Here is a 70,545-nt window from a genome sequence, read left to right on the forward strand (position 1 = left end):
CAACTGATGAGAGGGAGGAGGGATTGTACAAGCAAGGTGGGGTCTAGATCATGATGGGAAAACACACAGACAGCTGACCTGAGCTAATGGGAGCTGGGGGACTCTGGACCTAAAGCTAGGGAGCCTACATGGGACTGAACTAGGCCCTCTGCATGTAGATGACAGTTGTGTAGGTTGGTTTGTTTGTGGGGCCCCTATCGGTGGGATCAGGACCTGTCCTTGGCACCTGAGCTGGCTTTTTGGAACCTATTCCCCATGTAAGCAGGGATGCCTCGCCCAGCCTTGACACCAAGGGTTAGAGCTTGGTCCTACCTCAACATGATAAGTACCATGCTTTGTTGACTCCCATGGGAGGCCTGCCCCTTTCTGAAAGGAGGAGGAGTGGATGGGGGAGGGAACGGGAAGAAAGGAGGGAGGGGAAACTGTGGTTGGTATGTAAAATAAATGAAAAAAGTTAATTAAAAGAAAGTGCTCAGTGCATGTTGACTAAGTGAACACTGGTGATCCCCTTCAGTCCTTATGGCAGGCGTATTTATATGCATGTAGTGTGTAGGGTCTTGCTATGTAGCCTAGGCTAGCTTAGAAATGAGTCCCTCCTGAGGGCTGAGATCAGCGGTGTTCGCCAAGAAGACCAGTTATTCTTGAGATAAGGAAGCTGAGGCTTAGAGAGACAGAGTTTGTCTTTCAAGGCCATACAATTAGCATGTGAAAAAGCTGGGGTTTAAATCCAGAGCCCACACTGGTAACTAAACTGTGAAACTCTGAAAAAAAAAAAAAAAATCTGAAACAGCAAGAATTCCCTGTAAAACTGAATTGTCGTTTGCTATTTTTTAAACATTGTTTCAAATACCTCAAGGATGCTCTGGGCCTTTTTCAGAGCAGAGGGAAGGACAGCTCATCTGTCAAGGCCTGCAGAGATTCCCAGGCTGACGTGTTCAGGCAGGAAAACCCAGAGGCAGAAGCTGATAAGTGTAATTACACAGTAGGCAGAAGCTCTTGGTGTGTAATATTTAGCTTCAGCAGTCAACTTGATACAAACTTAGGAAAAAAAGGCACCTCAACTGAAGAACTGGCCAGATCAGAGGGACCTGTGACCATATCTGTGGGGGAGCATGCTATTGATCACTAATTGATTGCTAATTGATGTAGGAGGGTCCAGCCCATGGTGGGTGATGCCACCCTGAGGCAGGTGGACCCAGGTTGTGGCTGAATGTGCACCTTAGAGCAAGCAGTCAGCTGCCATGGTTTCTGTGCCAAGCTCCTGCCTTGATTGAGATCTGGCTTTGGTTTCCCTCAAAGAGGGAATGATGTAAAGTGTCAGGTGAAATAAATCCTTTCCTCTCCATGTTGCTCTGGTCATGGTATTTCTCAAAGCAACAGGAAAGTAAACTCCACACCCTGCACGTCTGATGAACTGAGTCAGATTCCTGCATCCTGCCACTGAAGGAGAAAGCGTGGTTCCTCAAAGTTGTTCTCTGGCCTCTGCTCTAGGCACATTTACTACTACTACTACTAACTACTACTACTACTACTACTACTACTACTACTACTACTACTACTACTAACTACTACTACTACTACTACTACTACTACTACTACTACTACTACTACTACTACCCACCACCACCACCACCACCACCACCACCACCACCACCACTACTACATAAAATAAGTATTTAAGAAAAGAGTGGTTCTGAGCAGTGGAATTACTGGTGATTCTGGCTTCCTCCTTTAGCATTTTCTGGGTTTTGAAGTCTTGAGTCTTAAGGTCTGTGAGAGTAAGACATTTTCTGGCCTGCCACCTGCTGGTGAACAGCAACAGGCCAGGGTAAATTAAGCGCAGCATCTGCTCCCTTCCTTCTGCTCTGGCCTTTCTCTCTGCAAGTTTCTCTCATTTCTTCAGTCAGAGTTCTATACCTTTCCCATCTCAAAGTCCATTCTCATTTTGTTTTGTAACATTTGTCTCATAGAATTCCTTTTGTACATGATCATATATTAGATCACACATTAGATCTAGCTGTTTTCAAGTGACTGCAGTTTTTTATCCATTTCTCTCCCTGATAACTGTCCTGGTAGAGCTTAATTAAGATTTGCCTAACATGAAGAGAGTTTGCTCTCCGGACCAACAGATGGACCTTGTGGAAGCAGGTCTTATGGGAAGGGTCAGAAGCCCTAGTCAGAGGCAAAGTGGCTCTGACCTGTAATCCCCACACTCAAGAGGGTGAAGCAGGAGGATCACAAATTTGAGGCCAGCCTGGGCTACACAGCATAGCCTCAGCTCTGTAATAAAACCTTGTGTCATCGGTGTATTAGTTACTTTTCCTGTTGTTGCAACACAGTGCCTGGTGAAATCGACTTAAGGAGGGACAGGTTATGTAGGTTTTCAGTCCGAGGGCATGGACCACGGCAGGAGAAGCGCGGCAGTAGGAACTGAAGGCAATTAGTCACACTTGATCCTCCATCAGGAAGCAGAGAGATGGATGCTGCTGCTCAGTCCATTTCTCCCTTTGTCCTTTTCATTCAGTCCAGGACTTCCACCTAAGGAATGATGCCGCCCACAGTTACTGTGGGTCTCCTACCTCAATGAACTGAATCTAGACATTCCCTCACAGACATGCCCAGAGCTATGTCTCAGGTGATTCTAGATCCTTGCAAGGTGATAATCAATAGTGACAAGGGACCTCTTCATAGTGTCTAGTGTATTCTCTGGGAGGACAAGCAGTCAACTCCCATTGGCAATCAATGTCCTTATCCGAATTAGTGAGAGCTCTCTGGCAGCTACATGACAGGCAGATGGGAGAACACAGGTAGAGGCTGGAGTAGCAGTTACAAGGCTATTGTAATGGTGGCCTGAGATCAGAGTATGTATGAAAGCCTGGGAGAAGACAGAATTATCCAACACACAGGGCTTCCTGAGAGGAAGGGCACTAGTTACAGGTGACCCCAGGTTTCCAACTTGATTGGCCTGGTGTACCGAGGAGCTCTCGACTAGTACAAGTAAGTACAAGATGGAGGTGAAGTAATTATAGAATAGATTGGTTTTTTGTTTGTTTTATTTTTTTATTAAGAATTTTTAAAATTTTATTTTATTTGCATTGGTGTGAGGGTGTCAGATCCCTCGGAACTGGAATTACAGACAGTTGTGAGCTGCCATGTGGGTGCTGGGAATTGAACCTGGGTCCTCTGGAAGAGCAGCCAGTGCTCTTAACCGCTGGGACCTCTGGAAAAGCAGCCACTGCTCTTAACCTTTGAGCCATCTCTCTAGTCCCGTGTGTAAGATTGTAAGACAGCCTTAATAAAGTTATGCAAAGTATGTTCAGCAGTTTGAAAATAAGGTTGGAGAGAGTTGGGTGTCTATCATTGTAGGTAAAACCAGAAAACCAAATGAGATTACTTCAGTAGCAAGTGCAAAATAAAGAGGAGTGAGCGAGCTGGACATGAGACTGAGTATTCAAGGGACAGACCCTAAAAGAGCAGTGCACAAGCCGGGCGGTGGTGGCACACGCCTTTAATCCCAGCGCTCAGGAGGCAGAGCCAGGCAGATCCCTGTGAGTTCGAGGCCAGCCTGGGCTACAGAGTGAGTTCCAGGGCAGGCACAAAGCTACACAGAGAAACTCTGTCTCAAAAAAGGTGCATAAAGGAGACAAGAGAACAGTACCAAAAGGAAAAGCTCAGAATCAAGGCATGGTAGCACGTGCCTTCAATCAGTAAGCTAAGGCAGGAGAACCACAAATTCAAGGCCGGCTCAGGATATACACTGAGACCCTATCTTTGAAGAAAGAAAAAAGGAATGAAGGAAGAAAGAAAGAAAAGGGGGGTGGAGGAAGAGAAGAAAAAGAACCAACTTGAGTGAGTTATCACAGGTACAAAAGTCCAGAAAACATAAGAGAACACATTACTTAGCCAGGTGGTGGTGGCGGTGGCGGAGAGGGAACGGGGGCGGTCTACATAGTGAGTTCCAGGACAGTGAGGGATACATAGTGAGCCCCGTCTTTAACAAAAAAAAGAATTACTTAACCTGGCAATCCCTGATAACTTCAGAGTAGTCTGCACAGAGGAGCAGCAAGAAAGCTGGAGTTTGGGGCAGCAAGATGGTGCCCGTGACTTGAGGCTCCAAATGTCAACTCTTCAAGGGAATGTGAGAAAGGCTGCTTGAGACAGAGTAATAGCTATCTTTAAGTATGAAAGCCAGAGAACAAAATGAGCCTACAGAGGCGAGGTGCTTAGCACAGCAGGGAGCATACATTAGGCACCCAATAAGCACAAATTACTACTGTCATGTATTCACTAACGCACTATAGTAAACTTACTCTGCACCAGGACTGAGACAATGAAAAAAGTTACTCAACAACAACAAAAAAGTTACTCAAATTATATGATGTATTTGCTAGCAGTAAATACTAAGAAGAAACCACAAGGCAGGGTGTTCTTTCTAGTTCTATTTTGTTGCTATGATTAAATACACTGACAAAAACCAACTCTGAGGAGAAAGATTTATTTCAGCTTACAAATTTCAGGTTATAGTCAGTTCATAACTACACAGTAGTCAAGGTAGGAACTTCAAACAGCTATCCCCTCACATCCAGAATTAAAAGGAGAGAGATGTGAAGACATCGTGCCCACTTGCCTGCTTGTTTATGCTCACTGTCCCCACCCCAAGGGAATGGTGCTGCCCACAGTGGGCTGAGTCTTCCCAAATCAATTAATTTTAAGACAATCCCTCATAGACATACCTACTGCCAACCCAATGAAAACCGTCAGTCATTAAGACTTCCTTTAAAGGTGACTCTAGGTTGTGTTAACACCTAAGTTGACAATTAAAGCTAACCATCACAAAGAAGGAAGTATCAAATGCTAAAGAAAGAAATAAAACGTTAGGTAGGGAAGCTTGAGAAAGTAACTTTCAGAGAGAGACCCAAAGGAAATAAAGGAAGTAACTATAATTAGGAGGGAATAATTATTATCATTTGCATTGCTATTAGCCATTTCTAATATAGTATTATAGTGAAAGTGTATTGTTGTCAGATATTATTACTACTTTCTTTGCTACAATTAATGTTGTGATAATCACTGTCATCTCTGGCTCTTGAGTAATTTTAGCAGTGGCCTATAGTAGTCAAGGTTTATGGAATTAGGAAGGGCAGAAGCAGTGTGACACACGGGAATTAATTATGTGTTCAGAGTAGCAAACAAGAAAGAGATACCAGGCATTACAGCTCATATTCCAATCTCAGCACTCAGAGCTTAAAAACATTACAGATCTGAGGAGGCTAGCTTCAGGTACAGAGAGGCTTTTGTTGGGGAGGAAGGAGCGGGGAGAGGGGAGAGAGCAAATGAATGAGAATGAACAGAATGCTTTGTGGGTGTGCTAAGGTTGACCTTTTGGCCCCAATATACATACAAACATAGAATATTACACACCAGGATCACCTTCAGACCCAAAATTTATTGAAACAAAGAGATCTTTGACACAAGAGAGCATGGTAATCCCACCTCAGATAAGCATAGGTGTACAGTGTATGATGGAGAGATTACAAGAGAAGATTGTGTTTCTACAGGAACATTTATTTGGTGGTTAGAAGAGGGATTTATGAACTTTGTAGGAGAATAATTAGGAGGAGCTAGAAGTCTTTGCTATTTGTCAAGGCAAGCACAATACTGGAGTGAGGTAGGTGTATAATAGTACCTGCTGGATTACACTAAACTAATGAGGATTAAATCTTGCTCATGACTGAACTTGTCTATTAAGACAAACAAAAACCCCCTGAAGTTTAAAATCTTATAGCTGGGGCTGGAGAGATGGCTCAGCTCAGTTGTTAAGAGTGTTTGAACGGGAGCTCCATCTCAGCCCCTGGCACCCTGGCATCCCTATGCCCAAAGAGTCTGGAATGTTCTGGTGGAAGATCCACCTCAACTCCCCTCCCCCATCTCTTTCCCCAAATCCGCCCCTTCAAAGCCCACCAAACACAGCTCCTCCCCCAGAGACGCTCAAGACCACTCCCACAGGGTAGATAAGCTGCATTCCAGAAAACAGACAAGTGGTTCTCTGGTCTTTCACCACAAGAAGGTTCCCTTCTCCTCTCTGGGGGGCTGGAGAATTTTACCCAGAACACTTTACCCATTAAACCAGAGCTTTTTCTAATTCAGTCTGATTTGGTTTGATTTGGATTGCTGTGTCGGTGGAGAGGCTTATTGGAGTGCAAAAACCTTATCAAAGAGTACTGGCTGTTCTTCCAGAGGACCTGAGGTTTGATTCCCAGCACCCACATGGAGGCTCACAACCATCTGTAACTCTAGCCCCAGAGATCTGACAGCCTCTTTCGGCCTCGGAAGGCATCCAGCATGCATGTGGCACAAAGACACACATGCAGGCAAAATATCCACAAGCATTAAAAACAAAACAAAAACCACCTTAGCTCAACTAGCAGTAATGAGAATACAAAATGTTGTCCATCAATTCCCTATAAATGCTGTTATAAGCGAGTAAAGCATGCATACCATCACAAATGGCCACACTATGAAACCAAATGGCCACATAAAGATAGGAAGAAGGGGCTGGAGAGATGGCTCAGAGGTTAAGAGCACTGGCTGTTCTTCCAGAGGTCCTGAGTTCAATTCCCAGCAACCACATGGTGGCTCACAACCATCTGTAATAAGATCTGGTGCCCTCTTCTATATACATAATAAATAAATAAATCTTTAAAAAAAAAAAAAAAGCTAGGAAGAAAAAAAATAAAATGGCCAATGTTTTACAGTTTGAGGAAACAGCAATTTACATTTCTAGTTTTATTACATTTTCATATATTTAAAGAAGGCTATATTACATTCATTCACATTACAATATTTCCCTAAGGATACCCAGGACACGATGTTTAATTTCACTCCACCTGAAGGGCAGAAGAAACAAAATATGGGGCTGGTGATGTAGCTCAGTGGCAGGGTACTTGCTTAGGATGTGCAAGGCTCTGATTTCAATCCCCAGTACAGTCTAAAAAGAAAAAGAAGAAAAGGCTGTTCAAGATCAACAACATGCCAGGACTCCAGAGTCCTGGTCATCTGGCAAGTCTTCCAGCAGAGGATCATGAAGAAAGGACAGCAGAAGGAGAGGGAAACACTGGCTGAGAAGTAACTCACTCATTTGTCAGTAACTGAAAAAGCAGAATGGAAATTATCATGGACTTTATTGCCTCTTTCTTCAAACATCCTTATGATTTCACAGTGTGGTCAAAGTCCTGAAGGATATCTATACTCTTTGTGAGTTGCTGGGCCAGGGTGCCTGTTAGGTCTTCAGAATCCTTCAGTCCTGACTGCAGGAGGAACTTGGTGCAAGCCACATGCTGACCTGCACAGGCCAGATGCAGGGCTAAAGGGAGATAAAAAAAATGGTCTATGCTGAGAACATGCACTGCATTCAGAAAAAAACAATGGATTATGCAGTTATGCAGAGCTTACGGTTATTTAGTTAGAGTGTGAATACGTTGTATATGTGCATTTGTCACGGTGCATGTGGAGAGGGAGGTCAGGAGACAATGTGCAGGAGTTGGCTCTCTTTCACTACATGGGCCCCGGGGGATAAATCACAGATTACCAGGTTTGGCTTCAAGTGCTCTCACCCACTGAACCACCTTGCCAGGTACCCACTTACACAGATTTTACACTTTCATAACCTACCCATGATGGCCTACATTGGATCACAATTTACACCTGACTGGGTTAAAAATAGTTCTAAAGAAAACAAACCTGCTAGGTATGGTGGCACACACCTTTAATCCTAGCAAATGGAAGGCAAAGGAAGGCAAATCTTTGTGAGTTCAAGGCTAACCTATTTATGTAGTGAGTTCCCAGATAATCACAGCTCATAGAGAGAGTCTGTCTCAAAAAAAAAAAAAGAATGTAAGAAACTTTTCTACTTAACAGGGAACAGGAGGAGACTGATTCTCCCCAAGATCACTCTCATGTGATATTTAAATAAGGTTTTAATGGCACGTAAAAATTCCTCAGTGTTTTTGCTAAATTACCATGAATTAGGATGTAGTGATAAAAATCTGTTGACCAATTTTTCTACTCAATGTGTAGAAATTAACACTAAAAGGTCAGGTGTGCTGTGAATCCAAGTGTGTCCTGCTGCCTGGTCTTGAGGACCAAGTTCAGAGCCCTGATTAGACTAGCAGCAGCTATCCCTTACAAGCTGCAAGTGACAATGGGTCATTTGTGAGTCTTTCAAGCCTGAAGATGCCACTGAACCCTATGAGATGACCTTTGGCTTCAAGAATACTAATTGGATGGTTTATTCTAAAGTCAAGTTTAAAGGATCAGCTCTAGACAGCACTGGGGATGCAGCTCAATGGTAGATCTACTGGGCCTTGGGCTTGGTCTCCAGTACACTCTGAGGCTATAGCTCTGGACCCTACATTTATATAATAGTCTATAATAGTCCTTATGGATAGATAGAAAATGCTTTTGCCTCACAGATATTGTTATAATAGGGGCTGGAGAGATGCCTCAGCAGTCAAGAACACTTGCTGTTCTTCCACAGGACCAGAGTTCAGTTCCTAGCATCTACATCAAACAACTTACAACCACCTGTAACTCCAGTTCTAGTAGATTGGATGCCTTCTTTTGGCCTCCAGGTACTTGCACATAAGTGGCACACATTCATAGAAATACACACACATACACATAAAAATAAATAAGTAAGCCAGGCGGTGGTGGCACACGCCTTTAATCCCAGCACTCGGGAGGCAGAACCAGGTGGATCTCTGTGAGTTCAAGGCCAGCCTGGGCTACCAAGTGAGTTCCAGGAAAGGTGCAAAGCTACACGGGGAAACCCTGTCTCACAAAACCTAAACAAACAAACAAACAAATAAATAAGTAAGTAAGTAAGTAAGTAAGTAAGTAAATCTGGGGGAAAACCCACACAAACCAACCAACCATAGTAACAGGGTGGTGGTTAGTATTCATCATCATAATCATGATGTCGACCTGTTGTGGTGGCACATACCTTTAATTCCAACATTCAGCAAGCAGAGACAAGTGGATCTCTGTGAGTTTGAGGCTAGCCAGGTCTACATATAAGGGGCTGAAGGGAGGGCTCAGCAGCTAAGAGCACTGGCTACTCTTCCAGAGGACCCAGGTCCAATTCCCAGCATCCACATCATGTCACACAACCTTCTGTAACTCCAGTTCAAGGGGATCCAACACCCTCTTCTGGCCTCCATAGGCACCAGGCAAAAACTATTTTAGGAAGAGACTGGTTGGTTGTCATGGCTAGGGACTGAATGTAGGACGTGTACATACACATTAGGTAAGAGCTCACCACTGAGGTGCTAAACCTACATCAATGCTTTCAAGTAAAAAATACCCAAGTCATTTGCATTCTGTACCTGAGCGATTTCTTTCATCTTTAGAGTTGAGGTCGGCACCCAGGGATAACAGAGTTTGAACTGTGCTCGTCTGTCCTTCCTGAGTGTTGAAATAGATGCATTACCGCTGTGATGAGAATAAAAGCAAACCTTTAAAAACCATCTCTAGTGCTCATCAGAAACTTTTCCTGAGGCAGCCAACTGCAAATACTGAATCTTCCTCTCTTAGGGAAGAGTTATATCATCCATGATTCTCACACGAATTGTTAAATATTTGTAACATTCAGTTATCAGGATGGATAATACGATTAGGTTTCCATCAAGGTCATCAGTACAAAGCCTTGTGGTTTATATAGAACTCACAATTCCAAAATTTCCCAAGCATGTGAACTCTGTTAAAATCTTTAAGGCAGAGGGAATTGAGGGTCTCAGAAGAGACCACTACTATAGCTGGCATCCTTCACACAGTAATCTATACACACGTGTCTAGCCAGTCAGCTCACTACAAACTAGTGAGGCTAAAAAAAAAAAAAGTCAAGATTTCAGATTCAGCCTTTCTATGGAGGAAATGTTCATGGACTGAGCCCTCAGTCCATTCATGTACCTATCCCTTGTATTCAGGGGAAATGCAGTGGGGATTTTTGGTCAGAAAACATGTACTCTTGCTTCTAGGAAACCAAATAAAGGTACTTGGTGTCTAAACAATGTATAATAAGCAAGGCTCCTAAAATAGCCTTTTCTTTAGTGAAATAATTTATGCACATCCTTAATGTTCTGTACATTGGAGAGACCAGTAGATGCAATTTCTTTGTGCTAGTTGAAGAGATTTTAAACTCTCAATTCAATACAAAAAAGAGCTACCAATTTCATAGAATTAATCTTTGCTCATTTGTTAATGTCTAACAAGTTATTTTATTTGTGGTGTGTGTGTGTGTGTGTGTGTGTGTGTGTGTGTGAACACACGTACGAAGGTGCCTCCTAAGGCCAGAAGAGGATGTCCGATCCCCTGGAGCTGGAGTTCCAGGCAGTTGTGAGCTGTCTGATGTAGGTGCTGGAACTCTGCAAGAGCAGCAAGCACACATAACACTGAGCTCTCTCTCCAACCCTGTTTATCCTGTTTATTTTTAGTAGAAAATATTTAACTTCACTATACTACAGTGGAGATCCACAGTTTGCTTTCAAATACTTGAGAGACAACTGAAAAGGCCTTCATTACCCTCCATTGTCATGGTGTTCAATAACGTTCCTGAAAATAAGAGTACAGAAGCCCAAGTAGCACATAGAATTAGGAGTTCTCCTCTCTCCATTTTGCCTAGACACCAAATGTCAAGTTTCTATTTAAAGAGACTGAAAGATTCAGAATCACAAACATCTCAGGAATAGAGGGTACAGAGGGAGCCAAAAATGCCATGACTACAGAGCTGTCCATCCCTGGAGCAGCAAGCCACAGGAAGAAATGCTGTCATGAGAGGCAACTGACCTTGGCTGCATAATGAAGTGCTGTTAGCTGGGTTGACTTTGCCCTCACATCTACATCAATGCCAAGACTGGACACCAGGAATCGAATGGCTTCATCCTGCCCAGTGACTGCTGCCCGGTGGAGAGCCTGGGCCCCCAGGCTATCTTCAGCTGAAGAGCAAGCCTAGTAGGCAGGAAAGAGGAGCAGCATAAAAAGCAGAGGAATCTGGTCCATAACCCTGCAGATGTTTTAGTGTAGCTTAACTGTCTGTGGTTCTTCCGGGCAGAGCACATGACTTCTTCCTGATGCTCAAAGCACTTGAACTAAAATGTGATCAAGTCAATGCCAGGCTATAGTGCCTTAGGCCTTGTCAGGACAATTTGTTACTACTACTATCAAAGTGACAATGTTTAGTGAATCCTTAATTTTCTAACTGCTCTATGTATGCTTGATCATTGGATCCTCCCTGGATCAAGTCTAAGGTTCTGAGCATGCTACACAAGCACTTTACTTTGAGCTCCAACCCTGGCATCATTAAATCCTTGTAAGGAACCTTCTGAAGAAATTACATTTTTTGCCACAATTTTAGAGATGGGAATGCTAATGCATGTATGTTTATAGAGGTCAAAGGTGGAGAAACTCAGGAGCCAGGATTTGAAACCAGCAAATGCATAATGATGTATCATTATCCCCAGATCTAAAATTTCTAAGGAAGAACCAAAGGAAAAAACAAAACCACTTTACTTATACCTTATGTTTTTCAAGGAGCAGCTTGGCTATGTTAACATGGCCACACTGAATTGCATCCATGAAGGGTGTGACGCCACAGTTATCTCTACAGTCTGGTTCATAGTGACACCTAGGGTCAAATCCAAAAATGGCAGAACTGTGAATACTCACCCTCTCAAACCCAAGACAGGTGACTCGAAGATCTGCAGGCGGGCTGTATGCCTTACAAATGACCTGTGACAGTCTGGAGCTGTCTTTCTTTTATCGCTTTAGCGTCTGAACCGAGTCCCACGTCTTCAGGACCTTCCTCTTTTAACTTTCATCACATCAGCTGGAGCTTCGTTTCTTCAGTTTCTCAGCTTGGAAGCTTTGTTGTCAGCCTTACTATCTTTTTCTTCTCCTTCCCAAACAATGCCCTAAATACAATTCTGCAGCCAGCCACTGAAAACATCTATATCCTCCTCTCCATCTCCACTTTCACCCCTATGCACATACAGGGTGACTGACAACAGCCTTCGAATGCTCTTCTTATCATGACCCTTGCCTCCCATGCCCCTGCCCCCATTCTCCAGAACAACTACAGTCATCTTGCTTCTCCTGCCTCAGTCTCTGGGGGGCTGGAATTACAGATGTGTGCCACAGCACGTAGCTTTTTAATTCAAGCGTTCCATGGAATTATTTATACACACTGTTTTCTTCATTACCCTATGAAGGCCACTAGCGAAGAGCTATGTTTATTTCATTACCCAGACCTAACACACAAAGGCTACTAAGTATTTTCTCAGTGAAGAGTATTTACAAATTTGCAGAATAGCAAATATGTCCCATATGTGGTTCTAAGTGCTTGGCAAATGCTTTTAGGATCCAGGGTTCAATGCTCTTTGCTTTGATCCATTATCTTTTCCACTTCTAACTTCTCATCACCATTCATATGCTGCAAAGCCTCACATTGGTTTCTGGTCCATCTTGTCTCTGCCTTCTTGAACTCTGCTGCTTTGATCTCTCACACACATACAACTACCTGACTTGTTCCCAGGTGAAATTCTTATGCCTCCCCTAACGCTGCTCCTCTTTCAGGGTTCAATGTCTCGGCAAGTGGCACAGGTACCGTACTGTGAAAGGCATCCTTGATGTTCCCTTGCTCCTCCTTTATTTTAAGGCCTTGAATATGCCAGGCAAGCATTCTACCACTGAGCTACATTTCCAGGCCCTCTCAGACCCTTTTCATCAAATTATGCGCCTATTCCTATTGATTCTACTTTTTTTTTTTTTTTTTTTTTCCGAGACAGGGTTTCCCTGTGTAGCTTTGCGCCTTTCCTGGAACTCACTTGGTAGCCCAGGCTGGCCTCGAACTCACAGAGATCCACCTGCCTCTGCCTCTCGAGTGCTGGGATTAAAGGTGTGCGCCAAGACCGCCCGGCTACTTTTTTTCTTGGAGTTGAGGATCGAACCCAGGGCCTAGCAAGTGCTGTACCACTGAGCTAACCCCCAACCGCTGACTCCACTTTTTAAAGATACCCTTCAGCCCATCTCTTCCTTCTTGCCTTGCTCAATGTTCTATTGCTGTAAAGACGACACTCTATGAAAGAGATCATTCAGTCGAGGGCCTGCTTACAGCTTCAGTACCATCATTTCTCTCCTGCTTCACTTCATCAACCTAAGGGACAATGTCACAGAAACCTCTTCCCATCCCAGGTTCATTTACATTTTGCAACTAGGTGGTGCTTGAAAACTGCTGATTTCTTAGGACCCCTGGCTTCAAACCCCTTCATCAAGGGGCCTGGAGAGAAAGTTCAGCAGTGATGAGTATTTGTTGCTCTTCCAGAGGACCTGGGTTTGATTCCCTCTGACAGGCTCTTCTGGCTGCCACAGGCACCAGGCATGCATATGGTGTACAGACATGCATGCAAGCAAAACATTCAGATACATAAAATGAACACAATGGTCCACAGCATTCATATTCTATACTGTTTAGACTTCAGCATATCCCAAACTACTTCCAGTCTCTCAAATGTGCTATCCTTTCTTATGGTGCAAAAAACCCTTGGCCCTCACGCACAGCTGTTATTTTCCCTTCAGGTGAACAGCTTTGACTGCGCTGGTGCTGAAACATTATTTATTTCTTCAGTCTTTACTAATTTACACTGGGTCTTCCTATCACACACTCCTATGGGGACCCTGAATTCCTTGCAATGCTCATTGGTACACGGCCCTGTTCTACCGTGGACTCTGAGCTCTCTACATACAAGGAAAACTAACTCCTTGTTATAACTAAGAAATATTTCCACCAATTTACCATGCTATTCTTACCTATCAAGAAGCTCTTGTACTGCTTCGAAACAGCCATGCATCGCTGTGGGGAAAAGAATGGAGACAATTAGAGCTTTTTTTTTTGTGGAGCTGAGGATCGAACCCAGGGCGTTGTGCTTGCTAGGCAAGCACTCTACCACTGAACTAAATCCCCAACCCAGAACTTTTTAGTGTATACTTGAAACTTTCTTGGCTGGTGTGGTGGTTTGAAAGAAAATGGCCCCCAAAGGGAGTGGCACTATTAGGAGGTGTGACCTTGTTGGAGAAAGTGCATCCCTGTGGGGGTGTGTTTTGAGTTCCTCTATGAGCAAATAATTCTCAGTGTCACAGACCATTTCCAGTTGCCTTCTGATCAAGATGTAGACAACACCATGTCTGCCTGCATACTGCCATGTCTTGCCATGATGATAATGAACTAAACCTCTGAAACTGTAAGCTGCCACCTCAATTAAATGTTTTTCCTTTGTAAGAATTGCCATGATCATGGTGTGTCTTCACAGCAATAGAAACCCTAATTCAGCTGGGGAGGTAACTCATTGGCCAAACCCTGGCCTAGAATGAGCAAAACCCTCAGTTTTATACCAGTACAATGAATAAATAATTAAAAAACAAGCCCGTCAGTGGTGGCGCATGCCTTTGATCCCAGCACTTGGGAGTCAGAGGCAGGCAGATCTCTGGGAGTTCGAGGCTAGCCTGGTCTACAGAATGAGTTCCAAGACAAGACAACAGAGCTGTTACACAGAGAAACCCTGTCTCAAAAACCAAACCAAATAAACAAACAAGCAAAATTCTTTGTCCTGGCTTTAAAAAAATTTTGCTATATATTTATTTATTCAATTTTCTGTGTATAACTATTTTGCTTGCATGTTTGTATGTGTACAGCATGTATGGATTATGCCCACAGATGTCAAAAGAGGGTGATGGACCCATTGAAAATTGTGATCTAGAGTTAGAGGTTGTTGTGAGCCACCATGTGGATGCTGGGAACTGAACCCAGGTCCTTTGTTGAACCATCTCTTCAGTCACATCTGCCCTGATCTTTTCACAGAAGGAAAACCTAAAATAGGTAATGTTACTGTCCTATCCAAAAAAAAAAAAAAAGAAAGAAAAATCCAACCAAATAAATGGTAAAGAATGTTTTGAGCACTTTCATGGGAAACTTCCAATTCTAAACTTATCTCCCCTCTTTAGTGGTGTAAGTTTCAAAGGCTGGTGTAGTCTCTTTCCAGAAAACAGCAAAAACATTTTGAAGGTAACCTATTTAATAGTAATCTATGAAAATTATCCAGAAATTTACTCCTTCTACTGAAGATACCTATTCTCAACAGAAAAGGTTCTGACTATCTGGCCTCCATTTATTTTGGGTGAGTGATAGATTAGTGACTGTTTCTCCAAGGGAATCTTTTGGGGAGTGTGTATGATGGGAGCTAGCCAAGCATTTTATGAACTAGGTGGACTTTTCCTACATACTCAAAACGTTTCAGAAAGGATCCCTTGGTCCATAAGTGCCGGCTGTGACTGGAGAACAAGCAGGTGCTTGCTCCCAGACAGTATGGACTGCATCATATCTCAGATATTGATCTTTAGAGATAGTACCAGCTCAGTATCCTAATTCAGTGAACTGCCTCTTAGACTAAGAATTATCTCCCAAATTTCTCTCTCTGGGAGGAAGGATATTGGGGGGATTTGAGACAGGGTCTCCCAACATTGCCCAGCTGGCCTTAAACTTGCATGGATCCTGTTGCCTCAACCTCCTGAGTACTCGAACTAGAGGCATGCACCACACTGCCTGGCTTATTTTCCAACTTTGTTTTAGACTTCTGAGCCCATTATCTACACATTCCACACTAATTTTGCTTTTTGCCCAGACTACAGCATGGTATCATCACCATCATGAACAGCTAAGAAGGACATTTGCTCAAACACAAACCGAGTTCTTTATCCAGGGTCATAGATTTGACAGGGACAGAGCTAGCTTACCATCTAACTGACTAGGAAAGGTAACTACGACAGATACACTCGAAAGGTGGATTAACAGTGACACAGAGCCGAGGGCTCCATCACTTTACAAAGTTATAGTCTGCCAAGTAATCCCAAGATGCTCTGATGCCTTGCCTTCTGTTTTCCCAAATCCTCAATTCCCCTGGTGGATGACTTGAACTATAAAGTGTAGGCAGCGCTGGGGTGAAGCCAATGGCAGACAGCAGTGACTGCAGGGTATACCTGCAGTATGTAAAGGAGTTCTTCTAATTTTGCTCTCTGTTTTCCAAGCATCTGGGCAGACAGTGAGCAAGTACCGGAGGATCACAGGGTCACCTTCTCGACTGGCAATGTGGAAACTGTTCCAGCCATCCTTGTTCTTCAGGAGCGGATTGGCTCCACCGTGTTCCACAAGGACCTGGATCACTTCAAGGTTCTTCCTTGTACAAGCCATCATCAGAGGAGTCCTAAGGTCAACCAGGATGGAAAGGAGTTGAGGCATTTGGAAGAATCCAGGCCTTCAGGGAATTGTATGTCTTTGGTTCAGACGGAAAACCTAGAGGAGTCTGGCAGGGAGTGGGGCGAGAAAACAGCTTAGACTGTCAGCCTCTGACTTCTCTGAGGTCTGTGGAGAAATAACAAGGAGACACTGATTCTGAATGCGCATCCACAGGAGTAGGTTATCTGAGAGGCAAAAACTGTTTATGAGCCAAGCAGAGGACTGATAAAAAGATAACCCTCAAGATATAGTGGAACTACTTTACAATAGCGAAGGAGATGTACTTTTAATTATATGGTGCTTTCCTGTCCTTGAGGAGCTGAGATCAAACTCAGGGGCTCATGCACGCTAGGAGGCTGCACCACCTCTGATGTATTTCCCAGCCCTTATGTTTTGACAGATTTGAAATAACTTGGAAGGCAAGAACTTCATTAAGTTAGGAGCCTAAAAAAGTTAACAGGCTCCCAGACATAGTACAAAAAAGATGCCAATCTAGCAGCAAATGAAACTAATTTGTGTGGTGTAAGAGTATCACCAACATTCTTGCCGGTGGCTGTGTAACACTCAATGTGACAAAACTGCACAGTGCTCAATATGCAATCCATGTGCCACCGAAATCTATCCAATGCAGCCTTGTCAATTAAAATAATGCAATCGTCAACAAGTAACTTAGCAAGATGTCTCCAGAACACATCCTGGGCACATGAGTAATACAATTCATCCGTTAACCACTTGATTACATTTCTATACTCTCTCAATGGGAAGTAATTGTCCTAACTAAAGAGCCAAACCTGGGAAGAAAGGAAGGTTGGGGTGAGAATTAGAAACCGCGGAAAGTTATACATCTAACGGACACAATGAAAAATACACGAAAATTTGCGATTCCTCGGAGATGGCGGTGTAGCTTTTCTGGACTCCGGGCACCTACCAGTCCGCCTTCTTTAACGAGTCCACGGCTGCACCTCGGTCCAAGAGGTAGCACACGCAGTCCCGGTGGCCCATAGAGGCAGCTTCGTGCAGAGGCCTCTTGTAGTCTCGGTTGGCAGCCTCGATGTCCATACTCCAAGCCTCCACTAGATAAGCTAGGATGTCCAGGCGCCCGTGGCGGGCCGCACAGTGGAGAAGGGTGTCCCCGGCTGGCCCCTGGCAACCTCCGGCCACTTCCAGCTCCTCTTTCAGAGCGTGCAGCCGGCCCTCCTGCACCAGCCTGCAAAGGCGCCGGGGATCCCCAGGCGGAGCCATCACCCGGGACCAGGCATGACAAAAGTAGGAGGAAGACAGAGCTCCAGTCCTCCTAAACGTAGACCAGTGCAAGGATAGGCTGGGCGAAGGTGATGTTAGGGCTTCCGCTTCCTCCACGTGACCGTTCTCCTGGACGCTCCGCCCCACAGCGGGATTCTGTCTGTTAGCGACTTTTTTTTTTTTTTTTTAATGCCTCCAGCCCTGGTTTGAAAGTTACAATTCCCAATGTGGAATGGTGTCTCCTCAGGCGACCGGACCGACAACAAAGCATGCTCTTAGGTCATTCTGGTAACCGCGCTCCAAACATGCGAAGTCGTCAGGGTGGGGCCTTGGGTTCCCGGAGCCCGTGCAGTTAAGGGTATGCACCTGACATCCTGGAGCTGTCCTCTGCACCCGAGTGATCTGCCGACGAAAGACCTAACAGAATGGATAGCGCCGCTGTACCGCGAAGCCCTGAAGTGGAATAGAGGGGTTTAGCAGCCTGACCTCCCACCGTACGGCTCTCCACCATACAGCCTACGGAGATGTCTGCCGGGCTCTTGGGCTGCTCCGGTGGTAGCTGCAAGAGGCAGCGAGGCCGGCTCTCCACAGCCGAGCGCACGCTGCCTACCACCCTGGAGCCTACCCGGCTCCCGTGTGCTGTGGGGATGTCTGCGGTTTCTGGAGCCTCTCGGAGGTGGGACAGTGTCCCCGTGCTCCGTCCGCTCCTCACCCAATCCGCAGCCGACCCCAGCCCCCTCCCTGCCCGCTGCTGCCGGCTCAGCCCCCACGGGAACCCAGAGAGCTCGAAGGAACTCTGGGAAAGTTTCCTTCGCCTCCCCCACGCCAGCGGAAGCACCGACGGGGCGTGGCCCAGTTCCTTGAGCCACGCCCTCTCCCGCCTCACGTACGGATTGGCTCTAGGAGCCGTCTGTCCGCGTGCCCCTCCAGTTCCGAGTTTCGACTGGTTCAGGGGTCCGTCCGTCGTCTCTGGCGGAGGGTGCATCTTGGCAGCGAAGGGGCGGAGCTCGCGGAGGAAGTCTGCAGTCGTCTCTGCTCGCTGTCTGGGCCGAAGGAGGGGCTTGCTGGTCGGGGAAAGGCTGGACGTCCAGGGGCACCGGCCGGATGGTGTCGGCGGCTGGGTCCTGGGCCGGGCCACCATAGTGCGTGAGACCGAGGACTTGGCGTGGGGTGCGAGCCGGACAAACTTCATCTTGTGGGGCCCAGCGCAGGGGTCTCGGCCTCGGGGGTGGGGCCCGAGCTGAGGGTGGATGGAGGAGCTGGCCGCGCCCGCAATGGTCAGGTGTGGGCCTGCTGCTGGAGGCCGGGGGCTCTCTGCAGACCGGTGCCCCTACGTCGCTCCCTGAGGCTCCAGAAGGGGCAGCACTCGAGAAGTAGTCTATGCTGCTGGCAAGCCTGACTTGTCTACACTGTAATGTTTTTGACCTTGGGCGAGTCATTGTATTCTGCTCCCGATGTTTGTGTTTGCCTTGTTAGCCTTCCAACCCCTCACCTGAACAGGCGATGATTCAGGGAACATAAAGCCTGGGGGCTTTTGGAGGGGCTCATTGAGATCTGAGCAAGCTTTGTTGGACTCTTTTCGAGGAACTGGACATTTAACCTAATGATGTTTTTGTTTGTTGGGGAGTAAAATGGAAGTCGCTACTGTCATGCTTAAAAACAATTTCTCTGCGTTTGGCACTGCACTCTGGTTTACAAAGTGCCTGCCATTGTTTATTCCATAAGTGGCCCATAAGCAGCATTCTGGTTTTAGAGGCGAGGACATTGAAGCCTAATGAAGTTAGTGATTTATACCACGTATTGGAAAGTTGAGGCATCTGGTCGTTTCAAACGTTTTGCCACTTTGCATGATACATGGTTTTAGTTCTTAACATTTGGGAGACTTAAGGAGGAGGACCTTGAGTTTGAGGCTAGTCTGGGCTACCTGCTTCTTCCTTACAAATGATGGGGTTTTGCCTTATTTCTCTGGTTTCCCAACCTTTAAACAAAACTAAGACCCGTGGTTCAAAAAAGGATGAAATATTTGAAATCCAGGATAATTGGCTAGTGTTCCAAATAAGATTCTGCCTCTCCTCTGCTTTATGAATTTACTTTGTTGTGTGTTTTCCTTTGGGGAACTAGTTATTGCTTTGTGAATCTGCCCCACCGCCCTTGAGATCTTCTGGAGAGGAGTGGGTATTTGTACTTTAAGTTTATGCTCTCTCAGTCTGGTCGAGCTGCCCATTTCTTTAGTTTGTGGCCTGCCCTTTTCTGTCTCAATTCCCATGTTGCTGTCATTGGAACTGGAATTTTCTACCTGACTTTTGCTGTATTTCATGGATCTGTAGCACTTGGGTGTCGTAATTGAAGAACCCATCCTTTAACATGTCTCCTGGCTTGTGAATACATAAAACTATTTGAATTCTAATTTCAAATGTGTTACTGTCTTTTTTCTTCTATTGTTCTATCCCTTCCAGGCTGACTTTAGTTTAAAGACAAGCGGAGATTCTGTCTTTGCTGTTCTGGCTGTGAAATAACTTCTGGAAATTTATCACCAAAGCCAACTCTTATATTGTCAATGGTCAGTCACATGCTTTTTGGAGACTGCTCTTAACATTTCATAGACCTTTTCTGGAGCTTAACTGGGTATTCCCCTTTAAAAACAAAATAATTGCTGGGCGGTGGTGGTGGTGGTGGTGGTGGTGGTGGTGGTGGCGGCGGCGCATGCCTTTAATCCCAGCACTTGGGAGGCAGAGACAGGCGGATCTCTGTGAGTTCAAGGCCAGCCTGGTCTACAGAATGAATTCTAGGACAGACTCCAGTGCTACACAAAGAAACCCTGTCTCTAAAAACAAAACAAAAACAAAATAATGTGGACATGGTGGCACACACTTGTCATCTGAGCACTTGGCTGGACTGTTCTAAGACTCTACCTTAGCAAAGTAGACCAAACCAACCAACAGCCAAAACAGAACACAAGAAGAAACCCTAACAAACTTATTTTTTATTTTTATTTATTATTTTTTGTTGTTTGAGACAGGGTTTCTCTGTGTAACAGCTCTGGCTGGCCTGGAACTTGCTCTGTAACAGATCAGGCTGGCCTCAAACCCACAGAGATCCTCCTGCCTCTGCCTCCGGAGTGCTGGGATTAAAGGCGTGCGCCACCATGCCTGGTGAAAAATTATTTTTAGAACTGAAACTTTAGGTCTTTCTCTCATTCTGGGAAAAATGATTACAACAGCTATTTCTCCTTTGCTTTTTAACAGCTGACAATGCCATTTCTCTAACCGTTCGTTCCACAAGAAACGTCAGTTATCTTTTGATTTATCTCTTAGTCTTAACATCATTGCTACTCAACTGGCCTCTCTACCCAGCTTCTGCTCTCAGGCCCTCTCCAGATCCTGCCTAGCTTGGTACCATGCCTCTCTGATGTGTTTTGCTGACAATCTCCATGTCTATCTAAACTTGATTGTGTAATGACCTTGCTTTTAAAAACTGCATGATACTCTGAATTGCCTATGCAAGAAAGGCCACTTTCTTTAGCAGTATATAAGAGGACTTTTGTAGCGTCTGCCTCCAAGTTCCTTTTCCAGCCTTATCTCTTGTTCCCTATCAGCAGCTGACTGTTCTGAAGAAATGAAACTTTTCTGTCACAATGTGCTTTGCTGTGCCTTTGTTTTTTGTTTTTCATCATAGTGTTTTCTTTTTCTTTCTTTCTTTCTTTCTTTCTTTTTTCTTTTTTTTCTTTTTTTTTTTTTGTGTGTGTGTTTTGAGACAGGGTTTCTCTGTGTAGCTTTGCATCTTTCCTGGAACTCGATTTGTAGACCAGGCTGGCCTCGAACTCGCAGAGATCCACCTGCCTCTGCCTCCTGAGTGCTGGGATTAAAGGCCACCACCACCACCCGGCTCATATTGTTTCCTTATGCCTGACTGAATCCCGTTCATCATTTATGACTGAACTCTTCATGACGCTTCTTCCAATGATCCTAATTCTATTTACTACCATAGGCCCTTATGCGTGTATTTATGTAGTACATGGATTGCTGTATGTTTAGCAATTTGTGTTTGTTTTGTTAGCTGCCTTATGGTCAGGCTTACTTATTTTTGTATGCTCTCCAATGTCTAAAATAGCATTAGCAACAAGGATACCATAAGGAACGCTCTCATGAAGTTCATAGTAAATCTGGGATGTGGTAGATATAGGAAGAGGTTGAGGAATGAATGAATAATAGAAAAAGGTTTTCAAATATGTCAAGATATATTGTGGACAGTAAAATAGTGATCTTTCTGTTTGCTTTCTGTCATTCCTTCTGAGAGACATAGAATGAACAGTCCAGCCCCTCCTTTCTTGCTGTAACAAATGGGTGCTATTCTTAAAGAAGCAGTAGCTACTTCAGGGTATGAGGTGACTGCAAAAGATTGAGGCTGCTGAGCGGGGAAGATGGCTCACTTGGTAAAGTGCTTGCCAGTCAAGTATGAGGACCTCTTTTGGATCTTTAGCACCACATAAAATGCTGTGTAGGACACTGCATGCCTTGTAATCTCAGCCCTGGGGAGACAAGACAGGTACCATGGGCTTGCTAGCCAGCCAGTCTAGCTGAATCAGGTGAGCTCTGGTTCCCAGTTAGAGACCTGTCTCTTTTTTGGTTGTTGTTGTTTTGTTTTTGTTTTTTGTTTTTTGTTTTTCGAGACAGGGTTTCTCTGTGTAGCTTTTTGCACCTTTCCTGGAACTCACTTGGTAGCCCAGGTTGGCCTTGAACTCACAGAGATCCGCCTGGCTCTGCCTCCCGAGTGCTGGGATTAAAGGCGTGCGCCACCAGGCTGACCTGTCTCTTAAAAACAGGACAGATTCTGAGGAATGACACCTGAGGTTGACTTGGCCTCCTGCTACATATCTACCAGCATCATTTCCCCTTACACTCCCCACAATAAAAGACTGGGCCAGCTGATGTGGACCTTTGGGTTTAGAGAAGCAGGATGTGGTGGCCAGTAGGCAGCCGGAACACTGAGTGCCGTTGAGGGAAATGAGAACTATCTCTTCCTGGGTTTGGTGGTTTGTTTTTGCTTCTGTTTTTTTTTTTTTTTTTTTTTCCTCTGCTTTGTTTTTGTTTGGTTGTTTTAGAGTTAAATGGGGACAAAATATTTGGGAGGTTTTTCATTTTGAGTCTGTACTATTGACTGTATAGTGACATTTCTCTTACAGTTAATGTTTTCAGAATATTTGTTATCAACTATCTTTGGTTGTGACATGTAACAGTGTTATTATTGTTTTTTAATGGTATAAGATTTTAACTTGAGGGTATTTGTTTTATTTTTAGTAAAGCCTTACTGCGTAATCCAGGCTGGCTTATAATTCGTGAGTGCTAGGATTAGTTATATATCTTTATGTTCCTCTAACTTGACATTTTTCCAACCTCCTATAAAGTTTTCTGGGCTTAGAAGGGGAGAATGTTAGAGTGGAGAACACACCAGATCAAGGAGTCAGAAAACTCAAGTTCTTGTGCTGGTGTTATTAGTTAAAAAAAAAAAAAATTGAAGTGTGTGTGTGTGTGTGTGTGTGTGTGTGTGTGTGTGTACATGTACACATCAGAATGTGCAGGTGCCTGCAGAGGCGAGAAGAGGGCATTGATCATCCTGCAGCTGGAGTTACAAGCCATTGTGAGCTGCCCAACATGGATGCTGGGAACTGAATTCTGGTCATCTCCAAGAGCAGCAAGGGCTCTTTACCACTGAGCCATCTCTGTAGCCCCTGGTGCCATTGCCCTGAAGCCGGTCTTTTTGAGCCCCAATTTAATTGAATAATCATGGGATTATTTTGCAGATGAAATGAGAACGTAGGGAGGGAATTGCAAATACCATAAAGCTTTAAAGAGCTGTAAGAATGTTGGAGCTACCACAGCTCCAACTGTAGAAGGCAGTCCCATAGCTGTGTAGTTTTTCGTTTAATTAATATTTATAAGCTTATATATGGAGGATGCTGGGTATAAATATATTCTTCATTCCCCCTTCCCATTAGATCTTATAGAAAACATTTAGCCTCAGAGTAGAAATATTAAACTGTCATTATGCAAATAATTGCTAATAATATAACAGAATGAAGATATATTAAAACAGTAATCTATATAAGATATACTTTAATAAATATTTATGAAAGCATTATAAGTGTTTCAAATGTACAGAGAGTTTGTTTTTCTACTAAGTACTTCCTGGCTTGAATGGCTACTTAGAGTGCTAGAGTTGAGGGATAACAGAGTTAGCCGTATTAGCCATATTCATTTGGACCCAGTCTCACTGGCTGTCATTGGACTTTACAAATACCAGAATCATGATAAGAAAGGACTCTTTCCCACTGCACTTGTGCTGTCTCTACAGTCAACAGCAGGGGTCAGAGCCCGTCCATCAGAGAATTGTGCAGAGCATGAGGGAAGCTACCAAGGTGAGGGAGGGTGGCGCTGTTATTTAAATAGCAAAGTTAAATTTGGTGTTCGGAGCAGTATTCCCTCCAATTAGGAACCGTGTACTAGGAAGTTGGCTTGGATTTTTTTGGTTTGTTTTTTGAGTTTTAATTTTAATAGCAGGTATTTAACAATAATTAGTCTCTCCAGGAATTCTAAGAAGTTAACTGTCTTCATCTTGTTCATTTAGGTCTATAATCTCTAAATTCTAGAGGATTTTTTAGTGCAAGTAGTAAAGATAGAGGGACGAGGGGATTATTTGATGTCAGTTTCAAGTAATCCTGGAACTGTTGGATTAAAGTTTGTTGCAGTACCAAATAACTCCAAACATGAAATGACCTCATGGTAAAACTTTATTTTTAAATTACATAACAATCCAAAATGGTTCCAGGTGGTGGTAGCTCATGGGTGTATGTCTGTATGCATATGTGTGCTTGGTGGAGGAGGTTCTTTTTAAAGCCATGATCTTAAGTACTCAGGCAGCTAGGAGGACTCTCTCTCTCTCTCTCTCTCTCTCTCTCTTTCTCTCTTTCTTTCCCTCCCTCCCTCTCCCTCTCCTTTTCCCTCTCCCTCTCCCTCTCTCTCTTTGTGTTTGTTTTTTTATTTTTCAACACGGTTTCTCTGTGTAACCCTGGCTGTCCTGGAACTCCCTTTGTAGACCAGGCTGGCCTCAAACTCAGAGATCCACCTATCTCTGCCTCCCAAGTGCTGGAATTAAAGGTGTGTGCCACCACCGCCCAGCTTGGCACACATCTTTTTATGTGTCTGGCATTGATAAGGGCCCAGACTTAAAGCAAGACCAGCTGCATCAGAAACAAGATGAGCAGAGGGTTTGTGCTAAGGAAAAGAAGTAATAAATAGCTTGGGCCACAAAATCCTTAACTTTCACTTTTTGTGACTTGTTTTATAAATTGATTTTCAAGAAAAGAGTAAAAAATGAGGCCAGGTAAATGAAAGCCCAATGATCAGTTATCACCAAGAACTTTTTGTTGAATGTATAAGTTAATGTCTGCTGTGCTAAGTACTTAAGAGGGTAAATGACAGTAAGACATAGTCTCTGTGTCCAGGAGAAGAGGTTTGGTAATGACTACAGTTCAGGGCAGGCTGACAAGAATCTAGTCTCCATCAGAGGACCTGCTTAAGGAAAGAAGATGGGCCAGAGTAGGGTGAGATGCCTTAGACCATTGTTCTGGTTATTTTACTGTTGCTATGATAAACACCATGACCAAAAGGAAAGTGTTTATTTCATGTTATACTTGAGAGTTCATCATCAAGGGAAGCCAGGGCAGGATCTCAAGGCAGGACTGGAGCAGAGACCAGAGGGATGCCTGCTTATTGACTTGCTCAGGGACAGCTGCCTTTCTTATACTGAAGATGGGAGTACCCACAGACGTCAAACAGCAATCAAGAAAATGACCCTCAGACATGCCCACTAATCTGAGAGAGGCATTCTTCAACTGAGGATCCCTCTTCCCAGATGACTCTTGGTTGTGCCAAGTTGACAGTAAAAACAAACCAGGACAACCATGGCAAAGTGCAGAGCTCTGAGGAGTTAGGGAAAGGCCAGCCTCTAAGTAATGACTCCTATCTTGGAGTCAGATTAACAAAGATCAAGAAGCTGAGGTGCTAGTGGTCCACAGACCCAGAGCTAAAAGCAGTCTAGCAGAGATAGAAGGGGGCTAGAGAGGGGCACTTTTGAGAGGAGACAGAATGAAGTACCAAAAGAAAGGCACGCCATAGAAAGGAATATGAGACTGGGTATACTTGAGCCTGAACAAAATTGTGTTTGCCAAGATTTTTTTTTTTTTTTTAATATTCTCATTTTCCACTGTCCTAACACCTGAGGGATTTGCCACATTTCCATTAGTCAGTGTGATAGTGCTTTGGAAAGGGGTACAGATTCATATAGGTAATGATGGGGCTGATTTGAACATCTCTGGGGCTTCCTGTGCTTTGAAAAGCTTCAGAAACAATTCTAATATATATCTGGTAGATGGAGGAATCCTGGTGGTCTTCAACATGAAACATTCTAATGTCACTTTTTATGGACTCACAAGCAGCTTGTAACAGTAAGTGCCCTTTCAAAGAGGTGCAGTGTGCATTTGCTGTGTAAGGAGGGAGGAATAGCGTTAAGTCTGGTATGGTGACTTGGAAAATTATATGCATTTGGATGTCTTTATTTTAATACTATATTTGAATTGTTTCCTCACCGTCATACTAAGAAAATTAGAATTTTAGTGTATTTATGTTACCCAGAACACTGATGCTTTTGAAATAAGGTTTATATATTTTTAAGGAGACACTCAGATTGGTGTCGTAGTCATGTAATTCTGGCATTTTTGTTGCTAGGTTTATATGCTTTTAAGGAGACATTCATATTGGTGTAGTAGTCATGTAATTTTGGCATTTTGTTGCTAGGTTTTGACATAGATGTAGAGAGGTGAATGTTGGCAGTTCTAACACATGTGTTATCTGATTTAGTGAATTCAGTGTAGCATATTGTTAGAGTCTATGTTCATAGGCTGTAGTAACACATACACCTTGTCAACGGGAGCATCACCCCTCCTCTGGGGCTTGGAGGAGGTGTTAAATGATTTCACTCCAGAGGTAGTTCTCTGTCTTCTGAAGTGAGGTACTTCATAAGGTCTCCAGCATACAACTGTTAGTGTGTATGGACATAGTTTTTTAGATGTCTTACAGTATTCATGGAGTTTAATTTTTAAAAACTTATATTAAAACTTCAAAGAATTAACTGCAGTTAGAAAGGGTGATTTCTCAGCTGTACTGAGCAGGAGTAGTCATAGAAAGTGTGATCTGTAGTTATTCTCAGTAATATGTATTTTGAAGCCCAGGGCTTTAGTATATATATCTCCTGAGTGTGTGTGTGTGTGTGTGTGTGTGTGTGTGTGTGTGTGTGTGTGTGTGTCTATCTCCTAGCGCACACATGAATTCACAGAAGCCAGAGGTTGATGTCAGATGCTGACTTATCACTCACTCTCTACCTTACTTTGTGATACAGGGTCTTTCACTGAACCTAGAGTTCCCTGATTTGGCTAGACAGGCTGGCCAGTGAGCTCTGGGGATCCTCCTGTCCTCCCCCCCCCCCCCCCCCCCAGGTTAGGACCACAGCCCTAAGCTACTGCCCATTTTTGTTTGTTTGTTTGAAACATAGATTCTGGGGATATGAACTCAGGTCCTCATACTTGTGTTTTTTAAAAGTTGCAATTTAAAAGAAGTAGTTTAATTCATTCCTTTGATAGAAGGTAAGCTATAAAAATTTTCATTTTGAGCCGGGCGGTGGTGGTGCATGCCTTTAATCCCAGCACTCAGGAGGCAGAGCCAGGTGGATCTCTGTGAATTCGAGGCCTGCCTGGGCTACCAAGTGAGTTCCAGGAAAGGCGCAAAGCTACACAGAGAAACCCTGTCTCAAAAAACCAAAAAAAATTTTTTTTGTTTTTCATTTTGGCAGACAGGAGAATATCTGAGTTCTAGGCCAGCCAAGGCAACATGGTAAGCCTCTATCTCCAAAAAAGAAGCAAGTGAACAAACAAACAAACAAACCCAAGTTTTTATTTTTAAAATAAAGTTATAGCCACCTCTTAATTTTCTGTGGTTATTGTAGAATCATGGCTTAAATGAAGGCTGGGAAAGTTACTACATCTGTTATCAATTAATGGTGACTTTTTTGTGTCACATCCCCTAACTTCTTAAGACCTCTTCCCTGTTCCCTCTCTTGGGCCCTTTCTAGCTTCCTGACCTCTACAGACTGCAAATTGGAGACACAAATCTAAAAGTTCAGAGCAAGGCTTCTCATAGGAGAGCCAATGTGCAGTGTTTGTCTTTATAGGCTGGGGCAACTTCTTTTGAATATTTCATGATCAAGGAAGGCTTTTATAAAGTATGTTAAAATTTTTAAATAGTTAAAGTCATTTTAGGATCATAAAATGTCTGTGTTTGGGAGTAACTAACAAGTGTCCCATTTCTTCTGCTTATTCCAAAACAGTGAGACGATTCAAGCAGAAGCGTCTTACAGCAGTGGACTGCCAGCATTTGGCCGGGAGACATTTGGCTGCGACTCAGCCCTTCAGTCAGAGATGGACAAGCAGAGACCCGAACCATGGCCTCTATCCTAGACCCAGAACAAAAGGAGGCAATAGGGGTATGTCTTCGAAAAAGTACCTTCAGTCTCTAAATCTGTAGTTGGTGTGACTTTTGAATGTCTTCCAGTTTCATATCAGTGTTCATAAATGTTGCTGCTTGATTTTCCAGCCTCACTAGAACAGGTTGACACTTGTGTTCATTTTCTGTATGTTTCCATGGAAATTCCGCCTTTCCGTACAGTAAGACCCTGTCAGCATACCTAATTAAAGTAAAAAAAGACACGGACCACTGTCACTGTTCCTCCAGTCATCCAGTCTGCAAGCGTCTTGCCTCCTTGACCAACCTGCCAGCAAGTCCACAGGATCAGTAGTTTCCTGTAGACCATTCGTTCCTGCCTTACAGGAAGTGCTTTTTCTTTTGGTTGTTGTGTGTAGAACTGGGTATTGAACCCAGGGTGCCGTGTGCTCTCCCGGGAGCTACAGCCCTGCTCTTTCTACCTTTTGTCCTGAGATGAGCTCTCACTAAGCCTTTTCTCCTCCTGCCTCAGCCTCCAGAGTAGCTGGGTCACAGGCCTGTGCTTCCTTCCCCGGTGCTTCGCCAGTGGTACCCCTGCTTCCTGGTACCTGGTCCGTCCAGTAAGCGTAATACCTTAGACATGACGGTCTTCTATCCTGTCACACTATCACAGCGATTCCTAAGAACCTGTCAAAGTGTTTCCCCGTTTCTGTGGTAGATTCACATCATTACCTGACAGGTTTGGTTTTTTTGCTGTTTGAATTTAAAAACTTTAGTCTTTTTGATTTATATGCAACGTTTATCCTTTTTCCTTTTTTTTTTTTTTTTTTTGGTTTTTTTTGAGACAGGGTTTCTCTGTAGCTTTGGAGCCTGTCCTGGACTAGCTCTGTAGCCCAGGCTGGCCTTGAACTCACAGAGTTCCGCCTGGCTCTGCCTCCCGAGTGCTGGGATTAAAGGCATGCGCTACCACCGCCCTGCATTTATCCTTATTAATGGAATACAGTGTGATAATTTGATACCGTGTGCAATGTGTAATGATCAAATATGGGTCATTAATATCTTTAATTTTGATACCATTAATACATGAAAGTCAACTTCTAGCAATTTGATTTTTCTTGTCACCTCTATTCATATCAGACAAATTCTTACTTTTTCTTTTTTGAGCTGAGGATCGAACCCAGGGCCTTGTGCTTGCTAGGCAAGTGCTCTACCACTGAGCTAAATCCCCAACCCAAATTCTTACTTTTGTTAATACCTATTTTAAAATCTTTAGATTTGTTTTCCAAATTTCAGAATCCAATCTAGTTTAAATAATCCATATTTCTCAATTTGGGGACTGCTGTAACCAATTTTGTGAGACAGTTTCAGACTTAATTCTAAGTTCTGAAGTTTAGTTTGCCTTGTGTGGATAAGCCAACCTCTCAGCCTATCTTGTTAGTTCCTCAGGCCTCTGCTGCTGAGTAGGTAGTAGTGTTTTCACTAGTGGTATGACTGACTTTGGCAGTTCAGAAGTATCTGGATTTAGCCAGCCCTTTCTGATGTGAAACTCTAGTCTTTTATATTGCTCTGGAAGCAATTATAATTGATGTCCCTTTCTCCAATATGATATTAATTTCAAGTCCGTTAATTCATTTAAAGGCTAATTCTTGGTTTCAATCCATTCTCTTTCTTTCCAAAGTAAGAATTTGGGCCTTACCATTTAGAAAGGAACCCTATATATCGTTGTACGTTGATACTTTATTTAGAAAAAGCTGTATGGTGTCTGAGATCACTGTTGCTTGGGCTCTCTCTTGAAAGGTAGTGAGGTCAGGGAGTGCCACTTCATAGTCCTCTCAAAAGTAGATGTACTTAGAACATGCTGATTGAGGCTGCAGAGATGGCTTAGTGGTTAAGAGCACCGGCTACTCTTCTAGAGGTCCTGAGTTCAATTCCCAGCAACCTCATGGTGACTCACCATCTGTAATGAGATCTGGTGCTATCTTCTGGCTTGCAAGGACACATGCAGGCAGAACACTGTATACATAATAAATAAATAAATCTTAATTAAACTTATTTTTATTATGGTTAGATGAAGAATAGACACTTGTGGACCCGATAAATCAGGTTTCTTTCTGCAAACTTCGAATTGCTGTTGTGGGAGCAAGCCAGGAAGCTGCACTGTGCCTGGGACATGAACGTGAGCAGCCGTTTCTTCTCTGTCTGCCCACTCAGGTGTCCAGTGTACACCATCTGACTTTATACTTGTATGTGCTTGAATGGTAGAGTGTTGGTCAATACACACAGTTGTCTCTTGCTAAATATGTGTCTGATTATTTTTATATTAGCTGTTTATATGACCACCTGACCCATAAGCACACCAGTGTCTCTCTTTTCCATTAGCATAGATAATTAGTCTTATTTGGGTCTACTGTGGGTCAGCAGCTACTGATTTTTTGTTTTTGTTTTTGTTTTTTCTGTTCTGTTTGGGTTCTCTCTACAGGTCAAGGATGTCAGAGATTTATTACTGAGTTCTTCCTAGCTGGCCGCCAGCATTGTACCAATGACATGGCCAAAAGCAATTCTGTTGGCCGGGACAGCTGTCAGGACTCTGAGGGTGATATGATTTTTCCTGCAGAGAGCAGTTGTACTTTGCCTCAGGACGATAATGGAGAAGTGAGGCTGGGCTCATCAGGATCTGCTCTTCCTGCCAGGAAACGGTCTCGTTCCTTTGAGGAAGAGAGTAATAGAGCTGCAGAGGCCAGCCAGTGGGATGGAGTTACTAAGAAGACTCCACGCCATCGTTTGTTCTCATCGTGTACAAGACTTAGGGAGGTCAAGCAAGAAGCAGAAGATGGTTTGTCACAGTGCTCTGCAGTGTCTACAAAACCTGGCCAAGATATCGAGGACATTGGTCCTGATCCCTTTCCTGACTCGTACTACGGGCTTCTTGGAACTGTGCCTTGCCAAGAAGTACCCAGCCACATTTGTAGGCTGCCTAGTGAAGTCCTGAGGCACATCTTTGCCTTCCTCCCCGTGGAGGACCTGTACTGGAACCTCAGCTTGGTGTGTCACCTCTGGAGGGAAATAATCAGTGACCCGCTGGTAAGTCAAGTGCTCAGTCCCCCAACAGCATTCAGATTAGCTTCACTTAGTGCAAATTTCTGAGGAGAGGACCTTTCCAAAGTGGTGGTTTCCATTTGCTTCATGAATAAAGTGCAGACTCCTCAGGCGTCTGAGGCCGTCCAGGCTTGTCCTGTCGAACCTTGCAGAACCCTTACTTACTTCTGCTCACAGTGGTGTTTTTCGTCTGAAGCACATGATTTACTGTGCCCTGATCATAGACTGCATGTTTGGCCCACCATGTGGTGCAATTCCCCCCCCCCCCCCACAAAGAGTAAGGTCACCTTGTTGGTAGCTGACTTGTTACTGTCTTATTTGTTCAAGACTTCCAGTTGTACACACTGTGCCTTCCCACCCTGTCCCTTGAAGCTCATCGCTTCCTTTTTGCTGTTGGAGCAGTTTATACCTGTGGTAGTGTAGTTATGTTACTGTATTTGGTCTTAGTAACTCATTCTCTTCCCTGCCTTTTTCTCTTCCCTGTCTGAGTCACTTAGTATTTCTGTTTGCTGTGCACAGACCGGCCAGAGGGACTGCCTGTTTTTCTGCCTTCTCTACTTTTGTTACAGTCATGCTGGAAAAAGTACTTTTGTTCAGATTCTCCTCCCTCCATCAGGGAGGCGGGTAGCTGCTCCCCAGGAATTGTCATTATTCTTTTCTTTTGTCTTTTGTTTTCCCTGAATCTTGGTAACTTTTATTGTTTGTATTTTCTCAGCATGATGCTGTTTATGTGTGGTAAGCTTAGTTTTCCGACTATTCCTTTGAACATTCATGACACTCTTGACTTTTCTTTCTCTTTTGCTTGTGGTGACCCAAACACTATCAATAGCATTTATGGTACAATTCAGTGTGTTATCTTGTAGCATAGTAATGACTGCCCAGCTGCTAAGTGCAGCCTTCACACTAAACTTGGCAGTTTTAGATCTCAGAGACCCATGAGCTGAATTTTGTACAGCCTCAAACAGGAAAGCTGATTTTTTTTTCTTCTAGGTTACAAAAGATGTTGGGAGAAATTTCATGTCACTTTAACATTCTATTGTGGGGTCTTACTTAGTTCCTGATTTCTGAGAAATGTTTTTATGATTTTAGATGTGAACCCTATTTGCTTGTACTATTTCTGTCAACTAAATGGCAAACTCACTTGTATGAGCTGAATACTGGTGGTGGGGATAAGTAAGAGTTTTTTGTTTGCAAAGATGATTTCTTGGGACCACATCCAAGCTTGCACTTCTCTCCTAAAATGTTATAGTAATGCCACTGTGATCATGAGCAACAGTAGTCCGCCATGGCTTGCAGGTTCTCATAGTGTCTGTGTCTGGCTCTCATGTTGTGGCAGTGTTGGCCTCACCGAAGGAATTTGGCGAATTTTCCTTCTCTTCAGTCTTTTGGCAGAGTGTGAGGCATGCTGGTGTTGATTGTTTGTTAAATGTTCTGTAGGATTTCCCAGAGAAGCCATCTGGTCTCGGGCTTCTTTGTGATGGAAGTTTTGATTTTTGATTCCATTTCTTTACTCATTATCATTCTGTTTAAATTTTCTGTTTCTGTTATTCAGACTTTCTAGGAATTTATCCCCCTTTTTCCCTTGTAGGCTTTTTACTTCTATGGCATTAATTTCAGTGTTTCTTTTCATTTTTCTTGGTTGATCTAGCTAAGGGTTGTTATGATATCATTACTGTTATAGCTGTTTTTGGGCAGTCTTTATGCATTGCAGATTACCCTCAAACTCTCCACCCTCCTGCTTCCACCTCCCAGCCCTAGTTACAGATGTGTACTTCTGGGTCCAGTTACGCTCTGCTCTTTGTAATTTCCTTTCTCTGCTGGTTTTGAGTTTAGTTCCTTTTTTGTTGTTCTTTGAGGTATGAAGGTAGTTTGCTCTTTTCAGGTCTTTTTCAGTGCTAGGGATTGAAACTATGACTTGTGCATTCTAGGCAAATGTTCTACCAAATGCTCAATCCTTCTGTTGTAGAAAGAAGCATTTTAGCTGTAAGCTTGCTGATGAATGCTTTTTCACAGTCTCATACGTTTTGCTGGGTTGTGTCTTAATTTTAACCTGTTTTAGGGCACTTTCTTTGTTTGTGATTTCTTCTTTGACCCATTGGTTATTCCAAGGTTGCACTGTGAAGCCAGATGCACTGATACATGCCTCTATCCCAGCACTAGGGAGGTTGTGGTAAGAGGACCAGGAGTTTAAGACTGGCCTCAGCTATACATAATTAGTACCAGGCCAGCCTCAGCTACATGGTGACACTTCATCTCAAGGAATGCCTGATTTAAGTTGTAGGTAGCATTGTTTTCCTGCTGCTTTGATTTATAGTGTCCTCATGTTCTTACTGAAAAGATTCGTGATATAACTTCAGCCATTTTAGTTGATTGACTGGCTTTGTGACCCAATATGTGATCCAACATGGAGAATGTTCATGTGGCTTGGGATGAGTATGGGTTTTACTGCTGTTGGATGGAGCATCTGTATGGATCTGTTAGGCTCAGTAGTCTAGTGCTGTTCACATCTAGCATCTCCTTACACATCTCTGCATCTATTCCTTCAGTTCTGTCAGTGATTGCTTCCTATCTGTGTACTCTAGTATATGGTGTTACTCTCTCTATTATCACATCTTGGTGAAGATGTCACTGGGTAGCATTATCATTCTGTAGCACCTTCCTTCCTTTGTGTCATGTGACAGTTGTTGACCTAAGCTTGGTATGACTTTTGGAACTTGGAAGTGCTGCTCACCTGGTACTTCAGACAAGGAAAAGCTAGCCTAGCTTTGGATTGAGAGCTATACTTGGTAAAAGGTTTTCTTTGTTGTGGCCCAGTCCTTTTAAGAATCATGGCCTGGATGTTGTTTCATTTTGTTTTTCAACTACATAGTTCATTCCTTGGAAAAAGCTGTATCATCGATACTTGATAAACGAAGAGCAGGCTGTCAGCAAAGTGGATGGCATTCTTTTGAGCCATGGCATAGAAAAGGACTCGGACTTATGTGTGCTGAACCTCATACGGTGAGTGTCTTTCCTCCTGTTTGGGAGACAGTTTTCAAAGTCCTTCCTCATATGTCTTTGCTCATGATTCTGTTCCTCCTGGACTCATTTCCTGAGTATTTTACAGATATACAGCCACCACCAAATGCTCCCCAAGTGTCGACCCTGAGAGGGTGCTCTGGAGCCTGAGGGATCACCCTCTACTTTTGGAGGCTGAGGCGTGCATTCGTCAACAACTACCTGACCTCTATGCAGCTGCTGGGGTATGTGAACTAAGAGGCTTTGGGGGTACTCTGGGGTATGGTGACATTTCTCACTAGAAATGTGTTGGTGATTAAGATTAGTTGAATATTATATCTATTTTTAAAATTTTTTATTGAATCTCTGAGTAGCATTAATCTTGTTAATGGTCTCTTTGGAGAAATCAAAGGTCCTATTTGCAGCTTCTTGCATTTGGAAGGAATTTTACAAAGCATTTAGTCTGTTCTGTTGAGGAATTCTCTAAAATATTCCTGAATGCTAGTTATCTAGCTTCTGAACACTTGGGTTTCTTTATGACAGTCCTTTTAATAACAATATAAGCCAGACAGTGGTGATACATGCCTTTAATCCTAGCAGAGGCAGGTAGATCTCTGAGTTTGAGTTCATCCTGGTCTATAAAGCAAGTTCCAGGACAGCCAGGGCTACACAGAGAAACCCTGTCTTAAAAAACAAAAAACAGAAAAACAAAAACAACCCAGTATGTGTATTTATGTTTTTCTATGTGAATGTGTGCCTAAGGGTAGGTCTGTGCAGGAACTTAAGAGATCCCATGGAACTGGAATTAACAGGAATTGTGAGCTCCATATGGGTGCTGGGAGCTGACCCTGAGTTCTCTACTAGAACAGCAAGTGCTCTTTACCACTGAGCTATCTCTCTGGCTCCTCAGGGGCTCTTCCCTTGTTGACACATTGAGTTATTTGAAAGGGGCAGAGAGATTAAAAGTCTCACTACAGATACACAGTAAAATAAGAAGCTGGACTTGTCCATCAGTTTCCTCACTAGTTTCCAGATTGTGGCTGGGTCTGACTTCTCCTCTTATCCTATATACCTCTCTTTGAAGGGCATTAATGTCTGGGCCTTGGTGGCTGCCATGGTGCTCCTCTCCAGCTGCGTGAACGACATCCAGCATCTGCTCTTCTGCCTCAGGAGACCCAGCTCTACAGTGACCATGCCAGATGTCACCGAGACCTTATACTGCATAGCTGTGCTCCTTTATGCCATGAGGGAGAAAGGGATTAACATCAGCAATAGGTAACACCCTGGAGGAAGAGAGATGCTATGATAGAGTGACAAGGCTTTAGACTTGTCCTAGCACCTCCTTTTCTCCCTGGGTACGGAATAAGGGGACTGAGCTGTGGAAAAGCAATCCCAAGTGTTTCATGAATATCATGTGCTGGTCAACTAAGATTTCTTCACGTAGTTTCTATGTTCTGGGTGTTGAGCTGTAGGTGAAGGTGAAATTTCTCACTGTATTCACACCTGGCTACATTTTCCTAGGAAAACATTAGCATTTTCTTTCTCCCTTGCTCACTTGTGAGCAGATTGTAGGATCATGGGAGTCTTAATGACTGTATCTTCTTAATGTGAGAAAGGCCTAGAGTGTTGGTTGCTCATACAGAGTTATCTTGACAGTGATAAAATATTCGAAGATAAATAGCAAGCTGGAAATTGTCCAGGCACAAGAGAGTCTGCTGTGAAGATAATTAACGTGGAGCTTGTCCAGTGCAAGCAGACAGGCAGTGCGGGAGCACAGGGGAGGAGGCGCCTTCGGGACTGAGGTGCTGTAATGACAGTGCAGCAGTGAGAGGGCAATGGGGAGCATTGCTTTGGGTGCCAGGAGCAAGTCTGAGTGTCAAGGAGGAACCTCCATTTTGAGGTATGGGAGATGGGAAAGAGCATTTTAAGAGAAAGAATAGGTAATTTTGTCGTTCAATAACTATATGATATTCATTAATTATATTAGTTGTATTGATCTATTATATTCATGATGTTATGTCCTGATACTACTGTCCATTTGTGGGCCTTTTCCATCATACAAAACAGAGATTCTGTACTTAGGAAATCATTGCTCTATTTTCCTTTCTTCTTCATCTTGAAATAATGTCTAATGTTTCTGTCTCTATGAATTTGTATATTCTGTATATTTCATGTAATACAAAGAATATGTAATTTAAGGGCCCAAAGTTGGAATGAATTTGATAAATACCAGGAAAGTCCAGTATGTCAGGAGTGCATTGAATATGGGAGAAACTAGTGCACGATTATGAGAGATGTCTGGGGACCAGGGGAGGGAAGATCTTTAAAATTCCGAGTATGGGTGGTATATACAGAATGGCCTGCCCTCTCATCTGAAGTGGTGGAGACAGGCAGCCATCATGCAGCCAGTTCTAGAGAAGCAGAAACCCTGAGGGTTTCTTCTCTAGAAAAAGACTGGCCCCTGGGATTAGTGAACCCCAAGAGAAACACAGCAGTGACCCTGTCATCCTTGGTAAGATAGTACAGAACGTTGCACTATCCAGCAGTGTCCGATCACTCTATTCCAAGTTATGTTCAGTTTGTTAACTGGTTTATCTTCTAGCCCACTCCATGGCACTGAGACCTGGGGCAAGAAGTTCTCTAAGATTTCACCAAGACAGATGATCAAATGAAGAACAGTGTCCTCCTAAGCAAATGGATACTTAGGGTTCTGTGTGTGTATGGACACCGTAACAGCACCATAGATCAGGTGGTTTCAGCCACAGACATTTGCTTTCTTGCCCTTTTGGAGGCTGGAGATCCAAGAACAAGGTGGGAAGGTTGGGTTCCTAGTGAGTAATCTTCTCTGTATCCCAGCAAGAGAGAGCTGGGGGCAGGGAGACAGCACTTGATAGGGAGCTGGGGGCAGGGAGACAGCACTTGATAGGGAGCTGGGGGCAGGGAGACAGCACTTGATAGGGAGCTGGGGGCAGGGAGACAGCACTTGATAGGGAGCTGGGGGCAGGGAGGCTGCACTTGATAGGGAGCTGGGGGCAGGGAGGCAGCACTTGATAGGGAGCTGGGGGCAGGGAGACTGCACTTGATAGGTCTCTGCTTGTAAAGACGGCGGTGCTAGTAAGTAAATCAGGGCCGAAGCTTTGTCACGGCCCTGGACCTTAAGTCTCTCCTTCCTTCCTGTCTTCCAACAGTTACTTTTGGCATTAGGGCTTCTGCTTTTGAATTTCAGGGAGACACAGTTCAGCCCATAGTGGTGTGGTTTGTTGATCTGGTTGTATGTCCAGCTCCTGAAATATTACTAAAGGTATCTCTTTTCATCAAAAAGAGTGTTGCTTTGAGAGCAGCTCCCTCACTTTGGAGTGGAGCAGAGCACTTGACTGGGGAATTAGTGTTCCAGGTTGCGAATGTGGGCTCAGTGTGCACACGACAGGTTTGGGAGCTGCTTTGGGTGGACTGACTTTAGGTCTCGTTCCTCTATTAACTAGTTTTGTCATCTCTGGTCCTCTTGAGCTGTTCTGACATCTTGTCTTTGGTGTTCTCGTCTTACTAGCCGTGAAGCACCTTTCCTTTGGAACTTTTAAAGGGTAATGTTATCCATGCCTCTAAACCAGTGTCACTAAGCAGAAGAGCAGCTGAGGTCCAGAAAGATGGCTTTAAGTTTGGCAGTAAGGTTGCATTATTTAAGCAGGGTTCACATTGCCGTAAGTGGTATTTATGCCTACTTTCCAGTGGATCTTCTGCTCTGTTGGTTGCTTGCCTCTTAAGATCATGATAGTACTCTCTTTCCTTCAAGAGCATGTCTTCATTACCTCTGTGTGATGCTACACAGAGAAGACAGTGCATGTTCTCAGCACTGGGATTCCCAGAAGTGCTTCTGTCAGCTGCAGAGACTGAAGTCTTTTCTTTCCATTTTTTCAATGAAATGTAATAGGAGTATTCTTTTTGGAAATGGTAAGGAGTTGAAATACATCCAAGGAAAAATAAGATAGATTATGAGTTAAATTTGGAAGTCTCTAAATCTACTTTTTTCCCCCATTAGGATTCACTACAACATTTTCTATTGCCTATATCTTCAGGAGAATTCCTGTACCCAGGCCACCAAAATTAAAGAGGAGCCATCTGTCTGGCCAGGGTATGTATGCATTATATGTGGGTGTGTGCTTGGTCTTCTATTCTTTTTTGAGACAAAGTCTCAATATGCAGCCCAGGCTGGTCTTGAATTCAAAAAATCCACACTCCTCTGGCCTCAGCCTCCTGAGTGCTGGAATTATAGACGTGAACCACAATGCTGGTTTTACTTCCTTTCTTGACTCTTTTTCATGTGTGAGGACAAGAGGTGTTTTGCTTTGATCACTTTATTGAAGCATAATTTGCATTGTGTAAATTTCACCCATTTGGAGTTTGGTGGTTTTTAGTAGATTTATTGAGCTATACAGTAGCATCTTAATCTAGTTTCAGAACATTCAACACCCTTCAGGGGAGGCATATTGGGGGTCTACAGTTTGCTTATTTGGTTTTTGGACTGGCTGTCCCTTGGGCTTTTTAATTCCTTTCTGTTTTTCTAATTTCTCTTCTATAATGATTATAGCAAGAAAACATCTATCCAACTAACACATGAACAACAGCTGATTCTGAACCATAAGATGGAGCCTCTCCAGGTGGTAAAAATTATGGCATTTGCAGGTAAGGGAGCTCCTGTCAAGTTCCTGGAGTATAGCATCCGGTTCATGATGTGGTTGCTTCTGCTGGCTAATCACTGTATCCCCTTCCCAATACGTACTGGAGCACTCTGACTTTATTTAATTACTTTAATCAGTCCCCAAAGCAGCCAGCCAAGAAGTACTGATTTTCTCTTATCATTGTTTAGAATACCTACATTGGATTCCTGCTTGGACAGATTGTTCCTAGGCATTATTTTATGGAGTCTGTCAGTGAGGTAGGGTGAGTCCCTCCTGTACATTCTCAGTCAGCAATTCCTTCTGGAGAGGCAGGCCATATAAATCTGCTTAACAGGGTTCAGTAGCCCCCTAGTCTTGTAAGGTGATGTCTTGAAGGGCCTCTCTTGGTTCAGCCCACTTTTCTAAATGTATAGTCACTTGTGCCTCTGGTCTGAGTCTCCTGAAATGTGTGCAGTCTTTTCTGAACTTTTGCTGATGGTATTTTTTCTCTCTGCAATCCCTTCCTGCTGCTTTTCTGCTTTGATGCCCTGCTGGCCACATTTGTTAGACACCTGCAGTGGCCTGCCGTATGCTAGTTCCAGCAGCACTCTGTGGGGCTGGTTAGATAGCCTTGTTTTATGAAGAATTGACATTCAGAGAGACTTACTTTAGTTTAGATAAGCAAGTGGCAGAGCCGGAATCAGCTGACTGTCTCTCCGGGATGCCTTCTTCCTTCCCTCTTTCTCCTCCCCCCCATTTCTCTTTCTTTTCTGTCATGCTGTGTTGACTCTCGTCACTCTGTCTCTTCCTGATGAAGGCCTTTTTAATAATTTGAACCCCAAATATCTGACTGCTGAACTCTTAATGTAACCAGTTTGTTAATTGATACCATACAGTAGAAGTAGCCAGCACGTGCATTGTTCTATAAATGTCTGCTTGTTCCATGAGCATCTTCAGAGCAGCCTTGTTAGACCGGGAAGGAGGAGTCATGTTCTCAGAGTCTCACCTTACAGAGGAGACCATTTTTGTTCCTAGTTCTCACTCTTTCTTTTTCTTGCCCTATGCTACCTTTATATTCTCATTTTGTCATCTGGTTTCACCTTGTGTTGGTGTTTATTTCTAACTAGATTATAATCTTTCTTTCTGTTATTTCTCATTGCTTGGCACATAGGTGACCATGCCATAAGTATTCAGATGGATTAGCTGAATAATTGGATGAATGTTAGAAAGAAGAGCTGGTGGATCAGAGGACTCCTTGAGTCTTCTGTATGTTCTGGCCTCAGAGACGTGGATTACCACTAGTGCAACACCAGCTAACTGCTGCTGAGTTCTTGCTTCTGGGGACTTTGTCCTCACACACTCACAGAACAAGTCAGTGAGATCAAGCGGCTTGCCCGTTCCTGCTTGGCCAGAGCCAAGATCCCAGCCACCTTAAACTTAGGTGAGGGGGTCTCCTACTCCTTTCATGGTACTACTTTTATCAATATTGATGTTAGTCTTAGGTCAGAGGAAAGCTAAGCCTGAGAAAACACCCGAATGAGGATCCTGGTGTATGATTTGTCTAGTCAGAGGGTCACATTCTTTCCTCTTGGCTTCCACAGGCACTGGGAAAACGTCTACCCTGGTCAAGTATGCTGAGAAGTGGTCTCAGAGCAGGTTTCTATATGTCACATTCAACAAGAGCATCGCAAAGCAGGCAGAGCTTGTCTTCCCCAGCAATGTCATCTGCAAAACCTTCCACTCCATGGCCTACAGTCACGTCGGGCGAAAGTGAGCATCACAAGTGCTGGCGTCATTTCCCGTGGCCACTTTGTCATGTGATGGTCGTCACAATCATACTCTAAGAGACTGTCATGCTGTTCTCACTGTGTGGAAGCAAGAGATAGAAAAAGAGCTTTGATAGCATACTTTTGCACTATAAAAATACTTCGTTTACAAATCGCTACCTCACTGAAAAGGAATTTGTGTTTCTCTGGAATCCAGGCATTGAAGTTCAGTATGTCAAATTCTGAAGAGTTTTAGGCACTCCTGGGGAGGGTGAATGGGGAAACTCTGATACTCCTGAGGCTTTGTGGGCATGAAGGCTGAACTGTGGGTATCTTATTGGGTGGGGGAGAGATTTGTTGGAGCATGAACCTCACCCAAACCAGTAGCATCTGCTGTGAGCTAATTTGTACAACTCTGGGTTGTCATTTGTGAGTTCATGAAAGTTTAGGGCAAGCCGTCTCAGTTCAGATGTGGTTTTTAAAACCTCTCCTGTGTATGATACTGGAATTAACTTGTCGATGATGAGAACTAGGGATACAGTAAATACCACAATGCCTGTGAAGCCCAATGGTTTTCTGGTTTTTAAAACCTCTCCTGTGTATGATACTGGAATTAACTTGTCGATGATGAGAACTAGGGATACAGTAAATACCACAATGCCTGTGAAGCCCAATGCCATTCACTTGGGGTATGCATTACAGGTACCAGCTGAAGAAAAAGTTGAATCTCTTCAAGTTAACACCCTTCATGGTTAACTCCGTCCTTGCTGAAGGGAAAGGTGGATTCATCAGGGCCAAGTTAGTGTGTAAGACTTTAGAAAACTTCTTTGCATCAGCTGATGAAGAGCTGACTATCGACCACGTGCCCATTTGGTGCAAGAATAGCCAAGGACAGAGAGTCATGGTTGAACAGAGTGAGAAGCTGGTGAGTCCAGTGTGTTCAGAATGAGGGAGGGACCTGGTATGATCTTTGTCTTTCATTTCCCCAGAACCCCTTCTAGAAAGTTGAAAATGGACAGGTGAGACAAAGGCCTGTCATGACAACTGGGAATCACATGGCTTCTTCTATAAGGAGCAGGCATCTCCCTTAACTCTCTTAGGAGTCCTGCTGGGATTTTGTTTGTCTCTAATTTTGGCAGGGAAAGGGTTTCTGTGACCCAGGCTAATCTCTTTTTCTTTCTTTCTTTCTTTCTTTCTTTCTTTCTTTCTTTCTTTCTTTCTTCCTTCCTTCCTTCCTTCCTTCCTTCCTTCCTTCCTTCCTTCCTTCCTTTCTTTCTTTCTTTCTTTTTTTTTTTTTTTTTTGAGAAAGGGTTTCTCTGTGTAGCTTTGCACCTTTCCTGGAACTCACTTGGTAGCCCAGGCTGGCCTCGAACTCACAAAGATCCATCTGCCTCTGCCTCCTGGAGTGCTGGAATTAAAGGCGTGGAGCCACCACCGCCTGGCTCAGGCTAACCTCAAACTCAAGATTCCCCTGCATCAGCTTCCCTAGTGCTAGGATCACAGACAAGTGTCTGTTTTTATCACCCATGTTAGTTTTCCCACATACCAGGTAAGGACAGACACAGAAGGACTTGCCCACAGTTTGTAAGAGCTCAGCTCTTCCTCAGTGATTGGGAATCTCCTTCTTTTCTTTTTCTTTTTCTTTTTTTTTTTTTTAATGGCTCTACACACATTTTGCTTGTGTAAAATCTGTTCCCTAATAGATTTTTGAGACAGGGTTTTCTGTGTAGCTGTGGAGCCTGTCCTGGAACTTGCTCTGTGGATCAGGTTGGCCTTAACTCATAGAGATCTGCCTGCCTCTGCCTCCCAGCTGTTGGGATTAAAGGCTTTCGCCACCACCACCCAGCTAGATTTTTTTTTTTTTTTTTAAATGCATTGTCAGTAATGAGTCTACAAAAACAGTTGGGTCTTTGTGATTCATCAGCTGTTGAGGTCTTTGTTCTTTGCTCTGCTGGAGCCTCAGCCTCATACCCTCTGAGCACTTCAGATCTCAGTGTTAAAACTCTGGAGCCCTGGAAGGGGTGGTCCCCTGTATTTTCTGGATGGTGTCTTTGCTACCACTGTAATATGTGGAAGCAGATGTGTGATTTCAGGGTACTATCTCTTCCAGGGTCTTAAACTTTGGGTTCCCGTGTCACTTACTTTTTAGAATGGTGTCCATGAAGCAAGCCGACTTTGGGACAACATGCGGAAGCTGGGGGAATGCAAAGAAGAGGCATACCAAATGACTCACGATGGTAGGCAGCTTTCCTAGCATGGGTGTCTGTTAGATAGAGTGGCTTTGCTTATGAGTTGTGACTCTTGGTTCCTACTCTCTTCTAGGGTATTTGAAGCTCTGGCAGCTGAGCAAGCCTTTGCTTGCCTCTTTTGACGCCATCTTTGTGGATGAGGCCCAGGACTGTACCCCAGGTGATAAACTATTTAGGACATGAGTAGTCTCAAATACATAGAAACAACATCATGATTATGTAAGAGGACACATACATGGAATAGGTTGGCTGTTCTTATTTGTAAAAAAGAAGGAACAAATGACTCTTAGTCTTTCAGAAATTAGACCTAAGATTTCCATAGTTGTCTGATCACCACACCTGAAGTAGATTTATCTTCCTCCATATGTTTTACTAAAGTTGTCCTTAAGATGTGAGTGACTCATCAGAATATAGGGACCTGGCTTCATGCTGAGTGAGGAATGGTAGTCGAGTTAGAGTGGAATTTTTTGTTACATGACTAGTAGGTAATTTGGAGGTGTTATAATATTAGAACAGAAAGTTAATCGCCTTTGTCTGTTTTTTTTTTTTTTTTTTTTTTTTGGTTTTTCAAGACAGGGTTTCTCTGTAGCTTTGGAGGCTGTCCTGGAACTCGCTTTGTAGACCAGGCTGGCCTCAAACTCACAGAGATCTACCTGCCTCTGCCTCCTGAGTGCTGGGATTACAGGCATGCGCCACCACCGCCTGGCTTGTCTGTATATTTTCTTAACAATCAATTCACCAAAGACTAAAAATAATCTGCATTCCTAGTACCAGACACTATGCCCAAGATAAAATTGTGCCCTTTTATAGAATGCCTGCCCTGTAGGAGAAGAAAATGTTGTTGTTTGTCTTGGGCTAGTTTAATTTTGGTTTGTTTTCTTTCTTAAGTAGGCATTCTTTTGTTGTGTTACCCTTGCCATTGCTGATTGTTGCCCTTCCGGTTTCTCACTTCTCCTCTTATTGGTTGCAGCTATCATGAACATAGTTCTGTCTCAGCCATGTGGGAAGATCTTTGTGGGGGACCCCCACCAGCAGATCTATACCTTCCGAGGTGCAGTGAATGCTCTGTTCACAGTCCCCCACACCCATGTCTTTTATCTCACACAGGTAAGAGCTTGTGCTGCTTCTCAGGCCCTAGAGCATAGAAGCAGGCATTCTGTTTTCCCTCTTAGTTTTTAATGTGCCAGCACTGTGGGAGGTATATTTTACTTTCCACAGATAACAAACCAGTATATTATTTTTAGCTAAAGTCCATGGTTCATTCATACTTCTTTAGTTTTTGCTGCTTTAGGATTGTGCATTATGGACAGTGATGCCTGCTTCTAGTTTTCTTTAAAGTGACATTTTATAAGACTTGACCTTGGTTTTGATGACACTGATAGTTTTTAGAAGTATTGGTCAAGTAGTTTTAGAGAGAGAGAGAGAGAGAGAGAGAGAGTGTGTGTGTGTGTGTGTGTGTGTGCGCGCGCGCTGCAACTTCTCAGGTGCTTTTTTTCATGGTTATACAGGGTTGTGGTTTGGGGAAAATCACAGAGGTGAAGTGCCAGTCATCTCATAGTTTCAAGGGTTTATGTTATCAATTTGGGATGTGACTATTGATGCTAGCTTGGATGCGCTTAGGTTCCTCCGCTGCGAAGGCCCACACAGAGGAGTGAGTGTTGGAGCATCTGTATAAATTAACTGGAGTTATGTAAAAGAGATTCGTGTTTTTCTCTTCCATTACTTGATAGCCTAAGGTTGCTTCGGTTTTTTTTTAGTCATGTATTAGTAATTTGATCTTGATTTACTCTGAATAGTTTTATAGCAACAAAGTCCTGTTGAAAGTCATGTTTTTCTCCTATTGGTTGCAGCTGTGTGACATGATTCATGATGTGGATAGAGACATAGTTCATGAAATAGACAACATGATTACTGTTCACCAAAGCATGCCTTGTTTTATTATATTATGGATGCATGGGGAAAGTCAATGAATAACAGAAGTTTGGGAAGATTGGACTCTTTCCAGCAGATGTGGTCAAGAAAATAGGGTCTAGGTAAAAAGGTGATAGGAGCATCACGGGCCCAGGCAGAGAAATACAGAGTTTGTTCATGTTGGCTTTGGTTTTTTTCAGAGAAGAACTCACTATATATGTAGCTGAGGCTGGTCTTGACCTCACAGTCCTTCAGCCTCAACCTCTTGAGTGCTAGGGATTATGGTTATACACCACCACACCTGGCTTAAAATGTTTTGTTGTTGCTGTTGTTGTTGTTGTTGTTGTTTTTGTGGTGTTAGGGATTGAAACCAAGGCCTATGCTTGCCAAGCAAGCACTCTGTGAGTGTTCTATATTCCCAATCCTGAAAATGCTCGTGTAACAGAGGCTGTTCGTTGATGTTGAAAGAAGTCTCAGAGGCAAGGACAAAATCTCTGCCCTCTCTTCACCTTTGTGTAATTTCAACTCCACAAGATGACACTTGAGAATGGGACAAGGGGAATTTTGATTAAAAGTTTACAGTTGGTGTTAGGGGATAATTGTAGAGATGGCTGTCCAGATAGTTGGGAGTGGAGCATTTCATTCTCTGTATGTGTTATGTGTCTCTTTTCATAGCAAGAGAGCAGCTCAATTAAAGTATTTGGGAAAGACTAATCTGGCAGAGGAAGACAGAATTGTTTGAGTGTGAGATCAGAAGTAAAGGGGCCAAATAGGCGAGACAAGAAGTTTGAGGGCTGAGCGAAGCTGAAGACCGTGTGAGAAAAGGAAGTGTTGATTGTGTGTGGTTGATAGATCATTCCAGAGTTCCAGGGTGGAAAATGGTATTATTGGGGCTGGAAAGATAGCTCAGAGGTCAAGAATGCTTACTGCTTTTGCAGAGGACCCCAGTTCAGTTCCTAGCACCCATGTGAGGTCACAACCACCTCTACCACTAGCTCTAGAAGGATCTTTTGCCTTTGTCTTCTGTGGACAAGACTGTGTTAACATAACGTACCCACACATAGATACACAAACATATACCTAATTAAAAATAATAAAAGTAAATCTTTAAAAGGAGAAAATGCTGTTGTTAATAGAAACAGTAATTTTTCCATCATTGGGCTCCTTTTTGTGTCCATGTAATTGTACTTTAGTGAGGTTCCATGTCCCCTTCCTATTATGTAGGGTGAGTTAGGCCTTGGCAGTGACAGAAGTGAGCTCACATACCTCCGAGCAGGTGGGTAACTGCATTTGTTGTATTGTTTTTCCAACAGAGTTTTAGATTTGGTGTGGAAATTGCTTATGTGGGAGCTACCATCTTGGATGTCTGCAAGAGAGTCAGAAAAAAGACATTGGTTGGAGGAAACCATCAGAGTAAGGCTTTCTGTTGCTTTCTTTTTTTTTTAACCCAAGTTCATTGTGTTCTATGTCTTGATTTGCACGGAGTTTGCGCTTTTGTCTCCAGGTGGCATCAGGGGTGATGCAAAGGGACAAGTGGCGCTGCTGTCCAGGACCAATGCCAATGTGTTTGATGAGGCTGTGCGGGTGACAGAAGGAGACTCCCCTTCAAGGATACATTTGATTGGGGTAAGAGTACATTGTTGACTACTTCATGCATACAAGCAGTGCAGAGAACAGACCAGGAAAGTGCTAGTGTCCTTAGGATCTTGTGCAGGAATGTCTTTGGGTTTTGGGTTCCTCTCCCTGGGCCTCACTGTGACTGGACACTCTGATTGTGCTGTGAAACAGTCCTGTGCAGTCGGCCCTAGTCAGTGAATGAGCACTCTTCTTACATGTGACCAGAGTCTGGCTCCTGGCTTCTGACTGCACGTTAACCATTAGTGGAAGCACAGTCACCATGACACTGGGTAGAACCAGTTCCCTGAAAGAAGGTAGACTCCTGTGTGGCTGGGGGCCAGTCACCACTTGTGTGCTGCATTCTCCGCTCAAAGACACAGCAGTGCTTTGCCTTTCCCTATTTCATGGGCAGTGAAAATTCAATGACATGTTGTGGCATATTTAACCTTGAAGTTACACGAATAAAGGGTATTTATGGAAAAATATTTTCGGGCCTACTGTGTTGGGTACTCAGTAAAATTTAAACCATAACATACCTCTTTCTTTTGTTTTAAAATAAGTATTATAGAAATTTTGGCACCAAAAGGGAAAAATCACATATAATTCCAGTATTTCCTAAGTCTCATTTTTGCTAATTATTTTTGTCATTGTCCTTAAAAAATGTATATTTTTACATAATTGCTATTAATGATATACATAAAAGTACAGTTTTTTTTCCACTCAGCATATCACAATTTATTTGATCATTGTATTGATGTCTCTAATATTTCATCTAGAAGTTATAACCATTTTCATTACTGAAAGAAGATAGTAATTTTGGAATATCATCCATGTCAGATATGAAGTGTACTGTTTTCCCTCTATGTTCACTTCTACCTGTGACATGTTATGGTGTTAAACCATACACTTGGTATAAATTGTGATCTGTTTCTTATTTCTTTCTTTCTCTCTCTCTCTTTTTTTTTTTTTTTTGGTTTTTAGAGACAGAGTTTCTCTGTGTAGCTTTGCGCCTTTCCTGGAACTCACTTGGTAGACCAGGCTGGTCTCAAACTCACAGAGATCCGCCTGGCTCTGCCTCCTGAGTGCTAGAATTAAAGGCATGTGCCACCACCGCCCTGGCTTGTGATCTGTTTCTAAGAAACCATCTCATTTCAAGATCCCATCTCCAGATTTGTTTTGTTTTACAAAACAAAAATTCCACTGAAATTTTTTCCAGGGTATTAAATCATTTGGATTGGACAGAATCATTGACATTTGGACCCTTCTTCAGCCAGAGGAAGAGCGGAGGAAACGTGAGTGCCAGCACGGGAGCAGCACTCAGCCAGGGTTGGGAAGTGGGCTGGTCCTGAGTCAGGGTTCTTGTTCTTCCTCTGAGGAGCTGGGTTTGTTCTTCTCCTTGAGGGAGATGCCTGGGGCCTGTTTTCAGAACTGCTGGCAGGTTTTTCCAGGTCCTTCTCAGTCTCACTAATTGCCAGTGTTGGTCCTGTAAGCCACCTTCTCTTGCATCCTTTGCCTGCCTGAGCAGCTATACACCATTGCTTCTCTGGGCCTCAGATGAAAACCTAGTGTTTCTTTCTTTTGTTTGCTTTTTCTGGGGGGCAGGTGGGGAGTCGAGACAGGGTTTCTCTGTGTAGTTTTGGAGCCTGTCCTGGATTTTGCTCTGTAGACCAGACTGGCCTTGAACTCACAGACATCTGCCTGCCTCTGCCTCCTGAGTGGTGGGATTAAAGGCATGCGCCACCGCCGCCCAGCTGAAAACCTCTGTTTCTGTGGTACTTTTCCTCCTTGGATTATGCTGTTTCAGATTTCTGTGAAGTAGATGAGGTTTTGAGCATATGGCTTGTGATGCTCAGTTGGAGATTGTGAGACCAATGTACTTAATCGCTCAGGGACACACAGTGAGTTAGTGATCCAGTCAGGACTGAAGCCTGAGTCTCCCAGCTCTGAGACCATCCATCAAATCCCGACAACTGCTGCTCTATGTTGGCCAACCTCTCTTGTTTCACCTGCTGTCTCTTCCTTAGGAAACCTCATCATTAAAGACAGGTTCATCAGAAGATGGGTGCACAAAGAAGGCTTTAGTGGCTTCAAGAGGTATGTGACTGCCGCTGAGGACAAGGAGCTGGAAGCAAAGATCGCAGTAGTTGAGAAATACAACATCAGGATTCCAGAACTGGTAGAAAGGATAGAGAGATGCCACATAGAAGATTTGGACTTTGCAGGTAAGGAAAGCAGCTGTTGCCTTCCCTTCAAGAGGAGGAGCAGATGGTCTCTTGAAGTACCTCTGCATCTGTGGCTACCAGTGGCTGTGCTCTAAATTAGGGGAGAGGGGACAAGGCCCTGATGTTGATCCCTAGCACCATGTTAAATAATAAGGAAACACAGGAGCAGAGCAGTTATTTCCCTACAGGATCTCTATCTCTGTCGCACTTTAAAGCCCCTGGGATAGGATTGTCTAGACCTATGTGTAACTTTGGGCCCCTGTTCCTGTATGTCTAAAGTGAGTGTGGGATCTGGTCAAGTCTCTTTGGCCTCTTGGATAGGATACTCTGAGATATTCCTGGGACTAATTTTTACACTTTATCTGGCCCTTCTTTTCTACCTGTTCCCCTTTCCTATGCAGGGGCACACCTACAAGGATGCTTTGCCTCTTGTTTCTTTTCCTGTGGGACCCCCATCTAACTTCCTACATTTCTGTTCTAGAGTACATTTTGGGCACTGTGCACAAAGCCAAAGGCTTAGAGTTTGACACTGTGCATGTTTTGGATGATTTCGTGAAAGTGCCTTGTGCCAGGCATAATCTTGCCCAGCTTCCTCACTTCAGAGTTGGTAAGGAACACTGGGTTGGGACACAGGAGTTCTTGGGATGCTCCTGTTTTATAGTTTGAGTTGACTGCTTTGGTTTGGATGCGATAGGATGGCCTCCTATTCTACAACAAAAAGTCTCACCTGCTCCTAAACTTCTGATTTTTAATACTGTGGTTTTAGGGAAGTCAGGCTTCCACAAGGTCTTTCTCTTAGGTGGTTGAAAGGGTATTGAGTCATGATGTCCCTGTGAACACAAATGCCCATCAGCTTTGGGCTTTGCATCATCAGACACTAGGTGTTCCAGCCTCATGCTGACTTCCAAACATTGGTTTACTTACTCACCAAGGGAAAAAAAAAAATTCGTGTGTTTATTATTATTTGCAGTGCTAGAGGTTGAAAAGAGAGTCCTATATGTTCAGGTGCTGTATCCCAGCCCCTAGAGTGTCTGTTTACCAATTGCTGCTTCACCAGTGGATTCTTGAGGCTCATTGCTAAAGTCTGTAAAGCAGTGTTTTTGTTTTGACTTTAAATTTCAGAATAAAGCCATTTGAAGTTTCCCAACCAGGAAAGCTCCTTTAATATTTACATAATTTTTTTAGACACCTCCTCTATTCAGATAGGACTTATACATTACATAGCCCATTCCTTCAGGTTGTACATACAGCTCACTGGCTTCTAGTCTGTTCATAGATTGGCTGATCTAGTTTGCTAGGTATTGAGAAGAGGAGATGATAGATGTGAGGTGAGCTTAGAAATGTGTCTTCCCCATGATGACATGAGATAGTTCCAGATTAAAATGAACTAATCCAGATAGACACTGTAGGAAACTGGGAGGAACATAGACCTTGGTTCAGCTCTGCACCTCAATTAGTGGTAGACTCATTTGTGAATGACATACCCTCTGTAAACTGCAGTCTTAGCATCTGCCTCCCAGACAGAAAGTGGGTCAAAACACATTAGTATTCCCTGGGTCCATTGTACACATTAGCACCCACTGGGTCCATTGTACACATTAGCATCCACTGGGTCCATTGCACACTTTAGTATCCCCTGGGCCCATTGCTCACATTAGTATCCACTGGGTCCATTGCACACATTAGTATCCACTGGGTCCATTGCACACATTAGTATCCATTGGGTCCATTGCACACATTAGTATCCCCTGGGTCCATTGCACACATTAGTATCCATTGGGTCCATTGCCCACATTAGTATCCACTGGGTCCATTGCCCACACTAGTATCCCCTGGGTCCACTGCACACCTTAGTGTCCACTGGGTTTATTGCAGATGTTGAGTAGTTAGTTAACATAGTCCTGAGATTTACTGTATAGCAAGACTAAAAAGAAACAAGTATTTTGTATAATTAGTTATTGAGGATTTTGTTTTTTTTTTTTCAGTTGGCATTTGTAGGAAAATTTTGTATATATAGCTAGCAAATGTTGAGAGGCTTGTAAGGTATTAGTGAGGATTTTACCTCATTTAGATGATAAAATGAGTTTTTGCAGGCAGGCTTTTGAATTGTTTGTCCTCCTTTTTTAGAGTCATTTTCTGAGGATGAATGGAATTTGCTGTATGTTGCTGTCACTCGTGCCAAGAAGCGGCTCATAATGACCAAATCACTGGAGAACATCCTGACTCTGGCTGGGGTAAGAGAACTGGGTAATCGGAGTTACTTTCCTAGTGTTTGAGTCACATGTGGGTTGAGGGATCAACCTTAGGCCTTGAGAGGCCTTGAGATGAGGTGCTGGGTGGGCTTCTGAGTGTGCCGAGACGAGGTCTCTAGTGCAGGTAGTATTCTAACCAGTGAAGTGAGGGTGGGAGTTCATGCCAGATTGCATAGGTCTGTTTAAAAAGGCAGTGGTTTTCATATATTTCTTAATTCTGCATTTCCTGGGGGGGGAAAATGACAAATTCATGTTTTATAACTACACTTCTCCCTTCTACAACACCTCCACTCCCACTGCTTTTGAAATTCGAGCTGTTTCTAGCAGTGGACTTTTCCAGAAGAATCTACCCTTCTGAGGGACATGAGTCTCTAGGTGTCTGGGCCAGTTCCCCTGTGGAGATGCATGAAAGTGAGCTCACTCATATTCAGTCTTCATGCAGTTCTCAACCTTTGCCCTCCACAAAAAACTTGCTCTCCACTTGTGCCCAAGCAGAACTATAAACAGTTTAGTCTTAACCAACCTTGAATTTGCATTAAAGGTCACTAATGTTCATCTTTCTCTGAACTAGAGATGCTTAAGCCAGAAATCTAAACTGTAAATGTAAAAGCCAGTGGGAGTATTTTCTTCCTTAGTGTCTTTAATAGTCTGGTTTTCTGTTGCTGTGTTGAAACACCGTGACCAAAAACAGTTTGGAGTGGAATGGGTTTATTTCTGCTTATGCTTCCACATCACAGTCCATCACTGAGGGAAGTCAGGACAGGAACATGGAGGCAGGAGCTCATGCGGAGGCCACGGAGGAGTGCTGCTTTCTGGCTCCCTCCACATGGCTTCTTGAGCCTGCTTATAGCACCCAGAACTATGCTCAGGAGTGGCATCACCCATAGTGAACTATGCCTTCCCACATTATCAGTGAAGAGAATGCACCAAAAGCCCACCTAGTAGAGACATGTTCTCAATTGGGGTTTTGTCTTTTAAAATGACTCTAGATTGTATCAGATTAACATAAACCTAGCCAGGACACTATCTATCCCACAGTGTTAAGATTGTACAGAAATGCCATTTACCTGTTGACATCTTTTCTCAAGGAGACAATTGGTGCTCTAGAGTTTAAACATTGCTACTTAAAGCTTTGAGTCTCCACAGCAGTTAGATGAGACAGTTACCATATTCTAGTTGGAGGCATTTAATGTCCCAAAGTTCGAGAAAAGACTCTTGATACTCATTGTTGAAGAATATTGGCTGTGTCTCTCGTATGCACCAATCACCTTCTAAGTACTAGAATTACACTGCTGCATAGGAGAAATCCCTGCCTGTGGTGGTATTGTGTTCCCAATATATTGTGCAGGCTAATAAACTTATCTGGGGTCAGAGAACAGGATGGCCACAATATTAAACATGAGTATAGGCAGTGGTAGCCTGCACCTTTAATCCTAGCATTTCAGAGACAGAAATACCTCTGGATCTCTGAGTTCAAGGCCACATTAGAAACAGCCAGGCATGGAGACACACGCCTTTAATCCCAGGGAGTGATGGCAGAAAGTAGAAAGATATATAAGGCGTGAAGACCAGAAACTAGCAGCATTTGGCTGGTTAAGCATTCAGGCTTTGGAGCAGCACAGTTCAGCTGAGATTCATTTGGATGAGGACTCAGAGGCTTGCAGTCTGAGGAAACAAGACCAGCTGAGGAACTGGTGAGGTGAGGAAGCTGTGGCTTGTTCTGTTTCTCTGACCTTCCAGCATTCACCCCAATAACTGGCCTCAGGTTTGATTTCATTAATAAGATCTGTTAAGTTTCTTGCTACATCTGTCTCTATAAGCTGCATCTAGATGAAGAGGTAGACAAAACAAAAAACAAAAAAACAAACAAAAAAAAACATGAAAAGAATCCTTTTTGTGTGTTTGTGGAAAGATGTCAGAGCTTAAAACAGAGAGCCTTTGCAAGTACATTTTTATATGACATCATAACAAAATTTTATACTGGATGTAGTGATGTATGTCTGCAGTTCCTATACTCAGAAAATTGAAGTAGCAGGATGCTTGGCACCAGGTGGCTGGGGAACATAGTGAGACCCTGTCTTAAATAGCAACAAAACAGGTATGCAAAAAAAGCCTTTGGCATAGGACCATTTAGCTTGCGTTTTATTTAGACTTTTACCTTCTAATCTCCATTAGCGTTTTCTTTTAAGCCTCTGAGATAGTCTGCCTGTGGAATTTGAAATCAGCTACAATGTATTTTCTAAAGCTGGCCTTGACCTGTCTCTCACTGCATATGACTCTCATCAGAACTTAGGACCCATGCCTTTTTTCTTAGTTCACATCACCTGGGTCACCCAAGTACTTTTTCTATGAAGTGTCAGATAGTAAATATTTTATGCTTTGCTGGTCACGTGTTCCCTGAGGAGTAACTTAGGCCTCCTGTGTGCCACAACAGCAGCCCTGGGTAGGCCACTTCATGTGTGAGTGTGTCTATGCTCTAGTGACCTTGATTTACAGATCAGGCCTGGGTCTGGATTTGGCTCACTTACACTTTGCTGACTCCAGTTTAGATCTCTAAACCAGTACCCCACGAGGAAAGCAGAGTAGCAATCTCTTCTGCAGGTAGTTCCTGTTATACAATTCTTTAAATAAACTTTTTTACGTACTTTTAAAAAAGGATTTATTTTTATTTGTGTGTAGTAGTGCATGTGGATGTGTGTGGGACTGCAGGTGCCTATGCATGTGCAGAGGTCAGAAGAGGCATCGGATCCTTCAGTATTAAAGTTACAGGGCTGGAGAGCAGGCTCAGTGGCTAAAAAAGTTTGGCTCTGGCAGGAATGAATAGCTGAGAAGGGAACCAAAAATACGTATTAGTAATGTTGCCTTTGGTTTTTGGGCGTGTGCAGACTTGAAACTCTTTTGTTGTGGATCAGAAGGACATGCCGAATTTGTGCTGCTGCTCTGGGAAGGAGCTTGGAGGTGATGGTGAAAGGGACTTAATAAGAATCTGCAACTTCAACATTGTCAGTTGCTAATACTCAGTTGGAACTTGAGTGTTTGTGTCAATTTTGTTGTTGCTTTAAGGAAATGGTTGACATAAACTGATAAGGAAGGTAGTTACGTTTTGGCTCACAGTTTTAGAGAGTTCACAATGAGGAAGGTGTGGTGGGACAGAGCAGCTCACATCATGCAGGTGAAGTAGCAGAAAAAGAGCAATGCAGGGAAAGGCCAGGGCGAGGGCAAGCCCCAGATAGGACCTGTTTGCTCTAGCTAGTCCCCACCTTCTGCTTTTCACCACCCCCAATAATGCCATTGTATGGATTCATCTATTTGATCAGAACCCTCAGAATCTGATTGTGTCTAGAATTACCCTCACAGACACACCAAAAGGCACACTTCACCAATTCCTAGAAGATTCTCTCTCCAGTTAAACTGACTGTCGAGACCGTCATAGTGCTTATGCATCTTCTATTTTCTGTAACATGTAGGCAAGTCCTGCAACAGAGAAAACCAAATGAGTCAAAGTAGGGGTCATAGACAGCGAAACATTCAGTAAGTAGCTAGTTTTTAGCAAGGAGATGTGAATTCATACTTTAGGAGTCAGAAAATATGTGTAGCCTGCTAATGTGTCCATATTGTGGAGAACTCTTCAGGAGCCGTTCAACCTGAGCTGAAGGGCCCTGACCCAGTGGCACCTATAGTTGAAGTCTTTAATGTTCTGTTTGGGTGCTTGCTGGCTGTGTGCCAGGCACTAACACCAGAGTGTGCTGTAGTGTGTCCTCTTTATAAGACAGTGGGAAATAGATGCAGATAAAAAGCTGCAAGAAGCTGAGCATAGTGGCCCACGCCTTTAATCCCAGTACTCAAAAGACAGAGGCAGCTGGATCTCTGTGAATTCAAGGCCAGCCTGGTCTACAGAGAGAGTTCCAGGACAAGCCAAGACTACACAGAGAAACCCTGTCTTGAAAAACTAAAAATCTAAACAACAACAACAATAACAACAAAAATCTGTAAGAACCTTCCCTGCTAGACAGCCAGCAGCTGAGGAACAGCAATGCAGGAATGTGTTGGGTCGGTTTGGACTTTGGTGCTGAGGATTGAGCCAGGCCTTGCACTCGATAGGAAAGCGCTGTCACTGAGCTGTGTCCACTGGGGCAGCTGCTTCTTGCACTTCTGAGTTTCAGTGCTTTCTTGCACTGCTGGTTTGTAATTTATGTAGTAATTCTCTGGGTCAAGCATGAGAAGTGTGCCTGCAGTTTTAGTCCTTGGAAGGGAGAGGCAGGAGGACTGAGAGTTCAGTCCCACCCTGGACTCCATAGTGAGACTCTGTCAAAATGATGCTGCTGATAACAACAACAATTATTTAATGTTGCGATTGGGGATAGGGACGACGAATCCAGAAATAGTCCGGAAACATCATTGTAAATGGTACCTTTTCATGTTTACCAGTCTGTTTTCTAAAAATCTAGCAATTTTACCAACAAGCCAATTCTACTGCCTGGAGTGTTCTTTCTTGGCGATAGCACTGGAGTTGGGAACATTAGGAAATGAGGAAACAGGACAGTGGCTCTGCTTCTGGACATGTCCGAGGGGTGCTGCAGGTCCTAGGCTATTGGAGTTCTCAAGTAGAAGGCACCAGTGTTGCCATTCACCTCTGTCTTTCTCCTTCACAGGAGTATTTCTTGCAAGCAGAGCTGACAAGTAACGTCTTAAAAACAGGAGTGGTCCACTGCTGTGTGGGGCAGTGCAACAACACCATCCCCGTGGACACCATCCTTACCATGAAGAAACTGCCTATCACTTATGTGCGTTCACTGTGTGTAGGGTTAATTCACTCATACCCATTTTATTGCTTGTGGGCTTTGTGCCCATCTAGGTTCTGGGTGAGGATGGTAATGGAGAAATCTATATAATGCTTTTCTAAGAGCTTTGATATGGAAGCATGGCAGATGTGAGATCTGTCTTTTTTTTTTTTTTTTTTTTTTTTTTTTTTTTTTTTGGTTTTTCGAGACAGGCTTTCTCTGTGTAGCTTTGTGCCTTTCTTGGAACTCACTTGGTAGACCAGGCTGGCCTCGAACTCACAGACATCCGCCTGGCTCTGCCTCCCGAGTGCTGGGATTAAAGGCGTGCAATATGTCTTTTTTTGTCAGAGATGGAACTAATCAGGTTGAACACACTGCCTGGGTGTGCTAAGCCTTTCAGTCTGGGAGGTGCAGTTGTGGCCAGACCCTTCAGAGGAGAGCTATGTACCTGGAGGGCCTGTTGAGTTTTTTGTGGTTCTTTAAACTTTCTTAGTTCTTTGGTGCTAGAGATGGAACCCATGGCATTGAACACGCTAATCATGCATTCTAGCACTCAGTAGTAGCTCCAGGCCCTAGTTCTTTATCTCTTGACTGGGTAACTGGTTAATCCTCTAAAGGACTTTGATAGTTGAATCTAGATGACAGTGCTGTGTAGGGATTATCCCCGTGGGCTGACACAGGAGTGGAAACGTCACAGCCATAGTGCATCGGAATGTTGGCAACTGGACAGTAATTACGTCCTTTTTGGTGGAAACGTCTTGTCCTTAGATTGTCCCCTTACCTCTTTTTCTTATCCTTCCCTGTAGAGCAACAGGAAGGAAAACAAGGGTGGCTACCTCTGCCACTCGTGTGCAGAGCAGCGGATCGGGCCTTTGGCATTCCTGACTGCCTCCCCCGAGCAGGTGCGCGCCATGGAACGCACTGTGGAAGACATCGTGCTGCCCAGGCATGAGGCCCTGCTCTTCCTTGTCTTCTGAGGCTGTGACTGCGTGCTGAAGGAGCCATTCTGAGCTGCATTCCTGCTCATGGGAGACTCGAGTCAGCCACAGCATTTTTAGGAAGAAGATACCAACTAGACTTGGAGCTGCCATTTCTCCATTCCTTACAGATAGCCAGTTCCCACTTGCCTGTCCTCCATATGCATCAGGCCAGGGAGTGGGGAGAGCCCTTTTGATAAAAAAATCATTTTATGTATTTAAACTTTTATTACAAGGTTTCAATTAAATAGGCAATGCCCGTTGGCATGCCACTGAAGTCCATCTTCAGTGCTGTTATTTCTAAGTTTTTTCCTGCTGTCTGCTTCTGTGCTCTCTCTCAGCATCTTGTCACTGTTTATATGGTTTTTATGCTGAGGAGTGACACCTGAGGAAGCCGTAGTGGGTCTTTGTCATTTAGGATTCATGGTATAAACAGGAAGGTGGCATCATGTTCAGAAGACATGTACAAAATGATAGTAGCTAGACTTACCTGGTTTCCTGCTGGCACAGCTGGAGATCAGAAACACTCCAGGAAAGTAAGGTCAGCAGTCACTGTGGAGAGGACAGGGAGTCACTAGGGGGAGGGGGTGTGGAGCGGCTCATATGACAATGGGTAAGTTCTTACAGAAACCACCAGCAAAAGTACCCATATCATGTCGATGTGCGTCGTCCTTAGTATTTGAGATTTTTGCTTGTTAGCAGCTTTCTGATGCTGATGGCTGGTGGTTAAAAGCACGTGGCATCACCCAAAGAATTTATCATGTTAGCCTTAAGCCAGGCCAAGCAGTTTCCAAGGTCTTCTACTATCAGATCTTAGTGGGGTCATTCCAGTTCTAGTTTGGAAAGTATTTTAAAGAAGCCAGATAAGTTAAAGGCTAGAGTTATAATATCAGCAAAATATGATGGCTGATGGGCTGCCCATGTTAACATAATGGGGCTAGGTATTAGGGCATGGGTAGTTTTCAGATAATCACTGTTGGCATCACTTAGGAATTTTTAAGCCATTCCAGATCTCCAGAGTCAGATGTTTGAGCTCATGGTCTAGCAGTTGGTATTTAGCAAGTCCTACAAGTGACCACGAACACTAGATTTTGAGAACTTCTCTTGATATTAAGAAGGTAGAACCCGTACTTAGTGCTTACACTCAATGTGACCCGTGTTTTCTGGCTGGTTCTCCAAGTAGCTGAGGGCAGCCTTCATTGATAAAGAGAAAGGCAGTGCTGAGGATTGTGGGGCTCACAGAGGAATCTAAGAACCACCCAGGCAGCTTTTGCATGAAGAGCTCTATGCTCTGACCAAGAACCATGGGCTAGAAATACAAGTTTTGGGATTGCAGTGTGTCTGGTAGGTGAGGCAGATAAGTTGAAGGGCTTTGGTGAGTTCATCCTACAGAAGTATGAAGAATAAGAAGAGCAGAAGTCCAAGAAACAGGATGGAGGATGAAAGACTTGGAGTAAAGAAAGCAAAAGGGGCTTACAGAGGAGGTGATAGCAGATTCCAGGGAATGAACTCAAGAGAGAAGGAAGTTGGAGGAAAAGTGGCCATCAGTGCTTAAAGAGACCATGCGGAAGTGAAGACCATGTGAAGAGAGGTCCCCTCGCTGGGCACTTAAAATCAGTGGTGATGTTAGCTAGCCAGTTCGGTGAGCTTGGTGGTGCACATCTACCTGTGATCCCAGCCTCCGGAAGGCTGAAGTCACATGATCACAAGTTCCCAGTCAACCTGGGCTACATGGGGAGGACTCTTTCATGCCAGAAGCTAGACAGCAGTAGTCCAACGTGTGAGTGAGGAACTTCTGGAGGTTTGATGGATTAAATGTATTTCTTTGTTTTCTCCCAAAAGCCATATGAAAACAATGATTGAAAGAGTCTCTCCATCAGACTGTAACAGTAAAGAAAATAGATAACCACACTGGGGTCAGGGGGTGGGAGTGGTGCGGGGGAGAAGTTGGACAGCATCCATCTTTGAAGCGGGACACTGACAGTTTCCTTCTCTACAGAGTCTACCTACCTTCAGTGGGAACAGGGACGGCAAAGTTTCTAGAGAAGTAGACCAGCTAGGTTACCAAGTGAACAAGCCTGGAGGCCACCCAGGTGCTGATGGTTACACTGGGCTTCAATGCCTGCTCAACTGGAGCAGTGAGCCAAGAGCTGATTGACACAAGGGCTGGTGAACACTGAGTGCCAAACCAAGGGGTCAGCTTGGAGGGTCTGTGTAGGGAAAAGAGAATGTCTGTGGATCCTTAATACAGTGAGAATAAAGGATGGGAGTGCTGGGAAATCACAGGGTGTGTGTGTGTGTGTGTGTGTGTGTGTGTGTGTGTGTGTGTGAGAGAGAGAGAGAGAGAGAGAGAGAGAAGGAGGGAGGGGGAGAGGGAAGGAGGGAGGAGTGACACAGGTGTAATTAAAAATAGAAAGTGAAAAGCCGGGCGGTGGTGGTGCACGCCTTTAATCCCAGCACTTGGGAGGCAGAGCCAGGCGGATCTCTGTGAGTTCGAGGCCAGCCTGGTCTACAGAGTGAGATCCAGGACAGGCACCAAAACTATTTTGTTTTGTTTTGTTTTTAAAAAAGGTGTGTAGTGGCACACATCTTTAGCCAGGAGGAGGCAGGTGCTGTTTGAAGCTTGGACTACATACAGAGTTCTGGGCCAGCTAGACCTACATAGGGAGACCCTGTTGCAAATATAAGTAAGTAAATTCGAGCCGAGAATGTAGCCCAGTTGTTAGAGATCTTGCCTTGACTATGAAGCCTGGGCTTTCATCCCCACCACCAGGAATGGTGTCACGCACTTGTAATCCCAGCACACAAGAATCCTAAGTTCAAGGACATCCTCCACTACAATAGTGAATTCAAGGCCTGCCTGAGATACATGAAACCCTGTCAAAATGAAAATAACTCAAAATCGAGCATACCAGTGCTGCTCAGCCGTCCTCACTCTGCAGCCCTTTAATACAGTTGCTCATGTTGTGGTGACCTCCAACCATAAAATTGTTTTCGTTGTTACTGTGTAACTGTAATTTTGATACTGTTATAAGTCATAATGTAGATATCTGCTGTGCAAGATATCTGCTATGTGACCCCCGTGAAAGGGCCGTGTCATGACCCACAGGTTGAGAACCACTCTTCTGGAGTCAAATAGCCCACCATAAGCCCAGCCAAACCTGTGAGTACATTGTGTCGGGAAGCCTCGGGTACACTATGTAAAGAAGTGAATGTAATTTTCAGAGCAACAGAGACAGATCCAGAAGTTCCTGGAAGGGAACAAATTTATCTGAGCCTGAAATCTAAATGTCTTCAGATGCTGTGACAGTAGAACCGGAGCATTCCAAATCGAGCAGACTTACTAGAGTAAGGGTTTTATGTTGACACCCTCATAGTGTTAGAGGATATAATTGACAAAGTGGGGAACGAGCTGGGGGTGGGGAGGATATCCCCTAGAAAACTACTGGGCAAAAGGAGATGATATCAAGATAATGTCATGTGAGAAGGAATAGGTCATAGGGGTCAGGGTGCGAGGCAGCCTCTTGAGGAGGGGGGCTTTATAGAATTCTAGACATGCCTGAACAGAGTAAGAGGACATTGCTGGAGTCTGGGGACACAGTCTTTAAGAAGGCAAGTGCTTCAGAAAGGTTCCAGAGTATGAGAAACACCGTGACCAAAGTGACTTCCAGAAGGAAGTTATTGGCTTACAGTTCCAGAGAGAGAGGGAGGTGTGGCAACCGGCAGCTATAGCAGAAAGCTGAGTGGGCCCATTTCTATCCACATTGAGTAAGCAGAGTGAGCTGGAAGTGGAGTAAGGCTATATACTCTCAAAGTCCAGGGACTGACTTCCTCCAGCAAGTCTCCAACTCCTAAGAAATTTCCATAACTTCCCTAAACGGTGTCACCAACTCAGCACCAGGTGTCTACATACCCGAGCCAATTGGGGGACATTGCTCATTCAAACTTTTACAGCCACCAAAGGTGGAAAATGCTATATTGCATTTAGGGCTACTGTGGCTGTGGTGAAATCCATGACCATAAGCAACCTGGGGAGGAACCCAAGCAGGGCAAGAACTTGAAGGCAAGAGCTGGTGCAGAGGCCACGGATTTGGGCTGCTTACTCTCATCGTGGCTTGCTCAGCCTGCTTTGAGAACCTAGGACCACCAAACCAGGGATGGCACCACCCACAATGGGCTGGGCCCTCCACCATCAATCACTAATGAAGAAAATGCACTATAGCTGGGTCTTAAGGAAGCCTCTTCTCAATTGACGTTCCCTCCTTTCAGGTGACCCTAGCTTGTGTCATGTTGGCATAACGCTAGCCAGCACAGTGCTGTCACACCAAAGAAAGGCCGCGAATCAAGGACCGCATAAAAATCGATTTCTTGGTGACTTAGTGACTTACAAACAGAAGCAATTCTTGAGTGCCGGAAGACAAATGGTTATCTGCTCAAGCAGGAGAAAGTGGTTTATATGCTAAGATAGACTAAGGTGGGTGGTGGCCAACTGGAAACTGTCTGGCCTTTCCCATAAGCTATTATGTTCAAACATCAGCTAAGAAGCCTTCTGACACCAGTGGCTTAGATAAACACTCATGCTTTAAGGACTTGGTGTCCAGTGGGGTTTAGGAAGCGTGCTAGGAGTCACGTGGTCAGCAAATGACTGTTACAACCAAAGTGACTGTAGTTATGTCAGGTTGGAGCTCTACTGCAGTTCTTACTACTTGGGAAGGTGACAGAGCAGGCAGAAGAGAAGTCCCCGTGGTTTATTACACAGCTCGGCTATGTATGAAAGTGGTTTTGTGGGCTTCCTTTTCTGTTTGTGTGACAGGCTCCCATGAGTCATAGTCTGAGCTTGAACTCAGCTGAGGATGACCTTGAACTCCTGATCTCCTTGCCTCCATCTCCTGAGTACACCACCACGCCCCCCAGTGTTTCTGGAACCTTAATAGTGCCTTCATGTGTGTTGGAGGTGGAGAATGTATGAACTTGGGAGAGAGCGAACTGAATCGGCTTCCATAATAAGTCAGTTACAGTGTCTAAAACTATAAGATGGAAGTAGAAACCAGTGTGAGCTTATGTGGATGCCGGGAGAAACATACCAAAAACCGGCAAAAAGTTGTTGTTTTTTTTTTTTTTTTTTGAGACAGGGTTTCTTGGTAGCTTTGGTGCCTATCCTGGAACTCGCTCTGAAGACAAGGCTGGCCTGGAACTCACAGAGATCCACCTGCCTCTGCCTCCCGAGTGCTGGGATTAGAGGTGTGCGCCACCACCGTTCGGCTCAAAAAGATTTTTAAATGTTCTCTTTTCAGAAACTGGGCATAGTGATATGTAGTTATACTCTCAAGACTTGGCAAATGGAAGCAGGAGGATCAGGAGTTCAAGGCTAGCCTCAGCTGAGCTTGAGGGCAGCCAGGACTACCTGAAAAGCCCTGTCACAGAAAATGAAAACAACAAACTTAGATTTGTTTTGGGCAGAGGTAACTAGGCAGGTAGGGTGGTTTGTTGTTGTAAGGTGCTTTAGCTGCTCCTGACCATGTAACTTTATGTTAAGATCTGAGTGGACAGCAAGAAACAGGGCCTCTGCACCTCAGGACGCAAGGCAGAGAAGAAGAAAAGGCAGGCAGGGGATGATGGGACCTTGGGAAGACATTGTTGCTTTTCAAATTTAAGAGATTTACCGGGTTTACATATTATGTGAAAATGGACAGGCAGGTACAGGGAGAGAGAGATTGATGTAGAGTGGGAGGGACCAGGATACAAGATGGAAAGGAAGCAAGGCTAGAAGCACACTGTAAAGGGGTTGACAATGTTTGTTTGCCTTGCCGTACTTATTTGTTTTTCTACATCTAAAAATTGCTTTATTGATACAACACACAAACTGTGAAGGTAAAGAAGTTTAAATATCTGTATCATAACAAATAGGCTGCAATTCAACCTCCAGGGTCCAGAGAGTGCCAGGAGGAGACTGGACAGATAGAAGCTCATGGTGGAGGGGACTTCTTCACAGCTGGAGGAGGGTCCAGCTCCTCTCTCCCGAGGACTGTGGGAAGGACTCTTCATTTGAGGGTGGTGTATACTCTGTGCTCTTGAGGAAGATCAGAATTCTCAAAATTGAGAGAACCAGAAGGATAGCTTTCCTGGTTCTGACCTCGATTCCTTCTTCCCAAATAAATCTTCTTGAAACAGTTTTGGGTGAAGATCTTTTGCCGGCATGGAGCGGAATCTCTGCTGGGAAGCTCCCTGAGGAGGGCAGAGCTTCAGAAGAAACGATACTTCTGCTAGGAAACTCCCTTGGGAGCCCGAGCAGAAGTAACAACTTTTCACCAGAGCCGGAGCAGATTGCTACATTGCTGCAGCGGGTTTTCCCTGCACCTTCAATGCACTGAAATTCATGGGTAAGTAAATACAACAGACAGCTCTTGAAGTACAGATAGGCAGCATCTTTAGCTATCCAGGGAATGAAAACTAAAACTACATAAAGCTTCCATCTTACCCCAGTGAGAATGGCTGTCATTGAGAGTAACAAACACTGCTGAGGGACAGGCGGTGGAGAGACAAAGCCCTTTATGTGTCTGTCTTCATTAATTGTCATTTTATTGTGACAAAATACCTGACCCACCTGACTTAAGAAGAAGACTTTATTTTGGCAAACAATTTGAGGGTACAGTTCGTCTTGGAAGGGAAGTCAGGGGCTTGAAGCAGCTGGTTATGCTGTACCTATAGCCTGGAAGAAGAGTACAATGAATACTTGATTGTGCTGGCTTCCCTTCATCCTTTTGTGCAGTCCAGGATCCAAGAGTAAGGAGTGGTAGGACGACCCACCTCAACCTAATCTAGATAATCCTTCAGAGGCATGTCCTGAGGCTAGCCTGATCTAGATAATCCCTCACAGGCATGCCCAGGGGCTGGCCTGATCTAGATAATCCCTCTCTGGCATGACCAAATATTGGTGAAATTATTAAGGCCACTCCACATAGTTAAAAGGGAGGTTTATTTTGTGGGGTAGCTTACAAATGAAGGGGTAGGTTCTTGCAAAACCTTTGCCGTTTAAGACTTTCGTATCAGTTTTATTTAACAGTTATTGAGCAACCCTGCTAGTAGCCTGCTAAAATTAAGCTTAAGCCACACAGACTGCTTCTGCTTTATCATTTCCTGATTGTGTGTATGTGTGGCCCAGGCCTTCCTTTGTAGCCCAGACTGGCCTGGAGCTCTCGATTCTCCTCAGTCCCCAGAGCTGGGAGTACAGGTGTGGACCACTCCTGTCCCCCCCCCTTTTTTTTTTTTTGGTAATTGTATTTAACATTGTTTTAATCAAGAAATACAGCCATTTAAAACAGGAAAATTTTAAATACATCTTAATAGTGCAGTAGAGGATTACTTTTGTCAGGTAGTCTCTAAGAATAAAAGCCAGGTTGTGTGAATTGAACTTTCACTGGTTTGGCTCCAGACTGAGTAGTAGTTGAAGCCCAAGCCCTTGCCTCGGTGTTGAGAAGCCCTGGCAGTTCCCCACTTACAGGAATAGCAAGAGCTCTGAGACAGTCTTAGCACTCTGGTCCTGAATGTGCTGATCTCCTGGAGAATCTCAGAAAACAGTGGCTAATGTGCTGGCCACACAACAGAGACTCTGAAACCTAAGCGACATGTGAGTGACCTGAGTTTACAAATGCCTCTTCTTCGGTGTGACACAGCACGTTCCCTCATTACCATTCCAAGTATATTGGAGGATATATCTGCTCCACACTCACCAGATTCTTACCAAGGTTTTAATTTACCAGATGTTTGCATAATTTCCACGTATATTTTCTCTTACCTGCATTTGTTATAGTTTTATAATCCACGAGATGGAAGACAGAAGGGGTAAGATGCAAATGATGTCTGAGCTAGTGTGCCACACAAATGGGCTCTTCACTCCCGGAATGTACTTTTGTGGAAGGGAATATATGCTAGGTTTTCAATGTTGAAGACAAATATTCAAATATAGTCAAGAACCCAGATGGAATTTGTACTAACTAGTGGATAATTAATTCACTTGTATGTGCCTGAAGTCCAAGATGTACCCGCTGGTCAGGCCCTAGTTAGCTGCATCTACTCAGCCTGCCCACCATACTTAACAGGCCACATCCGAATCCTTTGCCCTTTCTTTCTTGAATGTGATGATTACTTTCCTGTTTGTCTTTACCTCTGTCATGACTGCTCCTTTTAGAATATTCCCTATCAACAGGCTGTGTGTCCTGGTCACTGGAAGAGTGACCTTAAGGGACTCTGACACTTCGATCTCAAGAGCTGTAACATTAGATGCTGTTAAAGGTTGGGGATCCTGGCACCCTAGGTTGAGAAATCAAACCCTTGTTGCTGAAGGACTGAGGGTCACAGAATCCATGGCCTAGTTAAGAGCTGTGACTCCAGACCAGCAGTTCCCAACCTTCTTAGTACTGTGGACTTTTTAATCCAGTTCCTCATGTTGTGGTGACTCCTAACCATAAGGTTATAAAGTTGCTACTTCATAACTGTAATCTTGCTACGGTTATAAATCATAATGTCAACCTCTGATATGCAGATATCTCATATGTGACCCCAAAGGGATGGTTGTGACCCACAGGTTGAGAACCACTGCTCTAGCCAGTGCCACCTGCTGTTGTGGCTGCTGTCTGATGCCACCACCCACTGCTGCTGAAAGACAAAGATGAAATAGCTGCCGAGTGCAAGGGCCACTGCCGGTTAACGCCCAGAACAATAAGCTTCCACCCTTAGTATTAAGGCCATGAGACTCTGGCGTTCGGAGCTCTAAGCTGTGAGCTTGTATGCATGGACCATTTCCAAGACTTTGGACGCTCAAGAGCCCAGGACTCCCGATGCTGGAAAGGTTTCTCCTCATTTACCCATGATCTCCAGCTTGCCTTGGTTACTTTTCTATTGCTGTGAAGCAGTAGGGCCATAACCAAGGCAATTTCTAGAAGAAAGTGTTTATTGGGGATTACAGTTTCAGAGAGTGAGTCCATGATCATCATGGTGAGGAGTGTGGCAGCAGGCTAGTGGGCATGGTGCTGGAACAGTATCTGAGAGCTCACATCTGATCCATAGACATGAGGCAGAGAGAGAACTAACTGGGAATGGGGTGGTGTCTTACTCAGTGTTCTGTTGCTGTGAAGAGACACCATGACCGTTAAAAGAAAAACATTTAACTTAGGGCTTGCTTACAGGTTCAGAGGTTTAGTCTATTGTCTTCATTTGGGAAGCATGGTGGCCACACAGGCAGACATGGTCCTGGAGAAGGAACTGAGAGTATTACATCCAGAATAACAGGCAGCAAGAGGAAAGAGTGACACTGGGCCTGGTTTGAGCATTGGAAACCTCAAAGCCCACCCCCAGTGACACATCTCCAACAAGGCCACACCTCCTGATCCTTCCCAAACAGTTCCACCAACTAGGGGCCAAGCATTCAAATATAGGAGCCTGTGGGGGCCATTCTCATTCAAGCCACCATATTCCACTTCATGGTCCCCATAGGCTTGTAGCCATGTCATGATGCAAAGTGCCTTGAGTCCAACTTTAAGAGTTCCCACAGCCTTTTACATTCTTAACCGTCTCAAAGTCCAGAGTCCCTTCTGAGACTCAAGATAATCTCTTAATTGTAACCCCTTGTAACATCAAAAAGCAAATTACTTACTTCTAACACACAATGCTCCAGCATATACACTACCATTCCAAAAGGGAGGGAAGGGGACACAGTGAGGAAATACTGGACCAATGCAAGAACAAAACCTATCAGGGCACACTCTGAATCCTGCAGCTCCATGTCTGACATTAAAGGGCTTAGGTGGCTCCATCTTTCCAGCTTTGCTGCCTGCAACACACTTCTCTCTCCTAGGCTGGTTCCACTCCCTGTCTGCAGCTCTCCTGAGAAGGTTTGCCACAGCTTTGGTACCTCCAACATCTTGGGGATCTCCTACACAATTCAGTTTCCTGAAATGGCCTCTCTGGGCTTTCATGCCTGGCCTCAGAAGCTTTCCTTAACCTTGGAAGAAGATTCTACAACCCCTTCCCTCCTGTGTCCTCCATGCCTCTATAGAGCACAACCAAGGCTGCCAGTTTCTGCTGCCTGCTTGGATAGAACCTGTCCCCACCCCTGAATTACACTGGCATAAACTTTGGTTTGTTTGTTTGCTCTTTAGGAGCAGGCAATCCCTTAGGCTTTTTCTTTTCACAAATTGCAGGATTATCGGGATGGACTCTCACCCTAAAGACACCATGCCCTTAATCTCATTTTTCCTTATGTCTTTCACCACATGACAGGGCTCCAACACTGAATGTCCTCGTGCTCTTTTTTCTCCTCAAACTGTACATTTTGTGTTTTGATTGCTCCTTGCTTCTTTTCATTGTAGACCTACATAAGAGAGATCACTAATAACCAAGTGACAGATATCAGGCTGTCTTGAAATCTCCTGACAATCAAATTAGTCCAAAACTCAATTCAGCCTCAGACAGATTAATAGGACAAGGGCAAAAAGCAACCATATTCTTCCCCCAAATATCACAAGAATGGTTTCTAGCCCAGTTGCTACTATTGTTTCCCTCTGAAACCTCTTGAGCTGTTGGACCTCCACATTTGATACTGTTTTCAGCATTACTGTCTTCCAAGATCCTACAATAATGGCCTATAAAGTCCTACAATAATGGCCTATAAAGTCCTACAATAATGGCCTATAAGATCCTACAATAATGGCCTATAAAGTCCTACAATAATGGCCTATAAAGTCCTACAATAATGGCCTATAAAGTCCTACAATAATGGCCTATAAGATCCTACAATAATGGCCTATTAAGCCTCACTTACAGCATTCAACTTCTTTCCTAGTCCGAAGTCCCAAAGTCTTCCACATTTCTCAGCAAAACAGACAAAAACAATAACAAAAAACATTGTCAGGTGTGTCACAGCAATACCCTACTCTCAGAACTACCTTCAAATATATAACCCTTGGGGGTTATTGTCATTTAAACCACACATATCTGATAGAGTGAAACGTCCCTGCCAGTTCATTGGTAGCAAGGCCATTGCTGGACACATTCTGCTGTATTTCATTCATTCCATATTCAATAACCCAGAATACTAGGCGAGGTGCCCCAACAGGGCCTAGTCCAGGTGCCCTAGGCCAGGGAGCAGCTGGCCTTTATATTAGTGGGTACTCCAACAATGGGGAGGTTCCCCAGTGTCAGGTTAAAAGGAAATTCCAATTCTCCAAACTCTAAAAGGCAGTTCAAATATCAAGAAATGAGCTCAACCTGGACTATAGGAGGAGGATTTCTGGCTATTAGATAAAGTCATCATTCCTGTGATGAATCTGTGAAATTGGTTCCCACGTGCCAAAAGAAGTCATTTCCCTTATTTCTGATAAAAAGGACATATGGCTCCCCCGTTAACATATGCCTATGGTGCCTATCTCAATATCAAGTTGGTCCATGCTAGCCTCCAGACTCCCTCAGCCTCTACTCACAAGTACTTGTTACATACTTCAAAGCCTCCCTCCAACTCACAGGCTCCCATCCTCACAGATACCCATTTTCCTCATAACCCTCAAAATCCTTCCCCCTCTGGCTTCTCTATGCTTTTCTGAGAGACAGCCTTGGCAGTTTGGAGAAAACCTTTCCTCTTTTCTGAACGGCCATTTTGGGTGTTTGCTTTCTTTCCTGGGTCTCTCAAATACACCCAGAATTGGTGAGGAGGGGATATTACATTTTGACTGTAAACACAAGTAGAATGTGAGGATTTATAGTCAGGCACTTAGGGAAGGAAAGAGTAAAGTGGATTCTGTGACAGATAGCATTATGTTTTAAGTTTAATTACTGTGCTTAAGAGGCCTATAAAACAAAATTGCCTCTAACCTGTATGTCCCACTTGTCCAAGGATAGATAACTTCTTGGAATGCTGGGAGATATTTTTGTAATTGCCTGTCCTTGTTTAAGCAAGATAGTGGTCAGTACTGCTGCTTCTGCTTCTGGAAACAAAATTTGCTTGTTAGAGATAACAAAGACATCTGTTTGCTAAACTGAGCCCTTGATGCATGTAAACAGAACATAACATTTTTTTTTGTCTTTCCCTTTATTATTTATTTATCTATTTATATTTTAATCAATCAATCAATTAATTATTTTTTGAGATAGCATTTCTCTATGTTTCCCTGGCTGTCCTGGAACTCACTCTGTAGATCAGACTGGCCTCAAACTCAGAGATCTACTTGCCTCTGCCTCCCAAATGCTGGGATAAAAGGTGTGTGCCACCACTACCTGCCTGTTTTTTTCTTTTTAAACCCCTGACTAGTGGGGCTCTATGCTACATTTGGGAATCCAAGTCCTGGGTGTAGCCTGGCACCAGTATCTGAACATAGCCTCTTCTTTATTAAAACATATCCTTAGCCAGACTGGTGAATCTCTGAATGATTCCAGACCCATAACCAAGTCTTCCATGAGACAGCACAGTATGAGTCAGAATACATAGAACAGTATCCACACACTGAATTCCAACACAGGCTAGGCAGTGTGAGAGGCTGGTTTGGACTGAGCCTGCCTGCCTCAAAGGAGCACAGACCTAAGGAACAGCAAACACGTGGACTCAAGAATCTGCGCTTCCTTTGATGTTTGCAGGCCAGAATAGGACAACCTTAGGCAATAGTAAAAGATCCTAAATGTAAAAGCAGAGTGAGCAGTTAGAGCCTTGGGGGTCCTGATGATGAGGCAGCTCCACAGTAAAGGCACTGGCTGCACTTGCAGAGGATCTAAGTTCAATCCCCAGCACACAGGGCAGCTCACAAGGAGCAGCAATTCCAGTTCAGGGATCTGATGCCCTCTTCTGACCTCTGTTACCAGGCACACATGTGGTGCACAGATACACATACAGACACAATACTCATTCACATAAAATAAATCTGAAAGAGTGTGTCTTTTGTTTCCTGTTCTCACTACTCTCTCGCATCTAAAAGGGAGGTAGAAAAGATGCAAAAGAGTTGAATTCCTACATCAAGTGAAAATAGAAATGGTGAAGAGCCATCAATGTCTTCTCTCCACCCCCCCCCCCCAGAGGGTTTCTCTGTAGCTTTGGAGGCTGTCCTGGAACTCGATTTGTAGACTAGGCTGGCCTCGAACTCACAGAGCTCCACCTGCCTCTGCCTCCCTAGTGCTGGGATTACAGGCGTGCGCCACCACTGCCCGGCTCTTTTTTTTCTTTTCTTTTTTTTTTTTTATGGCTAATATGGTGGAGGGCAAGTAATGTTGGAAAAGGGAACTGTAAATTAGATCTGTAGCCAGTGAAGATTACCTGGGCTGAAGGTTTTAAGAGCTATTCAATTTTCAAGTCCTTCAGAGTTCTGTGTATCTTTCCATTCCAAACTAATTATTAAAACTGGACATCTCAGCTGGGTAGTGCACTCAGGAGGCAGAGGCAGGTACATCTTTGAGAATCTGAGACTAGCCTAATCTACAGAGTGAGCTCCAGGACAGTCAAGGCTACACAGAGAAACCCTGTCTCAAAAACAAAACAAAACAAAAAATGAAAAATGGGACGTCTCAATACCTAGCTCAATATCAGATCATTATATTTTCATCCACTCATTCCATATTTATTGGCATTTTCTAAGAGCTGAGAACTAAAGGAAAATTATACTTCCCTGGCTGTCTTCAAAAGTATGGCAGCTGGTTAGCAAAGACAGATTCAGTGGATGCTTTCTTTCCCTGTTGACATTTCCTTGCCCTTGAATCTGGGCTGGTTTGTGACTTGCTTTGACCAATACATAGCAAAGGTTATAGATAGATAGCCAAAGTTATACAGGTCTGTCTGGCCTACCTACTTGAAGGGGACTGACAGTTTTAACTTTGTGTTGGCCACCATGTAAACAGCCGGACTAGACAGAGACCA

General features: G+C 43.9%; 2 protein-coding genes across 9 annotated transcripts; one reads left to right on the forward strand and one right to left on the reverse strand.

Moving 5' to 3' along the window:
- Positions 1–6,766: 6,766 nt before the first annotated feature.
- Positions 6,767–18,293, reverse strand: Ankrd16 (ankyrin repeat domain 16). Of its 4 annotated transcripts, none has more exons than XM_036188201.1 (7): positions 17,268–18,291; positions 16,084–16,307; positions 13,861–13,903; positions 11,572–11,680; positions 10,843–11,004; positions 9,384–9,462; positions 6,767–6,988 (listed from the first exon to the last, which is right to left on the reverse strand). In XM_036188201.1, exons 1-7 carry the CDS (start codon positions 17,579–17,581, stop codon positions 6,972–6,974), a joined length of 948 nt encoding a protein of 315 aa, XP_036044094.1. In that variant the 5' UTR covers positions 17,582–18,291; the 3' UTR covers positions 6,767–6,971. The 4 variants fall into 4 exon arrangements, with proteins under 4 accessions (XP_036044094.1, XP_036044093.1, XP_036044095.1 ...); XM_036188200.1 differs by lacking the exon at positions 6,767–6,988 and adding an exon at positions 7,163–7,363 and having other exon boundaries at positions 17,268–18,287; XM_036188202.1 differs by lacking the exon at positions 6,767–6,988 and adding an exon at positions 7,163–7,363 and having other exon boundaries at positions 16,084–16,465; positions 17,268–17,327.
- Positions 18,294–18,574: 281 nt separating this feature from the next.
- Positions 18,575–56,936, forward strand: Fbh1 (F-box DNA helicase 1). Of its 5 annotated transcripts, none has more exons than XM_036188027.1 (22): positions 18,661–18,723; positions 20,038–20,141; positions 28,019–28,174; positions 30,611–31,212; positions 34,097–34,227; positions 34,334–34,469; positions 35,309–35,499; positions 38,261–38,353; positions 38,810–38,904; positions 40,481–40,649; positions 41,348–41,570; positions 42,795–42,882; positions 42,968–43,054; positions 43,865–44,001; positions 46,119–46,218; positions 46,310–46,431; positions 47,639–47,714; positions 48,447–48,644; positions 49,126–49,251; positions 50,772–50,878; positions 55,549–55,680; positions 56,484–56,936. In XM_036188027.1, exons 4-22 carry the CDS (start codon positions 30,676–30,678, stop codon positions 56,652–56,654), a joined length of 2,919 nt encoding a protein of 972 aa, XP_036043920.1. In that variant the 5' UTR covers positions 18,661–18,723; positions 20,038–20,141; positions 28,019–28,174; positions 30,611–30,675; the 3' UTR covers positions 56,655–56,936. The 5 variants fall into 5 exon arrangements, with proteins under 5 accessions (XP_036043924.1, XP_036043919.1, XP_036043920.1 ...); XM_036188029.1 differs by having other exon boundaries at positions 18,704–18,751; XM_036188031.1 differs by lacking the exon at positions 20,038–20,141 and having other exon boundaries at positions 18,575–18,751.
- Positions 56,937–70,545: the final 13,609 nt, after the last annotated feature.

The sequence above is a fragment of the Onychomys torridus genome, chromosome 5, assembly GCF_903995425.1.
Source record: "Onychomys torridus chromosome 5, mOncTor1.1, whole genome shotgun sequence".
Taxonomy (NCBI): Eukaryota; Metazoa; Chordata; class Mammalia; order Rodentia; family Cricetidae; genus Onychomys; species Onychomys torridus.

What these genes read in the sequence shown, in the direction of transcription:
- Ankrd16 (XM_036188200.1), bottom strand. Translation starts at nt 17,581, where the DNA reads ATGGCTCCGCCTGGGGATCCCCGGCGCCTTTGCAGGCTGGTGCAGGAG. An exon ending in GTACAAGAGCTTCTTGATAG is followed by an intron (nt 11,681 to 13,860) that starts GTAAGAATAGCA and finishes ATTTGACCCTAG; the next exon opens with GTGTCACTATGAACCAGACT. An exon ending in AGATGAAAGAAATCGCTCAG is followed by an intron (nt 7,364 to 9,383) that starts GTACAGAATGCA and finishes ATCTCCCTTTAG; the next exon opens with CCCTGCATCTGGCCTGTGCA.
- Fbh1 (XM_036188026.1), top strand. An exon ending in TACAGTCACGTCGGGCGAAA is followed by an intron (nt 40,650 to 41,347) that starts GTGAGCATCACA and finishes TATGCATTACAG; the next exon opens with GTACCAGCTGAAGAAAAAGT. An exon ending in ACATCCTGACTCTGGCTGGG is followed by an intron (nt 50,879 to 55,548) that starts GTAAGAGAACTG and finishes TCTCCTTCACAG; the next exon opens with GAGTATTTCTTGCAAGCAGA.